This window comes from Protopterus annectens, chromosome 2.part0 (assembly GCF_019279795.1).
Source record: "Protopterus annectens isolate FY-2018-M chromosome 2.part0, PAN1.0, whole genome shotgun sequence".
Classification (NCBI taxonomy): domain Eukaryota; kingdom Metazoa; phylum Chordata; order Ceratodontiformes; family Protopteridae; genus Protopterus; species Protopterus annectens.
Window position 1 is genome coordinate 1,020,694,851 of NC_056728.1, and position 72,089 is coordinate 1,020,766,939.

Below are 72,089 nucleotides of genomic sequence, written 5' to 3' on the forward strand. Positions count from 1 at the left end.
TATTGGCAATATCTGTTGTCTCAGTCTAGGAGGTACCATTGTTCAGTAGCTCAGAGGAAATCTTGCTATTGCCATGGAGATTCTTTATATAACTCTAGGAGGCTTTGTGGTTGTTTTTACTATGTGCTGTAAGTCTGTTTTCACAGCTAGCTTTATAGTATTTGATGAGGGATCTCAACTTTTGATTGAGGCTGATAATGTTTTTTTCCAGTCTTGGGACTTCGCCTTATTCTGTATCAGTTTCCTCCTTCTGTTGTAGAGTGTCTTTTTTGCCAGAGACCACCAGATTGGCTTCCTTCTTTAGGAGGTGATGGTCTTGGTTTTATTGGGTATGGCGGAATCCATGCATTTGTGTACATGTTCATAGTGCATTGGTGTTTGATTCAGCAGTTATGCAACTAGTATCCATTTGCATGGCTGCTATGACGTTAGCCACCTCTGTTTTTAGGAGGCCAAAGTTAGCTTTGGAAAGGCTTTTCATAGTGGTTACCTTTGCAGGGGTGGGGGGTGGGAGGGATGTGGATTTCCAAAGGTGGTTACTTTGTGGTCAGATCTAACAAGGGAGGAGTTGCCTATTGATGTACAACAATAGTCGCCCATGTTAGTAATGACCAGATCAATGATGTTGCTACCTGTACTGGGTGTAGGAATGAGCTGTTCCAGGCCATTGAAATTAATGAATTCCAGGAAATGCTGGGCAAGTGCATTGATACATGAGTAGCTTTCCCAGTTAATGGTGGGGTAGTTGAAGTCAACCAGTATGAGAGTGTTAGGATGAACAATAAAATTCTCCAGGGTGATTAGGAACATGGAGTGTGAGTCTTGGGACATGGATGGGGACCTATAGCAGGCCAATGTTATCTACACCTGTAGAGTCTGTGATGCATTATGTTGGGCTACCACTATGGAGGTGTGCGCATGCGTTATGAATATGGAAATAGCACCACCTTTAGAGCTTCAGTCCAAGTTCTGCAGCCAAAAGGTGTGGAATGAGTTATAGGCTGGTAGTGCAGAGGTGCTTTCTGCTGCCTTTAACCAGGTCTTTGTTACAGCACAAATGTCTATATTCTCCAGTTTAAGGAGTGCTTTCAGTGAGTGCATTTTCAGATTTAGACATTTACTGTTCAGCAGCATGACCCACAGACTGCATGTGTTTGTAGCTCATATATATATATATATATATATATATATATATATATATATATATATATATATATATATATAAAATAATGTATATATATATATATATATATATATATATATATATATATATCTGCATTTATTTACCTTTCTTTATATATATGTGTATGCATATATGTAGATATATTTTAGATGTATATCTCTATATATATCTATTATGTATAGATTTGTCCACATATATACATCTCCATACGTGTATATGTGTATATATAGAAAACCTGACTGATTCTACAGAATCCTTTTCCCTACTGTTGAATGACTCTATTAACTGATATGTTTGAAAAATCATCACCATTTGATAGAGCTCATATGGTGTAATGATACATTACATTGATTGTAGTTTACAGGGCCCTGGGATCAAGACTTGGCAGGTCTTATTATTTTGTTGCAAGGCAGAACAGTTGCTGCTGGAGAGAGAGGGGTAAGGGCTAGCTTTAAAAGAATTCTCTAGTTTGGGTCCATTGACCCCCATTTTGACAGCCTTTGGACAGATTTGTTGCAGTAAGAGGTTTGGAGTATAGACCTGATATATATATATATATATATATATATATATATATATATATATATATATATATATATATATATATACAGTTAGCTTAGTACTAAACTATGAATGTATATATATATATATATATATATATATTGAGGTATATACAGATATATGTGTGTATATATTTATTTACTTTTCTATATGTATATCTATATGCACATATGTATATATTTTATATGTATATAGGTTCATAGGTGTGTACTAGGCTAACGCCCCTGGAGCCTATATAAGCCTAGCCCAAGAAGGTTTCCTGGCATCATGCCACCCAAAGTTAGTTCCGAGCACCTCTGTCAAGCAAGGCCACTGAAGTGATCCCTGAGATGAACTTCCTATTGCCCATCCACTCGTCAAGATTTCTCATAAAGAGGCCCCGTAAAGTGCTCTGCTTGATGTGATTTGGAAGTTTGTTCCTGAGTATGGGAAGTCTCTGGATTAGGAACCTGTCCCTCCGGCATGTTCTGTTTATTGTGGTAATAAGGTTTAGATCTCTGGACCGTGAGGCACAGAGGGATTGGGATTTCTTTAGGCATAGCATATCTAGCAGCTCTGGGTCAGACATGGCTTTGTAGGTCAAGCAGAGATCGCCTCTAAGCAGGTGATAAGAGACAGAGTATAGCTGGAGTTTTTTGAGTCTGCCCATATAAGGCATGTGTCTAAGGCCTAAGATCCTCTTAGTGAGGTATTCTTGTGGCCTTTCCAGTTGTTGTAGGTCTAGTAAGGTACATACCAAATGAGGCATTTTATTCTATAATAGGTCTAATGAGGGATGAGTAGAGAGAGATTATGACCTCTTTTTTCCTGGATGAGAAACCTTTTGCAATGAGATGTGCCACACAGAAGGACTGTCTGACTACAGTGGCAATGTGATTATCAAAGGAGAGGTTGCTGTCAACCTGTGTCCTCTGGTCTCTTATCACACCTTCAATGTTTAGTGGACTACGACCTTTTTACAAAAGGTAATGACAGTGCAATTTTTGGCATTGAGCTTAAGACCATGGTTCTGGCACCAGTCATTGGTGTCAGGGAGGCTTTTTTTGTCTACATCATTTGGAGAATCAATAATGGCTCCCAGTTTGCAATCATCTGCGAACATGATCAGCCACAGTCCCTTTGTGTTGGCTTGAACTTCAGACAAGTAGATGTAAAACAGGAGAGGACCTAGGACCGATCCCTGTGGGACACCACTTGCAACTGGTTGGTAGTCAAATTTGGAGTCCGCTACTTTTACAGTGTGGGTTCTATCAGTGAGCCATTTGGAAACCCATCTTGCAACATAGGGATTTATGTCTAGTTTAGTGAGTCTATCTATGATTCCTGAGTGAGGGATGGTGTTGAAGGCCTTGAAAAGATCTAGGTAGGCTGCATGAACTATCTTGCCCTCATTCACAACTCTGGTGAGAGACTCAAAGAAGTCGATCAGGTTGAGCAGGCATAATCTACCTTTCACAAACCCAAACTGTGTGGGGTCCAGAGTTTGGAGACTCCCTATGTCCTTATCTATAAGGTCCATGATGATGTGCTCCATAGCCTTACATATCAGACTTGTCAAACTAATGGGGCAGTAGTTCTCAGGGTCTGTAGTCTCTCCCCCTTTGTGGAGTGGGATGACTATAGCAATGTATCATTTGGTAGGAATGAAGCCTAACATGAGGCTGTGATTGAACAGGGTAAGCAGGTGTGGTGCCAGTTCACTTTGTAATTCATGTAGAACACAGCCAGGGATATTACCAGGTCCCATGGAAGCTGTATTCTTGGCTTTGGATAGTGCATTTTATACCTGTATATCTATGATAATAGGGACTTGGAATTCCTCAGGTATTGTTATAGATCCTTTAGGGGGTGAAAGGGGGGTAAAGTTTGCACTGAACCTGTCAGCCAATATTTTGGCAATATCAGTTGGTTCTGTATATGTATTGCCATTGTACTGTAACTCAGAGCAGATCTGAATATTGCAATGTAGATTCTTGACATAACTATAGAATGCCTTGTGGTTGTTTTTAGAATATGGAGCAATTTTGTTTTCATAGCTAGCTTTAGAGGATTTGATGACTGATCTCAGTTTTTTGCTGAGACTGACAAGGGAGTTTTTCCAGTCTTGGGAATTCACACTTTTCTGCAACATTTTTTTCCTTCTGTTGTAGAGTTTGTTTATGGTGGGTACCACCAGATTGGCTTCCTTTTTTAGGAGGAGAGTATCTTGGTTATGTTTGATATGGCCCGCTCCATATATTATGTATTTATTTTTCAATATATATATATATATATATATATATATATATATATATATATATATATATATATATATAGATTTATATAAATGCATCTCCATGCATATATACATTATATATATATATATATATATACATATACAAAACTTGACTAATTCTACAGAATCTTTTCCCTACCATTGAATGACTCTACTGAATGATCTGTTTGAAGAAGTATCAGACAATTTTACAGCTCAGGTGGCTTAGTAGTAAATTACTGTGGCTATGGTGTGCAGGGTCCTGGGTTCAAGACTTGCAAGGGCTGATTATGTTGTTGTTGGGCAGAACAAGGGCTGTTGGATACAGAGTGATTAAGGCACTTTTAAGCATGTTTGTGTAGGTTTGCGTGGAGCTAAGCAATGCTAACTTACGGTTAACTATGCTTACACACAGTTAGCCCTAAATGTCCTTAATCTGAGTTAGCTTCACTTAACACCGTGCAAACACACTTACTACTGCTTACATCCACTTAACCCTGTGCTATTTTCTTTAAAAGAAAAGAAAAAATGGGTGACACAAAAGTGGTGAAAAAAGGAGGCATGTAGAGAGAAAAACAATATGAAAAATAGTTAGGGATGTGCAGGACAGGTGTTGGGAATGTCCATAGCAGTCTATTTCTTCTACAGCAACAGTTGTGCATATATACAGAATTTGGAGGTAAATTTGGACACTCAAACCCCTGAGAGAGGGGAGAAGCAACAATAATGTTTTGTGAAGCCAATTAGACCAGATTACATGTGTCCAGTGGTCATGTGTGCGACATGGACAGCTATGTATGGGGCGACATTTTTTTGTGGGAACAGATTGCCTTTTTTATTTTTAAGGTGAGAGTGGGATGGTGGGGAAGGATAGTAGGTATATTTGGGGAGGTAGGTTGGGTATGAAGACAGACAAGACAGACAAGACAGCAGACATGGATGGTAATTGACATATGTGGTGGGTAAACACCTTGGACAAGGAGGGGTGTTTGGGAATTGGATGGCCATGAGCTCCCAAATGGATACAGTGGGACTGAGGTCCCCACCCATGGGCAGTCACCACTGCACCTTCACAGCCCTTATGGTGGCTGTGCAGGGGTTGTGCAGGAGGGGCAGGCTGACCATCTAGATGTACCACGCAGCCCTCAAGCTGGCATAGCAGATCTCTCAACTCCTTTTTAAGCTTGCTATGCACCAATCCCTGGGACCTGGCTTTGGGTGACAGGATCCTGACCATACCCATGCCCGGAGGTGGGATGAGCCACATCCCTTGAGGTGGTTCCACCCAAAGGTGGTGCAGAACCAGTGGACAAGGAGGTCCCAGAGTGGGTTCCAGACATACTGGAGCCTGGTGCCATGGCCAGTTGAGGCAGGACAGGTAGATCTGCAGGGATCAGCCTTCTCAAATGTGCTATGGTGTTGCAGTTTTACAACATATGTTGGTTAGTCATGAAAAAAACACATTCCAGGATTAGTTATAACAGCATGCATATGTATTCCCATTAACCCAAAACAACAGATTTGGAGCAGTTGCATAGCAAACAGAACACAGACATATATGGAACCACAGTGGACATTATAACGGCACGCAGGTTACATTGATAGCAACAGGCCACCAATGAACATTAATAGACAATCAATTCAATATTTGTATAACAATAGGACACATGTCCTAACAGTAGGTTTGGTGAAAAACATACCCATTGATTTATGTGTTTAGATTATTGGTGCAGATAAGGTGGGGGAGAGAGTGAGATGTCAATTAACAAATGTATATGCCTGAAGTGGTCACAACTTTAATGATCATTGCTCTAATCATTAATCTACAGGTATTACCTCACTTTACAACAACCTATGTCCTTGGGTTGGGCAGTGGTATGTTTGTACACAGTGTATAATTGCAGCCTTCTTATAGCTACTTTATACCTTTCTTACCTGGCAGACCTGTGGAGTTAATTTCTGTTAACACTACCTGGCTGTTTCTACCCATATTCACATAGTCAGGGTTACATATATGCATTCATACTGTGTGTGTGTGTGTGTGTGTGTGTGTGTGTGTGTGTGTGTGTGTGTGTGTGTGTGTGTGTGTGTGTGTGTGTGTGTGTGTGTGTGTGTGTGTGTGCTACTGCCATACTCTGCCTTGATTTCTATCGGTCACCCTGGTTGTTGGCAGCAGTGACCACTAGCTGTGACAGCGTGACACTTGAAGAACATTTCTTGGTTGAGACTACTTGGTCTATGTACTTATCTTGCTGTCATTTGCAGCCTTGGGGTTGGACAGTGGGTGTTGGACACAGTATAACTACAGCCTTGTTATAGCTACTTTATAACTTTTTTTTACCTGGCAGACCTGTGGTGGAAATTTCTGTTAACACTACTTGACTGTTTCTACACATATTCACAAAATCCTGGGTGAAATTATGCATACAGCTTATTACCACTCCCGGGATTTAAACCATACCTGTTTGTGCAAACAATACAACAAGTTTGTATTTCATCAGAATGAGCTATTATGAAACTACTGTGGCTTGTTTGACTGTTTTCTGTCTAATACTCACTTGGCTGTACAATCTCAAGTTGTAATTCTGACATTCATGCATAGCACATATGTCTTGTATAGCACAGTGTAGAAAACATTGGTTAACACACCATTACTATTCAGATATCAGATCTTGGTGCATGCAATATTTCTTATAGTTATTCTGTTTTATAACTCCACAATCTTTGTCAGATGAGCCTTAATTGTTTAATGCTTTCAGTGCTATAGTTGCTATGTATAAACTGTACACATTTCAATTCATAGAATACCAAAGTAAACACAACCAGTCTGGGGTTCTGACTTTTATTGACAAGTACTTACACTTTTATTGATATATAACCTGTATGTCACTATTGCTCTCCTACTGGCTTGTTTATTCAGTACAAACCATGCCCATTTTTAAATATTGCAAGGTGACATTCTACTCATTTTTATTTATTTGCCCTGAATACTGCAAGCTAGATTGTTACTCACCAGCCTCGTGATGCAGCCTTACCAGCCTGCTGGCATGGGCGTCCAGGTTCACAGCCCTCTCACCTGCAGCTGTACAGGAGATAACAAAAATATGTATGCATACCTATCCATCACATAAACAGGTTGGACTTTGGAAAACACTTATTGTGACTGATACTTACACACGCCTGGAGCATTCCCCACCTGGGCATCTTGGACCCACTGGTCCAAGAGCTCCCTCTTCCAGCTGCTTCAAGTTGGAAAAATGATGCCGGACCTGCTCACCAGTCTTAGAGATGCCAGTGGCACTGCTGAGATCACAGGCAAGAGTCCCAGGCCTCTGCTTTGTATTAGGAGCCATGGTACTGGTCCTGCAGCAGTCTCATGTCATGGTTTTCTACAAGGAGTCCAACCATGACCGTGGACTCCTGAAGGCCCCAGCGCTGCACCCAAAAGCACACACCTTCACCAGCACCAGCCATAGTGCCTACAGTGGGGAGCTAAAACTGGTTATGAGCTGTATTCCCTCCTGTGAGGTTTAAATAGGGCAGATTTCCCACCCTTTGCCATGATTGGACAGTTTTGAATATCCAAAGACACAATAAGGCAGAGGACTCCACGTAGAGCTGGTCAAGTCTTTTATTCAATAAAATCAGAGATAAAACCTTGTATAAGCGCTTTCAGGCTCCATGCCCTTCATCAGATAACAAAGAACATCACAAAAGACCATTTCTAAAATACAAAGCAACCAATCAGCTTTCAATGTTTTACCCTCCTTTTCTTCAGGATGGGTTTTAAAGGTACAACAGCATTAATACCTGGTGGCTTATCTGCCCCAAACCTTATAAACCATCTAGTTTCTGTTTCTGCACATTCTGTATCATTAAATAGATCACCTCCTCTAACATTGGGAGTATTTGTTTGGTGATTTCAAGACAGTTTTGAATATGCTGAGCTAAGTGAAGCACTAAGTAAACCCGCTTAGCAAAGATAAGCATTGCTTAAAGGGGTAGATGCTAAGCTGCACTAATTCTTGCTTAGAATTTACATTTAAGTAATGTTTATACTGGCTAAGCATAGTTTGCACAAGTTAGCATTGTTCAGCTTTCCTTTTACAGACTATCAGCATTTGATTCCTCATAAATGACATATTATGATGTGTATGTTTACCTTCCATAACATCCCAAAATGTGCGTTCATAGGTTCATAGGTTCATAGGTAGGTACTAGTCTATCTGCCCAAGGGCATTTATAAGCCTAGTCAGAGTGTGTCAGCTTTCGCCGCCCCATTGATTAATTAACTGAGCCTCTGTCAAGCAGAGCCAATGAAGTGATCCCAGGGGTGTATTTTCTGTTACCCATCCACTCGTCAAGGCTTCTCTTAAAGAGTGTTAGTGAACGGCTCTGCCTAATGTAGTTAGGAATTTTGTTCCAAAGCATGGGGAGTCTCTGTGACAGGAATCTATCCCCCCAGCATGTTCTATTTATTGTTGTGGTGAGGTTTAGCTCACTAGAGCGTGTGGCTCGTAGTGACTTGGATTTCTTTAGGTGGAGCATGTCCATCAATTCTGAGTTGGACATGGCTTTGTAAGTCAGGCAGAGATCACCTCTGAGTAAGCGATATGCCACTGAGTACAGCCAGAGTTTTTTCAGTCAGGCTGCATAGGACATATGTTTGAGGCCAGTAATCCTCTTGGTGAGGTGCTTTTGTGGCCTTTCAAGCTGTTGGAAGTGTCTTGTGAGGTACATCCCAAATGAGGCATTGTACTCTATGATAGGTCTGATAAGTGACGAATAGATGGGCACTATAACCTCTTTATTTCTAGATGCGAACCCCTTAGTAATTAGATGGGCCACATAGAAGGATTTCCTAACTACTTTGGCAATATGATTGTCAAAGGAGAGATTACTATCTACCTGGGTCCCCAGATCTCTTATTACCTCTTCTGTATTAAGGGGGCTGCCACCTATGTGGTAATTCGTGGGTGTTTTGTTTTTCCCAAACGGGATGACTATGCATTTTTTGGCATTTAGCTTGATGCCATGACTTTGACACCAGGTGTCTGTCTCAGTAAGGCCTTTTTGGAGGATGTCCGTGTCAGCCGGAGAGTCAATTATGGCTCCCAGTTTGCAGTCATCGGCGAACCTGGTTAGCCATAGTCCTCCTGTGTTTGCCTGTACTTCTGAGAGATATATGCCGAACAGTAGGGGTCCCAGAACCGAGCCTTGCGGGACACCACTTGTGACTGGTTTAGAGTCAGACCTGGAGCCCGCTATTCTTACCGTGTGATTTCTGTCTGTAAGCCAGTTGGCAACCCATCTTGTGAAGTAGGGCTTTATGTTCAGGCTGGTGAGTTTATCTATAATACCTGAGTGAGGAATGGTGTCGAACGCCTTGGTGAGATCAAGGTAGGCTGCGTGTACCACCTTTCCCTCGTCTATGGCCTTGGTAACTGTCTCAAAGAAGTCAACCAGGTTTTGTAGGCATTACATTACATTCTTTTGTGGCTATATTGTATGGGACACTTGTCTTTATATGGGGGTTTAACATCTGTACTACATTAACACCTTACATTTGGACCTGCTAAACTACACTGGTTAACAAATATATATTATTCACTACCTGTTGATAATAAAATATACTTTTAGTGCTGTTTTCACAGATAAAAATGAATAGACTGCATTGGGGCTCAAACTATGAATGCCTGCATGTAAAGCAAAAGCTGAAACCACTATGCAATTTCACTTTAGACTGTTTGGGCTGTATATTTCTATTTAGCTCATTGGGATGTGTAAGCTAGGCCGCACATAGCTGCGCATCATGCAAACCTGCTCAGCAATGCTTAAACTTTATTGGAGATTGAAAATAAAAATAAACATGTAACATTTCTCTTATAAACTGAGAAAGCTGCTAGTATGCATCAATTTGTGTTAGAGGACATTTTATGATTGAAAGGCCAAAAATATGAAAGAATAATCTGAACACTCTGCGAAAATCTGGACAGTTAAATGCAATGTTGTGGGGGGAGGTGCTGTAGAATTGCCATATGGCAGTTCTAAAGTGTAGGGGGCATGTGTACTGTGCAAGCACTGCTCAAACACGCCTCCTGAACTCATTCTTGTTTTGTGTCTGCCTAGTGTAGACAGCAGTGTTCCTTCATGAATATGCAGGGTGCACCATTGTCCTAATCGGCCACAGAATGCTCTGTGCAAGAATTACAGTATTCTTGCACAGAGCTTGATGAATTCTGGGGCAAGTCTGATAAATAAAAAGCTTGTATTGAAGAAACAAACACGGTTAAGCCCTTTCATCCCACCATTCTGGACTTCATCAGAACAGTGTTTGCAACAATAATCAAAGTTTATAAAGACATTTGAAAAAAAAAACAGCCAATAAAATGACTTCCAATGAAGTACTACAGAATTCTTAAAGAAAAACTGTCAGCAAATGCAAACAATTTTGTAACACTTTTGTTTTAATTGGATTGTTTTACTACCCTATCTGTGTTAAAAACACTTTTATTAATTTTGTGTCTTTCGGCTTTTCCCGGTTAGGGGTCGCCACAGCGGAACTCCGGTCCGCTAATGATTGGCAGTAGATTTTTACGTGCTGGCTTGCCGAGCCTAACGCACAACCTTCAATGAAGGAACGCCCATTCACGCATGTCGCCACACAGAAGACGCTCTAACTGAGAATCGAACGGGCAAGTAATTATTCAGCAAAATATTGGCCTAAGAATAATGTATATTTGTACATGAAAAAACTATTAAAGACTGTTGAAAACTGTAAACAAATGATAAAATCACATGAATGCCAACCTGATATTGGTAAGGAAAATACCTAGACAAGACTTCTGAGATTATTATTTTGTGTAATGCAACAATAAAAAAACATACTTGTATGTAAAAGCTTAGCTGCCCATTTCTTATGTATAGGAGTGATAGGCAGATGTTCATTGACACCTGGTAATGTGACTACATTCAGTCTCAGTTGCCAATAACAGCTGCCAGTGTAGCTGGTCTTGCACAGAGTATGGCCACTGAGCAATTCAGTAAACCCCTAAACTGCCGTACACGAGCCTGCCTACACTGTTCTTGCACAGAAACCCATGTAGAATGCTAATTACCTCATTTGCTGGTGAATACCATGCAAATGAGGTATATTATTGATTCAGCAAGCTGTCAGGTATCCATGCAAGAAAATTGTTAGTTGCAAAATTGTATTTCGTTACTGGCCGTGTACATTTATGCATAAATCAAAACCAAGGCATGACAGCTCAAATAAAAGCATGTATTATAATCTGTAGGCATGCCAATGGTCAAATATATGGCCATTGGCATGTAAAAGTGTTTTAATTTTATAAAATGTAAGTTTTTGTTTTGGCTGATCTTGGCCATTTTAGCATAGGGCAGCAGCGCGTAAATGGGAAGGGTGCCGGAAATTTAAAAAAATGTGGAAATTCAATTTCAAGGAAAATCTGCATTTTGCCATTATAGTGTATGGCATGCATAATCAAAACAATATCAGGGAACAGTGGTTGTCAAGGGGAAAGGGCTTGTGTTAGTGCAGTAACTATGGACTAAGGCAGTGGGTATGCAAATGTGGGGAAATTTGCTGAATCACAAAATATTCTAAGTCTACACACTGCACCTAATCGTGTAGGTGCTAGAACTTAATCATGTAGGCAGGAGGAGCAGCTAACATGAAAATGGGGTGTGTCATGCTTACTGTAAGTACATTGGAGCTCTGCAGCCCGTGTTTGTGCATAACTAAGCAATACTAGGTTAGGGTGTGTCTCAGGCTGTAAAGCTTTGTTTACATTGCCTAAATGGATGTGCGAGGCATGCACCGGGTCTTAAACGAAAAAAAAAAAGAAAACAGGAAATGGCAGCACTGTGTACATGTTAGCAAGGGGGTGTGCCTGAGGCTGTATAACTGTGCTTACCTTGCCTAAGGGGTGCACACAGTGCGCACTAGGACTTAAACAAAAAAAAAACAGGAAATGGCAGCACTGTGTACATTTGGGCAATGTGTTTGTGCAGTGTGCCTTGGGGCTTAAAATGGAAGGGAATGGCAAGTGGAACAAGAAAAAATAGGGAAATAGCAGAATGCAGCCAGTTAAATGCAAGTAATATAGCTGGCAGGTGGAATGTATCATACTCAGCCAATCACACAGGCAGCATCTGCAGCACACCACTATAAACTGTGCAAACACATTTCTGCCTGTTTTTTCCCCACAAACTCTGCACCATAGGTGTACACATATGGGGAAATTTTAACTGACAAAACTAACAAAAAATGTTAGGGGCTGCTGTAGCTTTGATCTATCAGTATGTGCTAGAGGCTGAGTGTCGGTGAGGAGGATAATGCTGACAACTGCTTCAGACCAAGAAGGAGGAGGAGAAGAGTGTTCAGATCCAAGATAACCCTCCAGGATCTGGAGATAGTAGAGCACTACAGGGTGGACAGAGACATACTGCAGCAAACCATTGATGTGTGCTGGCCTCAACTCAGACCCAGAGCCAACATAGGGGAACCCTTCCCAGTGGATGCCAAGGTATGCGTAGCTTTAAGAATACTAGCTACAGGTACTTTCCAAAGACCTACTGGGGACATCATAGGGATCTCGCAGGCATCTTCATCCAAGGTACTCAACCAGTTCCTGGATGCCATCCTACCACATGCCAGTGAGCACATTTACTTCCCCAACACCTATGAGGAGAGGACCAGCAATATGCATCTCTTCCACTATGTAGCAGAATACATGGAGGTACTAGGTGGCATAGACTGCATGCACATCCAGATCAAAGCACCACCTTGTTAACAGGGTAGGGTCTACATAAACTGCAAGGGCATCCCCTCCATCAACTGCCAGGTTGTGTGCAATGCCTAAGGCATTATCATGAATGTATGTGCTGGCAGCCCTGGAAGTTATCACGACTCCCACATTTGGCATTTGTCACAGCTGTACCAGGCATTTGTCAGTGGGGACAATCCATATGGCCATCTGGTGTGGAATGCTGGCTATGTACTGGAGCCGTGGATGATGACACCCATCAAAAATGCACACGCACCCACTCAAGAATGCCATAATGACACACACGCCCAAACCAGGATCATTAGAGAGCATGTGTTCATAGTATGTGCCATGCTACATAATATGAAGCAGGAACAGAAATGGGGAAGTGCCACACAGGCCCCAACCATTGCCAAGGTCTTCGTAGGCACAAAGGAACTCAGAGGAGGACCACTCTGAGTCTACCGCTGAAGTCAGACGAAGGTGTGTCCAGTATGCCCTGGCCTTGTCAAAGAGGCAACGCGTAGCACATACACTGACACTAGCAGCCCAGGGGTTGACATCTCTCTCTGACTCACACACACAGTAAAATGGATGCTAATCATCACACCCACCTATACCTTATCATGTATAGGCAGTGTACTGCATGCATCTGACATAGTCAGCCCTCAAGCACCATCATCACAACTGCCTCAGGCACAAGGTAAGTCAGTCTTCTTAACAATAAATGAATGGTGTAGAATGTTCTGATAGCATATCTATTGTATTGATGCAAGCATGCAAAGGAATGGGGAGACTTACTGGGATAGCAGCAGACAACTAACAGCTATGTGAGACAGCAGGAAGTGTATGGCCAGTACTGGCTTAACCACACTATGCAGTACCACCCTAGTTGACAAATACCACTGCAGGATATGTGGTGAGCCAAATAACTGGGGGGGGGTCATAGGTCACATGCATAGATGTCAAAGTGGGGGTCCCATACTCACCCCCCGATTCACCCAGCAGATCAGCTGCAGAAAACCATACAGAAATATCTGGCAAAGGCCCCCAAATGGTGACATCCATGAAATTCTCACCTACAGACTTTACATAGTGATATCACAGCAGGTCAGGCAGTGGTAGTATGGCTCTGAAAGGTAAGAAGTCCAAAACTAAAAATGTTTATGCCAGAACAATCTGACCTGTGGTCAACACTGTTAAGCCTGTAATCTCAAAGATAGGGCACATCACTATGCCACATGGGACCAAAATGGTAAGCAAATAGCAGCACAGTCTGTGCAAATGTGAATTGTGTACAGGTGTGCCCCCCCACCCATAGTTCCATAGAAATGCAGTAACATGTCCATAGCCTTAAGCAGCACCCAGCTGTCACCCAGAGTGATGGCTCAATACAAACAGAAAGCAAACATCGGTAACACCCACTCAACTTACTTGTTCCATCCCAGGGGTGTCCACTGCCTGGCAGCATGGGAACATATGGTCATCAGAATGCACTGCCTTGCTACAGATGGCCTGCATCTGTCGCACCTGGCCTACAGACCTCTAGCAAAGGCCCATGCCTCACCCACAGTGCCCTTTGAGGGAGTGTCATGGGGTCCATAATACCAACAAAACACAGGCAACAAAAAGAAAGGCCATGCTACTAACTGCTAGGAGCAAACCTGCCAACCTCAGAGAGACATAAATCTGGACAAAGCCAAGAATAATGGGGTGATAAAGGTCAAAAGAGGAGGACACATTTGAAATACTGCTCTAATAATGTTAGAAAGTTGATGGAATGATTGTATTAGCATGGAATGTCTGAAGGGTATGAAGTCTAAAACTGCAATATCAACTGTCAGTAATATCTGACTTCAACTCTGAATGAGTTGCAAAATACTTTTGCTTGAAAACCACACTTGTTTGGGTAACTGACCAGCTATATGACTCATGAATGTGGACATTCTGTGAAACTCTGTACAGTCGACAGGTATGGCTTGTACTCTAAACATGAGAATGCACTCATTGCAGGCAGTCCAAACCTTGGAAGATAGTGACGTCTGCACCCAGCGAAACCTGGCCCACAGCCATGGGGAGTAACACATTCTTCCCTGATCACTCAACCTATACTACATCCTGACCCCAAAATGTGGGTGGCCAAGCCAAATGAGGTGAGGCATACATATATGTGAGACACACACACACCTCCAGGCTGGTCAGTCTGACACACACAAGACTCTCCAAGTGCAGTCGACCCATGAAAAGACCTCTATGCAAAGTTTTGGTAGCTACAGGCCAATATATCTGACCCAGGACAACCCCCACATATCTTACCCCCTAAAAATCTATTTGGAGTCTGCCTGTCACCCTGATCCTGCCTGACTGATATTACCCAACCATGGACTGGAAATCAAACCATGCCAGCACATAAATGCACAGAGATTCCTCCATTGTGATATATCACCAAGGTACTGGAGAATTTACACAGCTTCAGCAGTCAATTGGTTGTAGGCACACCTCTCAACAGGCTAGATTGTGCAAAGAATGCTTAGCATTTGGGCTATAATACTGGTTTGTGCATCATACATTCTGTACTCCTCTGTTAAATCACTATGATGCTCTGAGGAGGTATGCCATGAGGTACTGAAACAATACATTACAGTGTCACACATCATACATGTCAGATGTCTGCTAAAACAAACCTTGTAACTCTAGCAACTCATACATTACTAAGAGAAATATTCACAATCACCCTATATATGGCCCATTGTCTCCCCATTTTGATAGGCTATCTCTAGATATCCTGCATCGACAGGTTGAGCGGTATGGCTGTAGCACAAAAAACACCAGACTGGAGTAAAACAATCTCTGGAATGGAGTCCCACATTGACTATAGAAGGTCACACTGGGCATCCTCATACACTTAGAGAATTGTCAGTAGGATCTAGGAATTCACAAGCCTTACCCACCCAGTGCACTTCCCATTGCCCTACTTTAGCAGTCCTGAAGATGTCTGTCACCCTAGAAGTACCTCTTGGGAGCCTTCAGCCCTAAAACCTCTGTTGCACGTGTGATAACTGTGTAACACTATAGTATAAGTACATAGTTAGGTAGGAGTTTGAATCTTAGTCTTTGGAAGTGTAAAAGTGTGTGTGTGTGTGTGTGTGTGTGTGTGTGTGTGTGTGTGTGTGTGTGTGTGTGTGTGTGTGTGTGTGTGTGTGTGTGTGCGCGCATGTGTTTATAAATCAAAGATTTTGGGTCCATTCACACCCAATACACTTCCCATTGCCCTACTTTAGCAGTCCTGCAGATATCAGTCACCTTAGAAGTATCTTTCATCAACCCTCAACTCTATAAGCTCTGTGGTGTGTGCAATAACTGCATAATACTACAGTATAAATAACTAGTGAGGCAGGATTTCAAATCTAAGTTTTGGTAAATGTGAAAGTGTTTGTTTATAAGCCAAAAATGTTGGGTCCAGTCACAACCAGTACACTTCCCATTGCCCTTCTTTAGCAGCCCTGCAGATATCAGTCACCTTAGAAGTATCTCTCGTGAGCCCTATAATTTCTGTGGCATGTTCAATAACTGCGTAACACTATAGTATAAGTAACTAGTTAGGTAGGCATTCTAATCTCTTTCTTGGCAAGTGTAGAAGTGTGTGTGTGTGTTTATAAGTCAAAGGTTTTGGGTCCAGTCACATCCAGTACACATCCCATTACCCGACTTTAGCAGTCCTGCACATATCAGTCACCTTAGAAGTATTTTTCATCAGCCCTCAGCCCTATAAGCTCTGTGGTGCAGGTGATAACTGTATATCACTCTAGTATAAGTAACTAGTTAGGTAAGAGTTTTAATCTCAGTCTTGACAAGTGTAAAAGTGTGTGTGTGTTTATAAGTCAAAGTTTTTGGGTTCAGTCACATCAAGTACACTTCCCATTGCCTGACTTTAGCAGTTCTGCAGATATCAGTCACCTTAGAAGTATCTGTCATCAGCCCTCACCCATATAAGCTCTGTGGCACATGCAATAGTTGTGTAACACTATAGTATAAGTAACTAGTTAGGTAGGAGTTCAAATATCAGAATTGGCAAGCATAAAAGTGTGTGTGTGTGTGTGTGTGTGTGTGTGTGTGTGTGTGTGTGTGTGTGTGTGTATTTATAAGTCAAAGATTTTGGATCCATTCACACCCAGTAAACTTCCTACTGCCCTACTTTAGCAGTCCTGCAGATATCAGTCAGATCAGAAGTATCTGTCATCATCCCTATAAGCTCTGTGCTGCACGTGATAACTACGTAACACTATAGTATAAGTAACTAGTGAGGCAGGAGTTCTAATCTCAATCCTGGCAAATGTAAAAGTGTCTGTGTGTGTGTCTCTGTGTGTGCTTATAAGTCAAAGATTTTGGGTCCAGTCACACCCAGTACACTTCCCATTGTCTGACATTAGCAGTCCTGCAGATATTAGTCACCTTAGAAGTATCTGTCGTCAGCCCTATAATTTCTGTGGCACGTGCAATAACTGTGTAACACTATAGTATAAGTAAGTAGATAGGTAGGCATTCTAATGTCTGTCTTGGCAAGTGTAAAAGTGTGTGTGTGTGTGTGTGTGTTTATAAGTCAAAGATTTTGGGTCCAGTCACATCCAGTACACTTCCCATTGCCCTACTTTAGCAGTCCTGCAGATATCAGTCACCTTAGAAGTATTTTTCGTCAGCCCTCAGCCCTATAAGCTCTGTAGTGCAGGCTATAACTGTATAACACTCTAGTATAAGTAACTAGTTAGGTAAGACTTCTAATCTTAGTCTTGGCAAGTGTAAAAGTGTGTGTGTGTGTTTATTCATAGGTTCATAGGTTAGTACTAGATTAACTGCCTTTGTGGGCCATTTTAAGCCTAGCCATTTACCCCATCTGAGAATCAAACCCTGGACCTTGTGTTTGTAAGGTGAACACCTTAGCCATTATGCCAACCTCCCACCATAAGTCACATTTGTTTGGGTCCAGTTACACCCAGTACACTTCCCATTGCTCAACTTTAGCAGTCCTGCAAATATCAGTCACCTTAGAAGTATCTGTCATCAGCTCTCACCCTTGTAAGCTCTGTGGCGTGTGGAATAACTGCTTAACACTATAGTACAAATAACTAGTTAGATAGGGGTTATAACCTCAGTTCGGGCAAATGTGTGTGTTTATAAGTCAAAGATTTTGGGTCCAGTCACATCCAGTACACTTCCCATTGCCCGACTTTAGCAGTCCTGCAGATATCAGTCACCTTAGAAGTATCTGTCATTAGCCCTCAGCTCTCTAAGCTCTGTGGCACATGTGATAACTGTATAACACTCTAGTATAAATAACTAGTTAGGTAGGGGTTTTAACCTCAGTTCTGGCAAGTGTGTGTGTCTGTATATGTGTAGGTTAAAGTATTTTGTGGCCTCTCTCACAAAGTACATCACCTATTACTATACTTTACAAGGGCAGGTGATGTTCTTCACCTTAGAAGTACCTTTGGACAACCTTTACCCTGTAAGCTCTATGGCACATGCAATAAATGCATAACACTCTAGTAGCAATATACAGATAGGTAGGGTTTCTAATATCAGTCTTCACAAGTCTGTGTCTGTGGGGGGGGGGTTGTTGTGTTTGTTGTGTGAGAACCTTATCAATTGGGGGTGGGTTTTGCTAATTTCAGCTGTTGCCCACCCAGTACATGTCCCAGTGTCCACATTACAAGGCCCACAGTTGTCATCCACTGTAGAAGGAGCTGTAAACACTCTGAAGCCCTATCAGCATTGTGACATGTGCAATAACTATGTGACAGTATGGAATAGATAACAAGATAGGCAGCCCATTTAATCCTTGGATACCACTTCCAACTCAGGAATCATACACAAACACCCTCAGCTAGGCATCAACCCCTATATCAGTAGGCCTGCAAACCGGATCACAGATTGAACCCGCAGTGTTAAATAAGCAGACACCATGTCAGACTACTGAACAGTCATGCAAGGAATCCCACAGGGTGCAGACCTGGGTCCCCTCATGTTCATGATCCACACCTCTGAGGACCAACCCAATACGAAGGCACCCTGGCTGACAATGTTTGCAGATGACTGCAAGGTGGGTGCTATCATTACCCCCCCCCGTGATGTTGAACTCCTTCACAAAGGCCTCTCTGAGCCCTATGACTGTTGTCGGAACCCTGGACATTAGCTCAATGCCAGATGATGTTCTGCCAGTCCCTTTGGTACAACATGGCTCCCATAAAGTAAAATATTAATGGTAGTCCACTGAACACTGACATTGTTATAAGAGAACTGGGAACACAGGTTGACAGTGATCTTTCTGTTGACCAACACAGTGCCGCTGTCTTCAGAAAGTCTGTCTATGTGTCACTTCTCCTGACTAAGGGTGTTGAATCCAGGAAGTAAAAGGACAGTGTCTCCCTGTACTCTCCAATCAGTGGGCCAATCAATATGTGCAATGACCTATTTGAAATGTACCCCACTGGACAGCAGCAACAACAGGAGAAGCTGCAAAAGAACCCCACAAAGAGGATCTTAGGTCTTACACACTTGCCCTATATGGACAGATTCCAATAATCCCAACAAATTTCTGTCTTATATTGGCTACTTCAGTGCAATCTCTGCCTGACTTACACAACCATGTATGACCCAACTCTGTCAGGAATGCTACATCTGAAGAAATCAATCTGTCCACACCACATGCCCCAGAGACCTCAACCTCATTCTCACAATCAACAGGACATGCTGGAGGGACAGGTTCACAACCCAGAGACTGGCCACGCTACGGAATAGACGTCACATACATGTCAAGCAGATCACATCACTGGCCATCTTCAAGATAAATCTGAAAGAGTGCATGGGGAATAGAATATCCACCCTGGGGATCACTCCAGTGACTATACTCAGTAGACATACTGGGGAGTATTGTCAGGTGGCATGATGCTAGGGTATTCCCATGGGCTATCCTTGTAAAGCCTCCATGGCCATTTGCTTAGTACACGCCTATGAAGCTATGAAGGTATGGATCTCAGTCCTGGCAAATTTGTGTGTATGTGCACTAGTGCGTATAAAAGTGTTCATGGGTGTGTAAACATGTGGCTGAAAGTAGTTTGAGGCTCGTCTCACCCAGTCCAACTACCATTTCCATACCTTACAAGTGCTGCTGATGTTATTCACTATATAGGTACCTTGGGACACTCTTCACTCTATAAGCTCTGTGGTGCATGTGGTAACTGCATAACACAATAATACAAATAACTACATATATAGGGGTTCTAATCTGAGTCTTGGCAAGTGTGTGTGTGTGTGTGTGTGTGTGTGTGTGTGTGTGTGTGTGTGTGTGTGTGTGTGTGTGTGTGTGTGTGTGTGTGTGTGTGTGTGTGTGTGTGTGTGTGAGACCTTTGGACAAGTGTCACCCCAAATAAATGTGTAACAATGTAGTATCAATACATAGATAACTAGAGGTTCTACTCGGAGTCCTGGTAAATGTGTGTGTGTGTGTGTGTGTGTGTGTGTGTGTGTGTGTGTGTGTGTGTGTGTGTGTGTGTGTGTGTGTGTGTGTGTGTGTGTGTGTGTGTGTGTGAACTGTTTCCTCTGCTTGAGTGAGAACTATATCCATTGGGTGAGTGGGTTTTACAATTTTAGGCTGTGGTACTTCGAATACACATCCAAAGGTCCACTTTACAAGGCCTGCTGTCTTCATCCACCATACAGGTATCTGTTGACACTCTTCTGCCCAATAAGGCCCATGCCGCATGCAGGAACTATGTGACAATATGGACTGACTAACAAGATAGGCAGACCTGCTAATCTCAGTCCTGCCAAATGTGTGTATGAATGTAATTCTGTGTGTAAGTGTGTATAACTGTAAAGTAAGGTATACTGAGTACATTCTCACTCAGTACATCTCCCATTGCCATACTTTACAAGGACTGGTGATGTTACTCACCTTACATGTACCTAGGGACACTTTCCACCCTGTAAGTTTTGTGGCACGTGTGATAAATGCATAAATCTGTAGTAGCAATATATGGGTAGGTAGGGGTTCTAATCTCAGTCCTGGCAAATCTGTGTGTGTGAAAGAAGAGTATCTTGTATTTGTGTGAGAATTAGACCCATTGGATGGCCATGGTACTCCGAGTACATATTCCTACGTCCACTGTATGAGGTCCACTGTTCACATCAACCTTAGTGGCATCTGTAGACACTCTTCAGCCCTATAAGCCCAATGTAACAGTTTTGAACAGTATGGTATGAATAACAAGATAGGTAGGCTGCTAATGTCAATACTGGCAAGTGTGTGTGTGTGTGTGTGTGTGTGTGTGTGTGTGTGTGTGTGTGTGTGTGTGTGTGTGTGTGTGTGTGCATTGGTGTGTATAGCATTGGCCATGAGTGTGCAGACTTGTATGTGACACTATTATGAGTACTCTCACACCCAGTACACCCACCATTGCCATACCTCAAAAGGCCACATGATGTTATTCACCTTACAGGTACCTTTTAACATGCATCACACTAGTATTCATGTGACACCTGCAATAACCACATAACAGTGTGAGACAACAACTTGATGGGTAGGGGTTCCAAACACAACACTGACAACTGTGATCCTGTGCATGTGTGTGTGTGTGTGTGTGTGTGTGTGTGTGTGTGTGTGTGTGTGTGTGTGTGTGTGTGTGTGTGTGTGTGTGTGTGTGTGTGTGTGAGAAGAGTATTCTATGTGTGTTTGATCGACACAATATCCTCTGGGGTTGTGTTTTTTAGCAATCCGAGGTGTGTTCCACCCACTACACTTACCACTGTCCACTCTACAAGAGCTAATATAAACCACCATAGACTTATATACACCTCCAGCCCTACAAGCTGTGAGGCACATGTAATAACTGTTACAGAGACCTGGGAAATGTATGCAGATATAGCTGTACCTCGGCTATGACATGGTCCATGTGTTACAATAATGCCATAACCCTCATTGGTGATGTCTGCAGGGCCACATCCTGCTGAAACACAGACACCTGGAACACAAACAGAACACAGCAAGTAAGAGCACATTAACTTAGCATTACTAACACCAATAATGCATCATGGCTGAAAAGTTACATACACACTCTAATGTGCACCTATTACAAATGCTAGATGACAGCATGCAAAGACGACACCAAAAGTATTGAAAATAGACTTTACTTAAGTGCTTTCATCAGGTAAATGACTTCTTCAGAATAAAACAATACAATCCATCATAGTTTAAATAGCAGTCCTGGCCAATCATCTACAAGGCATTACATCACATCCTCCTTCATCTCAAAAAATAAATGTATTCACTACAAATGCATCATATTTGTACATACATACATATTCAAATAAAGTTTATATAAAAAAATATTGATGCTATAAGAAAATGCATAACTATAAATATATGTATAAAGCCAAATCTGAATATGACACATAATAATGTTGTTAGGAAATGTTACTGTACTATTTTATAACATAAACATAGATTTCAATCTCATCACAGAGGACATAGAAATTCTATCATTCAACCCTGGAGCTTAATAGGCATTTAATTTAATTTGCCACTTTAATTCCATAAATTCCAGGTAATCCTCCACTGGCCCCCCATGTGGTCCCAGATCAACCTGTTCTGATATAAAAAATCTAAAGGAATGATTAGGTTTACTACTAATATGTTTATAAAGTGGATTTTTCTCATTTTTATGCTTAATGTCATATAGGTGCTGGTAGATTCTTAAACTAATTGCATTTTTGTTTTTTCCCACATAGTAACATTCACAAAGTTCACACACTGCTATGTAAACCACACCTTTACTGTAACAATAATGTTTCTTCATAGTGGTTATAAATCCAAAATTTTTTATCTTAATTTTAGTGGTGTCCATAATATAAGGGCATTGGGAACATCTTCCACATTTGAAACTGCCACCCTGCCCTAAATTGTGATTATTCCTTTCTAAAAGCCCTTTAAATGAAATGTCCTTCTTGTATACAACTATGGGTTTAATACCAACTTTTTTCTGCACTTCCAGATCAAAATTAAAAATCTTCCAATATTTAAAAATAATATTCCTAATGTCATAAAAATTGGAAGTAAATGTGAGGGTCAGTGCACGTCCAAAGCCCGAGGGTCTACATTCTCTGACATCCTGACTACTAGTATTAGCCTGAGCTAATAAAGAGAAAAATGACCACTAATCCTCTTGTTTTTAACTTCATTAGAAATATTCACCCTCATGTGTCACTTGGTTTGTGCACTGTTTTCTATTCAGTCTAGATGACAGCATGTTATACAGCATTAAATAGCTACACTCTATTAAAGTCACCCTGTGCATTAGTCCCATATCATCATGTCTATGCATCGAGGTATGGATGGCAGGGATGTGGCACAGGTATTATCATATGCACAGGGTGTTGTGTGGATTTGCCAGAAGCCTAGGCTGGGCCATATGGTTGACATTATGTGTGTGTATCTGTGGGGTGTTCATTAAATGGGCTGTGCAGGGGTCATGTATGTGTGTGTGTGTGTGTGTGTGTGTGTGTGTGTGTGTGTGTGTGTGTGTGTGTGTGTGTCGGTGACTTATCTGATGGTGATGTGTGTGTGTTTGTATGTACAGTCACACCATGTGTCTGCCCTACACAGGGGTAGTTTGGACAACTGTGGGCCTTACATGGCAGGGTGTACAGTTCACCATCTCTGGCCATGAACATGGGAACTCGCCCTGCCAGGGGTCTCATCAGCACCACCAGGGCCAAGTCCGGATGCAGTACTTCTCCCTGGTTGTGACTGCTGTCTGCTGGATCCGCGTCCTTGTTGGGACTGGCCAAGACCATGTTCCCATGGCATGCTGGATCATGACATGGACAGCACACCCCCTTCAGTAGTGCTGGTGGTACTGCCAGTATGGGAACATGATGGTGCATGGCCACATACACCCTCAGCTGATCGGGGTGCTGCCCTACATCCACATGGGTGCTGGCCATCCCCCACCAAATGATCAAGCACAGATTTTCCACATTCAAAGAGTGAAATGGTATCCCCCCACCATCTATCCCTGAACTCAGTATGCTCACGGGTGGCCGCAATGGGTTCACAAATATTGCCATGGACACCAGGGATGTGCTCATCCACAACCCTGTGCATATGTCTGGTGTTACTTTCATTACATACCTGTGTCTCCATGATGGCCCAAAACATGTGTCTGGTGACTGCTGCTGTGGCACTTGCAACAGGGGCATGATGAGCTGCAATCCTCCTCTGAGCATCCTTGGCCATCTTCCTGTGTGAGACCTCACCAGCACTCTGGCTATGGCTAGTGCCTGCACCCTCACTTGCCATAGTTGCCACACTAGCCTGTTCCATGCCACCACTTGCCAACTATCCAGTATCTATGTCCACTGGTGATGGGGTATGTGTGGGCATTGTGACTGTGTGTGGGGATGGGCTTGACAACAGTGGGATGCCAACTGATGGCACAGATACAGCCCCTGACAACCCCACCTGTGCCTCAATAGGAGCATCATCATGGTCAGTGTCTGCAGAGACACTGACATCAGAATCAGAGCGGGAGGGACTGTGGCCACCATGTCCACCTGTGAGGAAAAAACAACATATGTAAGTTACTACCTGCACTATAAGGTTTACTGGTATATATAAACACACACACACACACACACACACACACACACACACACACACACACACACACACACACACACACACACACACACAGACACGCACACACGCACACACACACACATGTGAGGTGCCTCAAAGGCATTACACAGACCTCACATTAGCCAACTGGGAACATTCATGACACACAGTCATACAATAATATACACACTCTGGACAGACCCTCAGTATCATGCAGTGCAGCCCTTTCCACTTACTGCTACTACTAATGTACACCTCTGGGATATGTGAGTGCTGTTAGTAGGTGATGGGCCTTCATCTAGCATACACTGCGCCCATGTTAAAACTATTGCTGTTCACCTGTATAGCACTGTGGCAACTCCTACAGAACATACCTCCCAACTGTACAGAGTTTTGATGAATGTCTAGATGTATAGCTCATATTTTTGGCATGTTCCACATAACTCCTGTGTTTGTCTGATACATTACTGGGATGACCTGTGAAATGGTGTCACTAATTAATGTCATAATTTGAGGTACAGACTGCATAACCTGCAATACATGTATGTTAAAACAAAGGTGGTTACTCAAACAACTTCCCAAGCTTACAGTGGCTATAGTAAGTATACATACCCTTGTTAACATGCCAGGATTTTGTGATATATCACACGAGACCTCAGAATTCAGGCCATAACATTTCCCTCATTTCATATGACATACAACCTGTGCAATCCAACTGAAGAATGTACAGATCAGTTATGGGTAACATATGGTAAATGAAATAGGTACAATTGTCTGGTTGCATGAGTGTGTACACCCTTAAGGTAATACTCTGTTAAAGCACCTTTTGATTTAATCACAGCAGTCAGTCCTCTTGGGAAGGTGTCTATCAGCATGGCACATCCTGACTTGCCAATGTTTGTACACTCTCCCTTGAAAAACACGTCCAACTATTTCAGATTGCAAAGGCATCTCCTGTGCCCTCCCTCTTTAGGTCACCCTGCATATTTTCTATTGGATGTAGGTGTGGGCACTGGTTGGGCCAGTGCAGAACATTGCATGTGTTCTGGTGAAGCCATTCGTTTGTTGATTTGGATGTATGGTTTGGGCCATTGTTGTGTGAAAAGGTGGCATTCCTCTACATCCATATCTATATGGCAAACACCAGAAGGATTGGAGCCACAAGGGACCGGTGTTTGGAACTGTTCATAATCCCCTCCAACTTGCCTACAGCCCCAGTTCCAGCTTGTGAACAGCAACCCCAAAGCAGGACACTGCCATCACCATGCTTCACCATGGGGGTGGTGTTGTTGTGGTGATGTGCAGTGGTGTTATTGTCCCATGCAAACCTGTCAGAATTGTGGCTAAAGAGTTCAACCTTGGTCCCATATGACCATAATACATGCTCCCCCTTGCTTTTTGGAGACATGTTGTATTGTTTTCAGACTTTCTCCAGGCCTGGATATTGCTTGATGTGAGGAACTGCTGCCATCTTTCAACCCCACCCTGTAGGCAAGACATATGTAGACAAGATGTCCACTCCTTCACAATGTCACTGGAGCCCCATATTTCCACCACCTTTTGATGACTGTCTGCACTGTGTTCCATGGTATTTGCAATGCTGTGGAAATGTTTTGGTACCCTTCTCCAGGCTGATATGTCTCAAAAATCTGGTCCCTTAACAGCTTCATCAGCTCTATGTGAACCATGGCTGTTGCTGTAGCAGACAACTGGGTATATGTTAGGCTAGTCCTGGTAGGACAGCTGACTGTTATTTGCTGTTAATCAAAGAGTCTCATTAATTGATGGCAGGTATGTACCCAATAAAATGCACTGCTGTAGTTATATTGAAAGCTGTATCAACACAGTATTAGCTTCAGCCTGTGCGCACATGTGCATCTAGGTTGTTGTATGATTGTTATGTGTCATAATTGTTCCCATAACAGATTTGGTTGCTTTACAATTGAATTGTACAGGTTATAGGTCACATGACAGGTTGGCAGGATTTTGTAATTGTCTATTGTGCTCTCATTTTTTGTATATCGCAAATACCTGGCATTCTAACAGGTGTGTACATCATTTATATGCACTGTATAACAATTTATATGCTATGACCCTACTTTTTGGCCTTTGTCCCCCCATTTTGTCAGTCTTTGTCCAGATGTTCTGTGATGACAATTTGTGAGGTATGCTACAGATATGTGACATCTGCAAATAGGCAACCTATAATGATCACCATGATGCAATGGAGTAAACACCATCAGAACTTAACATGCAGATATTGCCCAATGGCTGAGTGTAACAGTTGTGTGTATGGTCACATGCATGACCTTAACATGCCTGGGGAACTGGTGAGCCACAACAGGAAAATCCCATACTTACCAACTTCATGCTGCTGTCCCAAGTGCAGACCAGAGGGACCTATGTAGTTGTGCAGTAGAGGTATTGTCAGCAGATTCACATTTGGCATTGGTACACGATGAATGCTTCATTTCTGCACATGTACAGTACACACTATGATATTACACAATTTGTTGTCCTTCACCATAGATGTGCACTTGTGTGCATTACTAAACCCCACACACTAATCCATTTTGCACTGACATATGCATCTAGGGACTCTATAGAAGACAGTTTCACTGCTACCTCATTACATTGATGTGCACTTTGCCCTTACCTGCATGCTCCTCGCCTGTTGCCTGAGTGCCACCTACCTCCTCAACTGGTGTTTCATGTATTTGATGCTGTGTGGGGGCTACCCCAAGGTTGGTAAGGAGCTCCTCTGTCGCCGTAAGTGGGACCTGTGTGGCTGGACCCCCACCAGTAGCAGTACAGTCCCTCACTATAGCAGCAGCCCTTTGCCGGGCATGATGTATCAAAGTCAATTGCTCTATGCCTGACCTGATTGTATGTTCATCCATGGTGGCTCAAGATGTTCACTCTGTTGACAAGATCATCCCCACAGGGCAGTCCGCTCCTGCCAATTTTGCCAGCCACTGGCAAAAAGAACAGCATAGTGTGTTATCACAGCTTCTGTTATCGCTGCTGTCTCCACAGCAGTGCATGTGGGTTGCCTCTGCATGGCACTTGGAAGACATAAAAAGGAAACACATTACAGAACCTCAGACATTTCCCAGAGTTCTTTACAGAGCCAGAACATGAATATTGCCTATTGTTAGCCACCACTTACAAACACATCATACCCCTGTACCTAGCAGCACTGTATGGACATGCATTGTACTCCTTGTCCTGATGTGTCATGTTCCCTCCAATGAGGGCCAGTACATTGCATAAACAACCATTCATTATTGACGTTCGTGTAGAGGGATGGCAGTAGCCATGTTCCTTGCAGATGGGATGTCAATGGTGCTCAGGCTTTGCTTGCATACAGTGTGTAATGGAGCTGTAAGTATATGCCTGGGTTCATGTAGGATGCAGAAAGGAATGTTATCAGGCCACAAGGGGACTTGCTTTTGTTAACTTTGGTTAGGCAACTTCAACCTGATCCATGATGAGGAGGGGATGGGTGATTGTGCTGTGCATATCCACCTATACTGATGGTGAGCCAGGGGGGTGATGTTTGCCCTAAACCTCTCTGCAGCTGGTTGGCTGTAGCTATGGTGTGTGTATGTGGTATGATTGACCACCATTACAGGGTGGGTTGGGTTGTTGCCTCTGAGACTGCAGACATATGTGAAGATGGCCTTGTGATTTCCCTTAGTGGATGTGTCCAATTTGTAGTCATAGTTATCCTTATAGTAATCCACCTGTGACCTAATATGCTCATTCAGACAAAGGTTGACATGCTGGCCAGTTGGTGCATGATCCTACTTTGCCCTGTACAGCCAATATAGCATCCCATTATGTGCTTTGTGCATTGCTGCTGTCCAGCAAAGGGGATTACTATACTTTGGTGAAGACAGGTTTTACAAGTAAGGTCTTGCTGAGACCATACAGCTATGTGGGTGGTCATACATCTGTTTGTAGTAGGCATGGACACAAGGTCATAACACAGTTGGACACCTCTACAATTTCAAAGTCATACTCATGCTTATTCTAGTTCCCATGTCTGTGTCAGGGAATGCAACAACCATTAGCTGTAGAAGTGTAACTCTGTTGGATGCACAGAAACTAAGGTTACACACATGTATAACATGTAAAGCTTATTTACCTGATGTTTTGCACCCCATGTCAGCTGTTATGAGGCAGCCAGGTACACCTACCCATACATACATGTTCACGGGTAATGCCTGCAATACATTTCTGTTCTATGTCAGTATGGCAAACTGCAATGACACTCTTGCTGCTCAGTCGTTCATGTCAACCTGTTAGGGCAGGACATCTGGAGGACACCGCACATACATGGTGGAATATGGGCTAAAATGAGTGACACTTTCTTCATATTGCTGTAACACATACGTCATTTAATAGTACAGTAGCCTTTGCATTCATAGACATATCCTGGAAGATGTCTGATGCTCATATGGCAGGCAGAGAAGAGAAAGGCTAGGAGTGTGGTAGTGAGGGTAGGAACTGTTAATGTTGTGAGTATGACTGGTATGGGGACAGAGCTAGCTGATATGCTGTACAGAGGAAAGGTGCATATATTATGTGTTCCAGAACCAGATGGAAGGGGTGTACAGCTGTGTGTATCGGAATTGTGTACAACTAGTTCTATCATGGTTTGTATGGGAGGGAAACTGGTGTGGGTGTTAACCTAAAGGAGCATTATGCCAAGAGTGTTTGTGGAGGTGATAAGAGTGTTGGGTAGAGTGATGTTTAGGAGGCTGGGAATTGATGGTTTAATTATGACAGTTGTTAGTGCATATGCTCCACTAATTGCATGTGTTATGGATGAAACAGATGTACTTTGGAGTGGTTGGATGAAGTGGTGATGAGTGAGCCCAAGGGTGAGAGAGTGGTAATTGGAGTAGATTTCAATGGGCATGTTGGTGAAGGAGACAGAGGGGATGCAGAAGTGATGGGTAGGTATGGTGTTAAGCAAAGGAATGCAGAAAGTAAGATGGTGGTGGAGTTTGCAAAAGAGGTTGGACATGGCTGTGGTGAATATGTAGTTTTACAAGACTGATGGGCATAGGGTGACATACAAGAGTGGAGGAAGATGCACATAGGTGGATTATCTCCTATGCAGGTGGGCCTGTTTGAAGGGGACTGGAACCTGTAAAGTGGTGACAGGGGAAAGTGTAGTTAGGCAGCATGGAATGTGGGTCTGTGGGATGATGTTGGTGATCAAGAAGAGAGGGAGGAGTGTGAGGGCAGCACCATGGATGAAATGATGGATACAGAGAAAGGGTAATTGTGAGGTTGCATTCAGGGAAGAGTTAAGACAGGCAGTGAGTGGCACTGAAGAGTTAGCAAATATCTGGGCAACTACATCTGAGCTAGTAAGGGAGATGAGTAGAACGGGGCTTGGTGTAACATCTTCACAGCGGAAGAAAGAGAAGGAAACTTGATGGTGGAATGAGGAAGTACAGGGGAGTATACAGAGAAAGTGCTTGGCGAAGGAGAAGTGAGATTGTCAAACAGATGAAGAAAGTAGACAGGAATATAAGGATATGGGGTGCATGGCAAACAGAGTGTTGCCAAAGGCTGAGGATGGGGTATCTGAAGGGTTGTATGTAAGGTTGGACACCAAGGATGGAGAATAGGACATGTACCAATTGGCTAGACAGAGGGACATAGCTAGGAAGGATGCACAGCAAATAAGACTAATAAAGGATAATGGTGGAAATGTACTCACTAGCAAGGAGAGTGTGTAGAGCAGATGGAAACAGTACTTTGATGGGCTTTTGAATGAAGAGAGTGAGAGAGAGAAAGAAGGCTGGATGATGTGGGTATGGTGAATCAGGAAGTGCAACAGATTATTAAGGAGGAAGCAAGGATAGCTATGAAGAGGTTTAAGAATGGAAAGGCTATTGGTTCAGATGACATACCTGTGGAAGCATGGAGGTGTTTAGGAGAAATGGCAGTGGTCTTTTTAACCGGATTGTTTACTGTAATCTTGGAAAGCGAGATTATGCATGAGGAGTGGATAAAATGTGTTTGGGTGCTGATTATGAGAATAAGGGTCATGTGCAGAGCTGTAGCAACTACAGAGGGATAACATTGATCAGTCACAGCATGAGATATTGGTAAAGGGTGGTGGAAGCTAGATTAAGAAGGGAGGTGAGAATTACTGATCAGCAGTATGGTTTCATGTCAGGAAAGAGCAGTACTGATGCGATGTTTGCTCTGAGAGTGTTGATGGAGATGTACAGAGAAGGTCGGCAGTAGCTGTGTTGTGTCTTTGTGGACTTAGAGACAGCATATGACAGGATGCCTAAAGAGGAGTTGTAGTATTGTATGAGGAGGTCAGGAGTAATGGAGGAATCCATAAGAATGCTACAGGTTATGTACAATGTTAGTGTGACAGCAGTGAGTTCTGCATTGTGAGTGATAGATACATTTAAGGTGGAGGTGGGAGTGCATCAGAGATCAGCTATGAGCCCTTTCTTATTTGCAATGGTGATGGACAGGTTGACAGACATGATCAGACAGGAGTCCTTGTAGACTGTCCTGTTTGCAGATGACATTGTGGTCTGTAGTGAGAGTAGGGAACTGGTTGAGAAGACCCTGGAGAGGTGAAGGTATGGTCTAGAGAGGGGAGGAATGATGGTCAGCAGGACTAAGACAGAATATATGTGTGTGAATGGGAGGGAGGATAGAGGAATGGTGAGGATGCATGCAGTACAGTTTGCAAAGGTGGATAGGTGTAAATACTTGGGAACAATAGTTCAGAGTAATGGTATGTGTGGGGGAGAGGTGAATAAGAGAGTATAGGCAGGATGTGGATGGTGGAGAAGAGTGTCAAGAGTGATTTGTGATAGATGAGTACCATTAAGAGTGTTAGGGAAGGTCTACAAGAGAGTAATGAGACCAGCTATGCTATATGGTTTAGAGACATTGGCATTGAAAAAAAAGGCATGAGTCAGAGCTGGTTGTAGCAGATTTAATGATGTTAAGATTTGCACTGAGTGCGACAAGGGTGGACAGGTTTAGGAATATGTATGTTAGGGGGTTAGCCCAGGTTGGACAGCTTGGGACAAAGCCAGAGAGTGGCAGAATTATGTTGGTTTGGACATGTGATGAAGAGGTATATTTGGGAAAGGATGAGGCTGCCAGGTAAGAGGAAAAGAGGAAGGCCTGAGATAAGGTGTATGTATGTGGTGATAGCTGATATGCAGGTGGTTGGTGTGACAGAGCAAGACGCAGGGAACTGGAAGACATGGAGACAGATGATCTGTTGTGGCGACCCCTAATGGGAACAGCCAAAAGAAAGAGAAGGTGATGTTGTAATGTCAGTGTTTACAAGTTTCCAATTACTTGCTAGACATAACACAACTTTTGATGAAATAACTACAAATATGAGGCACACACATGGTCATTGTGAATAACACTGGACAGTTGAGTGGTATGAGCTCAGTAAATCACATGCAGTACAACATGCACAGCTGTGACAGTATTTCAGTATGCAAATACCCTGTATAGATCCATCACATTTCTGAGACAAACATGTCCATCACAGTTGTAATCACAATTAACATATGGATATCTGCAACATCCCAGTAGCTGCACTAGCATTGTCACAGTCAGTATTGTTCAACACACACTCCACTGGTGGTCATATGTGAGCCATCCTTTCCTGGGGTGACTCAGGGCCCTGAGCTATGTTCTATGTTGCAGACAGACACAGATGCTATGGCCATAGGTTCTGATCAGCAATATATCAGTACAGCAAGTGTTGTGACATACTATTTGTTGAACTTCCTATTTTCCACGTTTACATACCCCCTTCTACATTCCATTACATGCTTAATTGTTTGACATACCTGTTTTTTTTCTTGGTTTGGTTGGTATAGTCCTTCACTTTCAGTGTGTGTGTGTGTGTGTGTGTGTGTGTGTGTGTGTGTGTGTGTGTGTGTGTGTGCTTTGTTTGTTTGTTTGTTTGTTTGTTTGTTTTATCTCTCTCTCTCTCTCTCTCTGAGACAGATGTAGGATATACATCTGTGTTGCATAGGCAGCAGCTTGCCTTTTGTAGGTAATGCTCATGAGCAGCTGATGGCCTGTGCACCAGTTGGAGTCCTCCACTTGCTAATTGCATGTAGAACAGCTGTGGTGTCATTCCTACACCTAATAGCATGGAAACACACTCCTATAACTGGGTACTTCATGTGGGCATTGCCTCTTTTCCTTGCCTGTGAGGGGGCCTTCATGGAGGTGTGTGACAAACAGCATCACATAGGGTAGTTGGAAATACCTCTTATAACAAACACTGTGGAGACAGCCAAACAAACTGGGGGAGAATGTTTCAGACATAGGGCTAGAATGTAAGTATTGCTGTTATACAGTTGAATTAATGCTAGTTTGACAGGGTTTGTGTGGATATGGCTGCTCTGTGTGATTTTGAGTCTGACAGTGTTATGTGGTTAACATAACTCTCAACTGTAGGACTATCCTCAGACTGGCCAGAGTTTGGTGTGTTACTCACACATTTTTTTGCCCTTGGAAATTCAGTAGCATACTCTGAGGATTGCAGTCAGTAAATGGTAACACCCATGTGTGTTTCTGACTTCATATCCCTCAGAACAGATATGTTACAACAAACCCTGTTACACCAGCAACTTTCTCAGTTTATAACAGCAATATGTCAATGACGTCCCTGTGTTTGGACCTCTGCCCCCCAAGTATGTCAGGCTTTCTCCAAATGTCATGCAGTAAGAGGTGGATAGGTATGGTATACCATTATAACTTCATTCCTGATATCATTCCAGTGATGTATCAGACTGCCAGACATGTTATGTGTAAGAGGCCTTATATATGAGGAGAAAACCTGGACATTCTGTGGGACTCTGTACAGTTTAGAGGTCCATGTATTTCTAACGATTGTTGACAGACTGTCAGAATTGTGTAGCAGTGTATTGTGAATGTGTTATTTAGCCTGTGTAGGGAGGGGAGTAGATGTAAGTGTTATGGGTCCTTTTCTGCCTCACTTTGCATGCTGCCCCAGTTTCTGGTGCTCTATCAGTTGTACATGTTTGTAGGGGCAGACTGAGACATGTCCCATATCACAGTCAGGTGTCAGACTACACTGTGAATTGGTCCAGTATATGTAGGGGTAGTGTGTGAGTGGTAAACATGATGATGATTTTGTTCACAAAGTCCATATACTCTACTGTTCATTTGGCTTTCCAGTATGTCACTGTGACTGTGGTTTGATTGGTTATGGGTATGCACTTTCACACTGGTGTCTGTTTATCAGGGCTGTTCATCCCTGTAATGCCTGATATATTTGCAATTACATGTGTATTCTCCCATAGAAAAATTGGGTTAGTGTTGTGTCAGTCTGCCTGTAGTTTAGACAGTGCTTGGTGACTTGCCTAGTAGCTCAGTGTAGTTTTCCTACTGTGATGTTATTGTCATTATATTTGTCAGATGTACTGTTGCCTGGCCCCCATAAGTGTTGCGTATTTCTGACACATCAGTGGGATGATGTGAAGATTTATGTCACTAACTATTGGAAAGTATTTGGGTTTTGGACTTGGGCTATTCTAGTCAATATATGTTATAACGGACAGCAGGATGTTACTCCATCAACTGTGTCACCTTATCTACTTCAGTATTTGGGATATGTCCCCAGTTTCATGGCTTTACCCCCCCTTGTCATGCTTTGTTCAGATTTAATGCACTAAGGGGTTATGAGCATACCTCTTGACTGGCCAGATTGTTTCAGACTGTCCATATTTATTGCTCATATTTTTGGTCTGTTCCACAAAATCATTATTTTCTTTTCTCTGGTAAATCACTGTGATGATGTGAGGATTTCTGTCATGATTTCTGTAAACGATGACATAAATTTCAGTTTCAGAACTCACATACTTCAGAACATGTATGCTGACACAAACCCTGTTTAAAAGTAAAGAAAAAGAGGTTCATAGGTTCATAGGTAGGTACTAGGCTATTGGCCCTAGGGCCTATACAAGCCTAGCCTAAAAGGTACCCTGGCTTTAGCCACCCATGAAATTATTTTCCTGTGCCTCTGTCAAGCAGAACCACAGAAGTGATCCCCAGGGTGAATTTCCTATTACCCATCCAATCATCAAGATTTTTCTTGAAGAGTGCTAATGAGGAGCTCTGTTTGACATAGATAGGTAGTCTGTTCCAGAGTATGGGAAGTCTCTGAGACAGGAATCTATCCCTCCAGCATGTTCTGTTTATTGTGGTGACAAGGTTTAGGTCCCTAGAGCATGTAGCTTGGAGGGATTGGGATTTCTTTAAGTGGAGCATGTCCAGCAGCTCTGGGTTTGACATAGCTTTGTATGTTAGGCAGAGATCGCCTCTGAGTAGGCGATATGCGACGGAGTAAAGCTGGAGTTTTTTGAGACGGTCTGCATAAGGCATCTGTTTGAGGCCAGTAATCCTCTTTGTGAGGTATTTTTGCGGCCTTTCCAGTTGTTGTAGATGTCTTGTGAGGTACATACCAAAAGGGGCATTGTACTCTATAATGGGTCTAATGAGTGATGAGTAGAGGGGAACAATGACCTCTTTTTTTCTGGATGAGAAACCTTTTGTGATGAGGTGTGCCTCGTAGAAGGATTTCCTAACCACTATGGTGATATGATTATCAAAGGAGAGACTACTGTCCACCTGTGTCCCAAGGTCTCTTATCACACTTTTGGTGTTAAGTAGACTACCGCCTATGTGGTAGTTCATGGGTACAGAGTTTTTATCAAAGGGGATGACAATGCATTTTTTGGCATTGAGCTTGAGACCATGTCTTTGACACCAGGCATCTGTCTCAGTGAGGCCCTTTTGTAGTATGTCCACATCATTAGGAGTTTTGATTATGGCTCCTAGTTTGCATTCATCTGCAAATTTAGTTAGCCAAAGATCTTCTGTGTTAGCCTGTACTTCAGAGAAGTAGATACCAAACAGGAGAGGACACAGGACTGAACCCTGTGGTACTCCACTTGTCACTGGTCTGAAGTCTGATTTGGAGTCTGCTACTTTCACAGTGTGGGTTCTGTCAATAAGCCAGTTGACCACCCATCTTGTGACATAGGGATTTATACCTAGTTTAGTGAGTTTATCTATAATTCCAGAGTGGGGAATGGTGTTGAATGCCTTGGCGAGATCTAGATAGGCTGTGTGAACAACCTTACCCTCATCTATGGCTTTGATGACTACTTCAAAGAAGTCTATCAGGTTTAGGAGACATGATCTGCCTTTTACAAACCAAAACTGTGTGGGGTCCAGAGTTTGGAGATCTCCAATGTCTTTGTTTATGAGCTCCATTATGGTACGTTCCATGGCCTTGCAGACGAGGCTTATCAGGCTAATGGGGCGGTAGTTCCCAGGGTCTGTTGTGGCCCCCCTTTGTGGAGCGGGATAACTGTCGTGGTGCACCATTCAATGGGCACAAAGCCTGAGGTGAGGCTGTGATTGAACATGGTACTTAAGTGGGGTGCCAGTTCATTCTGTAGTTCATGTAGAAGGCAGCCTAAGATGTTGTCAGGTCCCATGGATGCTGTGCTCTTGGCTTTGGAGAGTGAGGATTTTACCTGTGCAGCTGTGATTACAGGAACTTTGCATTCTTCCGGTATAAAGATGGGCCCTTTAGGGGGTGAGAGGGGGGTAATGTTAGCACTGAACCTATCTGCCAGGATGTTGGCAATATCAGTTGGTTCTGTATATTTAGTGTCATTGTGCTGTAACTCAGAGCAGATCTGAGTGTTGCCATTCAGATTTTTGACATAGCTATAGAATGCTTTGTGGTTGTCTTTAGAATCAGTGGCAATCTTGTTTTCATAACTAGCTTTGGAGGATTCTATAAGTGATCTCAGCTTCTTACTGAGGCTGACCAGGGAGTTCCTCCAATCGTGGGATTTTACTCTTTTTTGCAACAGTTTCTTTCTTCTGTTGTAGAGTTTGTTTATGGCAGAAGACCACCAGATTGGCTTCCTTTTTTAGGAGGATAGCATCTTGGTTTTGTTAGGAATAGCACGATCCATGCACTCGTGTAAGTGCTTATAAAGTGCATTTGATTAGGCTTCAGCAGTCGTACCTCTATTGTCCATCTGCATGGGTGTCGTGAAGTTTGCCATTTCTGTCTTAAGAAGTGTGAAGTTGGCTTTGGAGAAATTTTTTACAGTTGTTTTCCTAATGGGGGTGGGAGCGGGATGTGGTTGTCTAGGGTGATTAGCTTGTGGTCGGATCTTACCAACAAGGAGCTGACCTCTGGTGTGGAACACTGGTCACCCATGTTGGTGATGACCAGGTCTAGGATATTGCTGGCCCTGGTGGGGGTGTGGATAAGTTGATCCAAGGCATTGGAATTGATGATTTCCAGAAAACGTTGAGCAAAGGAGTTGGTACATCAGTAGTTTTCCCAGTTAATGGTAGGGTAGTTGAAATCACCCATTATTAGAGTGTTGGATTGTATCTTAATATTTTCCAGTGTATCAAGAAAAAAGGAGTGGGGATCCTGGGGCATGGCAAGGGGTCTGTAGCAAGCTACAATCTGGATTGCAGTTTTGCCCAGAGTTAGTTGAACTTGGATAATCTCGGATGCATTATGCTGAGCAGCTAGCTTGGAGGTGTGGATAGCCTTAATGAATATGGACACGCCTCCACCTTTAGTGTTTTGGTCTGGGTTTGGTGGCCGAAAGGTGTGGTATGAATTATAGCCTGGTAATGCAGGGGTGCTCTCTGCAGCTTTGAACCAGGTGTCTGTCACTGCACAGATGTCAATGTTCTCCATTTTAAGGAGTGCCTCGAGTGAGTGCATTTTGAGGTTTAGACTTCTAGCATTGAATAGCATTACCCTCAGATTTTGCTTGCTTGTACCTGTTATGGTGGTGAATTTGTCATTTGAACCTTGCCTATAAAAGGCACTATAGAGGTGGTAAGAGCCTTTGCCAGTATCCGGAATCCCAAGGGCAACAGGTGCAGGCCATCTCTGGCAAAACAGCGTGGTCTGTCGATCATGTCATCCCAGGCAGACAGATACTGGATTCCCTTAGAATGACACCAGAAGCTTAGCAAATTGTTAAAGTCAATCATTTTGTCCTTGTACTGTGGTGTCATTCTGGGTGATGGCAGGATGCTACTCAGGGCTAGGGTCATACCGGCTGGGCTACAAGATCGGAGAGCTCCTCCATGTCTCTTTTCATGTATTCCAGGGAGGTACATCTCAGGTCATTCACACCAACATGGACAATGACAGAGTCATATTTGTACTTGTTGTGGAGTGACCTGAGCACATGCGATATGTGGCGGATCCTGGCACCTGACAGGCAGCTGACAGTAACATTTTCCTTGTTTAGCCTGGTGAGTGAAACATCAGTGTGCCTGACTATAGAGTCACCTATGACTAGAGTGTTGGGTACGTTATGCCTTATGGGCTGTAGTTGAGTGGCACACTGAGTATGTGGGCTATGTGTCATTTGGGTTGTGTTGGGGGTGGAGATTGCTTGCATTTCTGCTTTGGAGGTCTCTGTTGTTTGGGCAGATTTGTACTGAGAGCCTCCATGAATGTAGGTGTGTGTTTTGTGCTTCTGTGTGTGTGTTTTGGTGGTGTAGGTTTTGAGGGACTATGTGATGAGTGTGGTGCGGTGCAAGTGTTTACCTTCTCCTCTTGACAGTCTAGGCCAGTCTTTGGTGAAGAGAGATTTGCTTCCACTTTGGCTATATAAGTGCATCTCTCACAGGTCATAGTATTGGGTGGTAGGAGGAGAGGGTTGTCTGTGAACATGAGGCAATTGCTGCATTGTCCCAAGATGCCCAGATTCATCAGGTAGACAGGAGAAAACACCGGGAGCTGACCTTTAGACATGCCTGAATAGGTGCTTATTTATTAAGTACTAAAAACTGTTTTCCTCTAGACAAGTGAGGAAAGTTGAGTGCTGTAGTAATTTTTAACTTATTTAGTGCTTACAATGAGTTCTGAACAAGAGCTGAGATCAAAGAAACAGATGAGTGCTAAAACTAAAAAGCTGGCTAGTTGCAAGGGAAATTTTGAAGAACAGACTTTATGGTGCCAGGAATAGTTTAACCCCAGTTAAGTTGGGGGGGGCTTAGGAGCTCACAAACAGTCCTGGACACAGCAAATCCATATCTGACCTGCCACAGGAAAGGGGGGAAGCAGGCTTATAATTTTTTTTCCAGTAAAGTGGAAATGGAGAAAGCTGGAACAGAAGTTAATTCAACGTTAAGTATCTGAGTGGGTTGGCCTTCACAAATGTTCTCTATTAGATTGAGTGAACTAATGACACTAGACTGGGAGGAGTGTCACAGATCAAATATACAGTATGGGTAGGCAACTGCAAAGCCACCAAGTATAAGAACACACAACACTAGGGAAGGTGGGTGGGAAAAATTACAGTTCCTAGCTGTAGCCACTAAATGAAAGTTTTAAACAGATCAAGGAGCAGACTTGAGAATGCTTTTAACTGTAAACAGCACGAACAAAAAAGCTGTAAGAGTTGCTGAAGCCTCTAGCAGGTATTAAAAACGCACTGGTACTTAACGTATAAGCAGTTTATTTAAAACAAGCAATGTTTTCGTCACTCCACACGAGCAACTTCATCAGAAATAAAACCATTATACAAATGCAGTTGTATTTAAAACATCTGCCTCTAAGCGGCATAATTATGTAACCAATCAACTTCTTAAGACAAACCTGGTTAAAGTTTTGCCAAGAAATTTATAGCACCACACAATAAATTATCGGCATGACTCGAGCACTAAATGGTTATACAAAAATAGGTAAACAGATAAATCTCACTCCAAGTTGTCTCTATAACCAATTACAGGATTTCATAAAAGGTGTAAGAACCATAAATATTTGTATCTAAATGATTAAAATGTAACAAAAAGATGTATTTTACAAACCTGAATGAACATGACTAGATGGATGTATTATAAAACTAACAAAGCCTCACACATATATATTTGAAGCTAATGCTACTGTCTCAAATAGCTCTTGAGCTTAAATAAGCAGGTTATATTACAATTGTCATTTAGCCCTGGATAAGAGAATGCATTAAATGACAGTTGCCATACTAATTCATGACATTCTAAAACTAGGGAAGTCGGTCCTCCTCTGATGTCACAAATAGTTTACAATTTAAATTAAATAAAAAATGCAATTATAGTAATGCACACTATTACAGTTCCTAGCTGTAGCCACTAAATGAAAGTTTTAAACAGATCAAGGAGCAGACTCATGAATGCTTTTAACTGTAAACAGACAAAAATACACAGAAAAGCTCAGATAGAACACTCACAAACAGAAAATACAACTCTCAGTATGAAAAAGCAGTTTACAGTTAAGTAATGTTAAAACAGTATAAAACAGTACATAAATGCAGTGAAACAATAAAAAAGCTTTACAACAGTGCAAAATGCAGATCAACTGTATAGCACAATTATAAGCATTTCAGAAGTGCAGTTCAGTGAAATAAGTGTAAGAAATAACTTATCCTGCTCTTGGAATCTTAAGGAATTTCCACTTATGCAATGCAATCCAGAGCCTGACAATGCAAGCAGAACCTTTATAAGACACAAGATTTATATAGCAGTAAGAATGGAAGAGATGGAAGATCAGATTACTACTCAGCCCCTGCTATTGCCCAATCACTCATACTACTGAAGGTCAGGAGGCCTTGTTACTCTCAATAATAATGAAGACAATCAGCAGAAAATGGCTGCCAGAAACACAGGAAACTCAAACAAAACTACCAGCCTAGACAACAGGCCTCTATCAAGATTATGCCACCTGAGCAGAACACAGAAACCTCACTTTAAAAGCATAGAAAGAACACCCACACAGAGAAAATACAAGCCTCAGTATGAAAAAGCAGTTTACAATTTAGTAATTTAAATAAAATATGCAATTATAGTAATGCACACTATTACAGTTCCTAGCTGTAGCCACTAAATGAACGTTTTAAACAGATCAGGGAGCAGACTCGAGAATGCTTTTAATGTAAATAGCCAAAAATGCACTTAAAAAGCTCGGATAGAGCACTCACAAACAGAAAACACAACTCTCAGTATAAAAAAGCAGTTTACAGTTAAGTAATGTTAAAACAGTATAAAACAGTACATAAATGCAGTGAAACAATAAAAAAAGCTTTATAACAGTGCAAAATGAAGATCAACTGTATAGCACAATAATAAGCATTTCAGAAGTATGGCAGGTGGTAGGAAAGTGGTGAAAAATGGGGCATGTAGAGGGAAAAACAATATAAAAGATAGTTAGGGATGTGCAGGACGGGTGTAGGGAAGATCCATAGCTGTCCATTTCTTCAACAGCAACAGCTGTGAATGTCTACAGAATTTGGAGGTGAATTTGGACACTCAAACACCTGAGTGAGGGATGAGGACAACAGTAATGTGTTGTGAAGCCAATTGGACCAGATTACATTTGTCCAGTGGACATGTATGCAAAATGGACAGCTATGCATGGGGCATAATTTTTTTGGGGGTGAACAGATGCCCATTTTTTTAAGGTGAGAGTGGAATGTTGGGAAAAGATAGTAGGTATATTTGGGGAGGGAAGTTGGGTAGGAAGACGGACAAGACAGATAAGACAGCAGACAGAGGTGGTATATGACACATGTGGGGATAAACACCTTGTATAGGGAGGGTGGTTGAGAATCGGATGCCCATGAGCCCCCAAATGGATACAGTGGGACTGAGGTCCCCACCCATGGGCAGTCACCACAGCACCTTCTCGTCCCCAAAGGTAGCTGTGCTGGGGGCTGAAGAGGAGGGGCAGGCTGACCCTCAAGATGATGTGCCACGTGACCCTCAAGCTGGTGTAGCTGATCTCCAAACTCCTTTCAGCACTCGCTATGCATCAAATCCCAGACCTGACTATGGGTGACGGTTTTATGTCCACGCTTGTTCCTGGGGAGGCGACAGGCCCCATCCCCTGAGGTGGTTCCATACAAAGGTGTTGCAGGACCAGCAGATGAGGTGGTCCCATGTTGGGTTCCAGATGAGGTGGGACAGGCGAATCCACTGGGATTGCCCTTCCCAGACATGCTATGGTATTGAGGTTTTCCAACATATGTTGGTTAGTCAGGAACAACACATTCCAAGATTAGTTATAACAGCATGCATGGGTGTTCCAATTGACCCCATAAAACAGATTTGAAACAGTTGCATAGCAAGCATAACTCATGCATATATGGAACCATTATAATGGCATGCAAGTTACATTGATAGCAAAAGGCCACCAATGCTAGTATTTGAACAGGGTACATTAATAATCAAACAATTAAATATTTGTTGAACAATAGGACACATGTCCCAACAGCAGGTTTGGAGAAAAACATACCCGCTGATTTATGTGTATAAATTATTGGTGCAGATATGGTGGGGGAGACAGAGAGAGATGCCAATTAACAACTGTATATGCTTCAGTTGTTCACAACTGCACTGATCATTACTCTACTCATTACTCTCCAGGTATGATCTTACTTTACATTTACTTATGGCCTAGGGTTGGGCAGTGGTATGTTTGTGCACATTGCATTACTAATGCCTATCTAAGACTAATATAAACATTTCCTTTCCTAGCAGACCTGTGGAGGAAATATCTGTTAACACTACCTGACTGTTTCTACCCATGTTCACATATTCAAGGTTACATATGTGACACTGACAGGGGTGCCCCGCACTCATGCTGTGGGTGTGTGTACTACTGCCTTTCTCCACCTTGATTTCTATCTGTCACCCTGGGTGTTGGCAGCAGTGACCAGTAGCTGCAACAGCGTGACACTTGAGGGACATTTATCGGAGGAGATTACTTGGTGTATCTACTTCTTTTGCTGTCATTTGCAGCCTTGGGGTTGGACAGTGGGTGTTGTACACAGTGCATAAGTAAAGCTTCTTACAGCTAGTTATATAACATTTTCTTACCTGGCAGACCTGTGGAGGAAATATCTGTTAACACTACCTGACTGTTTCTACACATATTCACATATTCTTTGGTGAAATTATGCATACTAACAATCCTGGGATTCAAACCGTACCTGTTTGTGCAAAAAGATACAACACGGTTGTGTTTCATCACATTGAGCTATTAGGGAACTACTATTCTTTGCTTGACTGTTTTCTGCCTGATAATCTCTTGTTTGGGCAATCTGACCTTGTAATTCTGACATTCATTCATGGCAGATAGTTGGGCAGCCACGGTGGTGCAGCGGTTAGCATTGCCACCTCACAGCAAGAGATTCTCCAGTTTGATCCTCAGCTGGGGTGCCTTCTGTGTGGAGTCTGCATGTCCTCCCTGTGGTCATGTGGGTTTCCTCTGGGTGCTCCAGTTTCCTCACACATCCCAAAGACATGCTGTAGGTGGATAGGACACTCTAAATTGGCCCTAGGTGTGTGTGTGTGTGTGTGTGTGTGTGTGTGTGTGTGTGTGTGTGTGTGTGTGTGTGTGTGTGTGTGTGTGTGTGTGTGCGCACCTTATGTGGAAGGTTGGGCACCGAGCTGGCAACTCAACAGCATAAAACTCCACTGCCAATTATGAGCAGACAGGTGATCCGCTGTGGTGACCCCTAACCAGGAAAAGCCGAAAGAAGAAGAAGATGCATGGCAGATAGTTCTTGTACTGTGTTTCACTACTTTGACATATTACAATCTGGAAACAATGGTTAACACAACATTTCTATTCAGAGATCAGATCTTGGCACATGGAACATTTCATATAGTTAATCTCCTGTTGTACAACTCCACAATCTTTGTCAGATGAGCCTCAATTTATTAATGCTATCAAAGCCATAGTTGCTGTGCAGAACCCGTGATTCATATCATCACATAGCAAAGTAAACACAGCAGTCTGTGTTTTTAGTTTTATTGAAGGGTACTGACACTTTTATTGGTATATACCCTGTACATCAGTATTACTATGCTAACATTTCATTTATTTATTACAGACAATACACATTTTAACCTACTGACAGTTGACATTTAACTCCTTTCTATTTATTTGCCCTGAATACTGCAAGCTAGATTTGTACTCTCCAGCCTCACAAAGCAGTCTTAACAACCTGCTGCCATGGGTGTCCACATTCACAGCCCTGTCATCTGCAGCTGTACAGGAGATAGAGAAACATTTATGCATACTTATCCATAACATACACAGGCTGGACTTTGGCAAACACTAATTGATACTAATACTTACACATGTCTGGGACATTCCCTGCCAATGCATCTTGGACCCACTGGACCAAGACCTCCATCTTCCTATGCTTGAGGTGAGCAAAATGGTACTGGACCTGATCACCAGTCTTAGGGATGCCAGTGGCACTATTGATATCATGTGTGAGATGGTCCCAGGCCTCTGCTTTGTATTGGGAGCCCTGGTACTGGCCCTGAAGCAGTCTCCCCTCATGGTGTTTCACTAGGAGTCCAACCATGACCCTGGACTCTTGAATGCCCCAGCTCTGAGCCCAAAAGCACAATCCTTCACCAACTCCAGCCATAGAGCCCACATTGATGAGCTATAACTGGTTATGGGCTGTATTCCTGCCTGCAAGGTTTAAATAGGGGTGATTTCCCACCCTTTGCCATCACTGGACCATTTTTGAATATGCTGAGCTAAGCTAAGCAATAAGCAAATATGCTTAGCTAAGGTTGGCAGTGTTTAAAGCGTCAGATGTTGAGCACTGATTACCAATGCACAAATCCGCTTAGCTGGGCTACTCATTGCATAACATTTATATTTAAGCAATGCATAGTTAGTATTGCTCAAATTTCATTTTATAGACTATAAGGTGTATGGGATTATTCATCATTACTGACATATTATAATGTTATGTTTACCTTCCATGACACCCCCTATGTGCTTTCATTTACATTTACTGTTGTATGACTATACTGTATAGGGCACTTGTATTTATATGGGGGTTTCACACCTTTTCTGGAATGACACCTCAGTTTTGGACCTTATACACTATCCTGGTTGATAAATATTATTTACTACTTCATTTAATAAAACATGAGACTTTTAATACTGCTTTTACATGTAAAAGTGAGCGGCTTTCATTGGGGCTCAAACCGTGAATGCCTGCATGCAAGGCAGAAGTTTTAATCACTATGCTATCACATGTTGAGAATTTTACCTGTATATTTCTATTTAGCTCCTTGGGATATTTAAGGTATGTTAGGAACAGCTGTGTGATGGACACACCCGCTCAGCTAAACTTAAACTTTACTTGGGATGATTAAAAAAAAAAAAAAAATGAACATGATTTTTAACTTTTTCTCACTTTAGGGGTATGCACATACCACCAACCTCTTTGAACAAGAATTCTGGACAAAGCCATATGTAATGGGGAGACAAAGGAACAAAAATAAGGACGATTTTGAAATTTTCTCTTACACACCTTTAAAGTTGATAGAATAACAGGTTTTGTATTAGCATGAATTTTCTGAAGTGTCTGAAGTCTATAACTCAAATGTCCATCATTATATAATATTTTAGCCTTCTTTGGCCAGATATGTGATGCAAAACTCTGGACATTCTGCGAATATCTGTACAGTTGCGCGGTATGTCCGTGAACACTGTTGTTTACATTTCAAAGTGCCGTAATGGCACTTTCTGAGTGCAGGTACATGTTACATGTGCGGGCACTGTTGTAACATGCCCCCTGCAATCTCTCACACATCGTGTCCATATAGGTTATACAGCAGTGAGCTTTCATGAATATGCAAGGTGCACTGCTGTGCTGCACGGACATGATCCACTCCGTGCATGAATAGTCTTTTATTCTTGCACGGAGGTTTATTGAATCCCTTTTTCACTTCATCCATTGTCACTCAAGGTACTATGTGAGCCTTTTGCTTTTTCTTAATTCTGGTTTGGCTGCATGGAAATATACTGGTTTGTATTCCAGTTGTTAAAGTTAATCATTTTTATTTGTATTGTGGCATCATCCTTGGAGAAAGCAGAATGCTGTTTAAGGCTAGGCTTATACCTGCCTGTGACACATAGTCTGAGAGCTCGGTCATGTCTCTCTTCATATAGTTCAGTCAGGCACATCTGAAATCATTCACCCCCACATGGACTATGATGGATTCATACCAGTATTTGAGGTTGAGTGACTTGAGTGCTTGAGTGACTTCACAGATCCTGGCACCTGACAGGCAGTCAACTGTAACCCATTCCTTATCCACCCTGGTGAGGGGAGCGTCCGTGTGTCTCACAATGGAGTCCTATGACCAATACATTAGTTTTTGTTGTGTTACACCTCATGAGTTTATTTGTTGAGACACTGGTGTGTGTATTATTATGCATTATGGTTGTTTTTTTGCATTGTTATATGCATGTAAGTGGTTTCTGTTTGGGAGGCCTCTGATCTTTTCATAAGTTACTAGTGAATAGCTCCACATATATAGGTTTATGTGTCATGCACTTATCTAGTGTGGAAAATATGTATGTGCTGACAACCTGTTTAGCATTCAATTTGTTCTGTGGCATCATCCTTGGACAGCAATCTTTTTTTTCACCTATTGTATTTTCTTGGTTATACTTATGAAACAGTTTATGTACTACTTTTCCATTTGTAAAATATTTATTTTTTGTATAACAAGTGTTGTTCTATATTACTGTCTTTTTGTGGAGCTTTTCTCCCCGGGCCTCTACTGAAAATGGACATGTATCCAGCTAGACTAGCCCGGTCAACAAATGTAAAATAAAAAATAAAAAAAATAAAAAATAAATTGTCCTAATATAAGAGCCTTGCCTCCAATTTCATAGTGTAACTACATCTCTCACATAAAGTATTTGTTTCAGTAGTAAGTGGTTCTCAGTACACATTAGACAATTGCCACATTGCCTCAAGATGCCCATGTCTATCACGGTGGCCAGAGAGATGACATGAAACTGCCCATCCATGATAGCAAGCTCTCTACTGTATGTTTTATTAGTGAAGAGAATGGATACATTTTACAAAACTTTGCTCGTAGAGCCAAGACTACAAGAGGGACCTATACTTTGTCTAGGATAAGGTTGAGCAATAAGACAGTGCTGCTCATTGTGCATCCGAGCTGCTCCTAGAGCAGCAGAAAAGATGGCAAGGTTTTACTGACAGCTGTTTAGGGAAAAACTGAGCTTCTAGACTGTTGTGTCTATACAAGGCTCTGCTAACTGCTGTTATGCAAAGAGCAGCATCACTCAAATGAAAAGCTTAAATATGAGCAAAGAGAAACAGGTTTTAAGCTAACTACCAATCAGGAAAGCACCAAATAAGCCTTCCACCAGCAATACCCAACTCAGATGGGTTAGATCAGAACACTTCTGCTACAAGAGTGCAAGAAATATACCTTCTTAATGTAGAATAGTTGGGTTGGAGTCCAGGTGTAACAAGACCACACAAACTATGTACAATACCCCTACAAGTAACAGATACTATGTAATACAACAAAATTAATTAAAAAAAGCAACATCAGACAGTACATTTTTAAACTGCTAAAGTACAGTCACAGTATATAAGAGAAGTGCAAAAAATACTTAGAGCCCTTTTGGGTGCTTCCCAGCTCAGCTAGACCAGGTAAACACCTTCTGCCACTAGATGAATATTCTTTTTACTCCTAAAAAGTACAGTAAAGGAGTGTCCAGAGTAAAATGCTACCACAAACAAACTTAGAAGATATGAAATGCTACCACAAACTTAAAGATACAGATACAGCAGTATACTTTAAACAGTCAATAAATGAGTGATTTTTCAATAAAAGTCCTTCTCTTTATATAAATGAGCCAAGAGACACTTAATTGTTGAGAAATTATAGAGGCACTACAAACAAGATAAGCTGATTAATAAGCCCTTCAGCCAATAAAACTACATGCAGAAATCTCATGTGTTTCTCCAACCTAAACAGACCAGGCTACCTCTTATTGACTAGATGGAAAATCCACTGACCTCTTGATGTAAAAACTAAGGTAAAAAATACACTACTTTATCCAACAGCTAGAGAGATAATGAATTCAAATGAAGTAAATTGGAATGAGAGGCAAAATGCACATTTTCAATATAAGCAAAAGGAAAGGTAAATAAATAATTCAAGATAGCAACAGCAGTGTAGAAAGGGAGAAGTTTATTAAACTCAATTTAAAATAGGGGTGGGCAGCTTAATATCACAAGGTTTAAAAGCAAAACAAAGGAGAGGGTGGGTGGGAAAAACTAACAAAGAATCACCAGTAGTGTTTTTAATTTATGCAGTTTTGAAATCTTTTAAGAAAAAAACAAAGGCACAGAAATTTACATTGTATTTAAGTATCACTCAAGAAACAATTTAACCAATGAAAAAACATGCGAAATGCACAACCAAGATAATTTAAGTGTCTATCTCTCACAGAGAACAAAAATACCAGGCCAAGTAGATTTCTTAAAACAGAAAATAAAATGGAGCAAGTAAAAGAGAAAGCAGCTTTATGACTCAAAGATAAAAGCTATAGGTTTACTTTCTTCACCAAGCAGGGATTCACAAGCAGTTCTTTAGTTTATGCAGGCTTGAAATATTTTCAGAGAAAGACAAAGACCCAGAAATTCACTGTGTATTTAAGTATCTCTCAGGAAACAACTTAGTGTGTCCTGCATATGTGCAGGCACAGAGGCAGTATTCATATTCTGTGAAAAAGTTATGTGTGTGGGGGGGGGTCACACTCTCTGTTTCAAGCACACACTCTGCATCCCCAGACTGTGCCAACTCATCCCTGCCATCATTGTCATCACCATCATCCTCAACATCATCGTCATAGGCTAATGATCTGCCAATATCAGATGGGGGAAGTTTCACAGTGTTGTTGCCACTAGATGTTTCACCTGTGAGCACACCAAAAAAAAAAGCATATCCAGTGTAACTGTGACCAGAGAACAAAAACAATACATGCAACTTATATCAGTACAACTACAAACATATATGGTATTGGGATACAAATATGCCCATGTCTTGTGTAGGTGGATGTTGCACCTGGATTCCAGATGTACCTATATGACACAAGTGAGATAGGTATTTTAGACACTAATATATCTAACAGGTACAAATAAGGCTCCAGAGGAAAAGAAGGACTACATATCTGGGGTATCATCAGTGGAAATTCTCTAGGGCCTATCCAAATCTCTCCTAACAGGCAACAGTACATCATGGAACTCTGTGGTTGTGGTACTACTCTTAAGTGAGGACAAGAAGGCTTCCTTCTCTGTAACAGTTGAATTCATAGATAGTCCATTGCCTGTCACCTTCCATTCTACTGATGTGGTGATAGTACAGCAGCAGATAAGGTCTTAATTACAGTCCTGACAACCCAAATCATTTACGTTGGTGAAAACTTCGTTCCAGGCACAGTCATGGAAGGGCAAGTAAAGTGAAGTGGAAATAAAGAGCTAACTACCATTGAGGCAGGTGGCCTCTAATACCACCTCATTTTTAGTGTCTGTAAGCTTGGACTTGTCGGTGGATGTGGAGTTCTGTGCCAATTTCTTTTATATATCTCTGTTGGGATGGAAATCACATAGAAATCAACAGCTTTTGCCTCACATGGGAGTAGCAAATCCAAACAGACATACTATAATAAATTAGTAGTTCATGACACTACAATCCATGTATTACTAAAACAGCCTAGTACCTGAATGTTGCTGGCAGCTGTGTCCTAAACACAATACTCCTCCTCCCCCCTATCACCCCGGCAGATTTATGGGAGGTGGCATACCACACTGTATAGAGACCAATGATCATGCTATCTTTAACCATCTGATAAAGAAATCATTGCTGAGGATTTATTCCCAGCAACAGACACAGGGGATGGAGGCCTCCCATGTCTCACACCTTAAAGTGCCATTGGATTCACAGTAAACTTGGTACACTGTATAGGAACATGCAGTATCTAACTAAAAACGCAAAAACTGCTATTGCTAAATTCCATCTAATCTCAACTCTACTCTACGCTTCACCCATATTAACTAACCTAAGAAAAAAATGAGTTTGCAAAACTAGACTGCTATTATAACAAAATCACCAGATATGCAACAAACTCGCCCTTTAGATCCTACCACTATTCTGTACTCAAACAACTCAACTGGTTAGAACTTCCCCAACTCTTAATCTTTAACCAACTAACCATGGCCCAGAAAATCCTTCTATCAACCCAAGAAAATACCAGCCCTGCAAAACCTAATACAGTCATACTCCAGTGCCAGAGCTCTATGCTCTAGCAACAAACTCCTTATAAAAATAACAACAGCCAACAATCTTGCTGGAGAAGCCCTCTACTCAGCCTACATAGCCAAAATCTGGAATGCACTACCTCCTAACATAATGTCTACCATAGCCTTAATTCAATAAAATAAGGCTAAAAACCTCACTTATCCAACAAGTCGCTATGCCCATGTACTGCTCCTGATTAAACTGTCTCTCACAGCTAATGCGATTACTTCTTTTAGACTAACTTTAATGCTCCATATAAACATTGGTTCTTTAAGCTCTGATGAGTAGGTGGTACATAGTGCTCAGAAACCCCCCTGTATGTGTATTTCTAATTTTCTACAGAAGCTATATAATGTTTGTATGGAATCTGTTTCACTATGCCATGGTCATACATACGTTATTCAATGTGATATATAATATTCTCAAAATGTGTCAACCTGTATGCATTATGTATTCAGAGTTTGTTCAACTTGTATGTATTATGTGGAGCTTTTCCCCTCGGGCCTCTGTTGAAAAAGGGCATGTGTCCCGTTGGACTTTCCCAGTAAACAAATGTAAAATAAAATAAATAAATAATAATAAATAAATAAATATATAATATGGTACCTATATTTTATTTTTTTGACATTCACTGTGCTAATGAAGTTCCTATCAGTGCTTGACATTATGCGAATGCTGAAATACGCAAAAAGTTATTTGTGCACCAATTTAATGCCATTTTTCCAGAGATCATCGATGGTGACACTTTTGAAAGTGAGAGTAGTGCTCCTTCTAGAGCACAGAGGTGGTATGAAGAGGAGACCAAGATTTTTCTGGACATCCTCCATAAGCAGTACAGATGGAGGTTTCTGCAGGTGGATTATACTAGGTCACAGTATAAGGCTGGTGAAAGGAATAGTTTGGCCAAGACTGTCACCCATTTACTGGTATCACACATATGAGAGAACCATGTCATCATCCCCATAGTGGTTTAAGTCGCCAGAACTTTGACCATCTCAGTACTGTAAGTATATCCTCTTATAGCTATACACATAACCTGCCAATGCATGCCACCATCAAATGATCATTATGGCCTTTGCATATCTTCTGCCCATGAAGAGATTGAAAGGAATATGGAGATGCATAGGGTCAGATAATTTTTGAGCCCTGAAGTAAGCATAACTTCTGTTGTGAAAGATATGCCTGTTTTGATGACGACAGGTAGCAATTGAAAAAATGATAAATTACATTTATAGAGTAGAATTACATGAGTCAGTACTGGCATTCATTATTGGAATTAGTATGACTTTTAAAAGGTAGAATTTTGATTCTGCATGCTGCCCTTGTATAGCTGGAAAAGCCACTCCATGTTAAGTCTATATGCACTGAACTAATAACATTTTAAATATAATGCTTAACTTGTTAAAATAAGTATGAAATAATAAAAGCTTATTTTCCTTCACTATATTTTATGATTATGAAGAAATAATTAAGAATACACTTTCATTATTTTTGTCTGTCTCTTCCCCCACCCCCTTTGCCTCTGTTTTTGATTTCTCTCCTCTGTTACAACTAACTGCAGCAGCACAGAGCCCATGAATGAACGCTCTAACATGACATGTCATCCAAACATAGACCACAGCAGCAGTATCACCACCATCACAATAGGCAACCAGTGCATCTGAGGCCCAGTCTGCCAGAACTACCTCCACATTTCCTGCCTCTCCTGATCCACCTGTGTCAAGTAGCCATGCAGCAGAGGCTGGAACACTGGTACCTGCCAGCAGCAGTGAAAGTAGTAGTCAGAATTATTGCATGTGTCAGGAACTGGCAAAACTGGTGTTTTAGGTATAAGACAGGGCTCTCCATGTTTCTATTGGCCATATAGAGATCATGCTCCAGCCGCTATTCAAGTTGCATCCCAGCCCAGTTCTGTTGCCAGGTCCTGAAGCAGAACCCACTGGTGATAGCTCCAAGAGTGTGAAGTAATCCGCCACTGTGTCAAAGGTGGCCAGAGTGCATCTGAGAAGACCCAGTCCTATCTCCAAAGTCAGTGTTTCCCTCCTTTTTGTGACTGTGCCCAGCCTATAGGGTATACATTCCTCCTCCTCCTACTGTCTTCCCTCTACTTGTCTCATGTCTTACTCACCATTGTGTTCTCCATCTTTCCTTGTGTTACCCCATGTCATATCAGTCACATATGTCTGCCTTTGCAACCTACCCTCTCCCTGATACCTACTTCTGACTTCTATGACATTGTTCCTGCACTTTCCCTTCTTGTAAAAAAATAAAACAAAAAAATAAAATAAAAAGGGCACCTGTCCCAGAAAAAATACTCCCACCCATACATCTGAACTTCACTGTACAAAGTGATTAGCTACTATACATTATCGACTGATGTGTATTTGTCTAAGAAATTGTTGATAATTTCAATACATTTTAGTGTATAATTAACAAAATAATTATTCAGCAGGATGCCTGATATAATAAGTTGGCAGGTATACCTCTATCCCACATTCATCCTACTCACTTTTTATTTGTTCATCTTGTGTTGTCCCTTCTGTTTGCTTCTTCTTTTCACCTCTTTCGTATATTTCCATTCCCATCTTTTAATCCTGTCAAACAATAGATAAACACACCACACTACACCACACACATATGCCCCAAAAGGGTTAATATATCAGAATTATGTTTCTGTGGTCATAAGTTGCATGACAGTTAGCAGACAGCTGAAGTGGGAAAAAAAGAGTTTATCATTGCTCATGTATAAGCACAAGGAAGTAATAGTTTCTGTCTTATGCAAAAACAGAGAAAATTCCTTTGAATGCACTAGGATCTTAGGGCTGTTGGTGCAAATGAGCTTAGCGTAGCTGCATGTCTGCAAACAATAGTGAAATGTAAAGTTACTAGTCTCCTTATGAAGGCCTCTATGGCTCAATGTATTCAAAATGTGATCCATCTGTTGTCAGTCCACTGGGTGCAGGGTTCTTATCCCCTGTGAGATAGATGTTTTTATGCAATATTGTTTTCAGCATAGAGCTGTATGCTATTCCTCTTCAATGTTTTATTTTATTTTTAACACCTTGCCTATAAATGATTTCATTGCATGTCTGGCTAATGCACTGGTTCATGAGCTGTGAGTGACAGGAATGGATTCAAATACAGTCAGGTGCATTTCTATCTTCTGTTGCCCTAATACGTGGCTTAACAACACCTTCCCTAGGTCTGATTCTGCAGCATAGAATACCAATGCTCTGTTTTGGAGAATGCAAATGACACAAGAAGAGTTTCTAAACCATGCAGGTATAATCATCTTGTCTTACTAATCATATATTCCTTTCTCCTGAAAGGAAACATGCATATCTTCAATGTGTATATTTTGTCATGGAGGTCGGCACTGTTGAACCAAAACACAAGTATGGAGCTGTCCAGTATTGTTGAGTTAAAAAAATGATAGATATGCTCCTAACCCAACTCCATGTAACTCAGTCCTTCTTAGTTCACCTGATACGCCACCCTCATTATCTTTCTATTATTAATCTCATGTCTATATTTCCATTTCCAATCTCCCCCGGTTCAAAAACTAAAATATAGTTAAGCAAATGACTGTTGTACACTCTTTGGTATTGGTTCTTGAAATGTGCTACATATCACACATATGGGTCTTCTTCGTGACCCTTTACAGTCATACAGCATCAGTGGATGCTCTTAGTAATGCATTACTATGTGGCATATCAATGTGAAAATCATGGGTTAATAGCCATTGATGCCTCTCTGCTTTACCCACCTCCATGCTGTTCAGTCTTTATCTCCTCACCTCTTGTACCCTGTGTACTTGCTGTACTTTTCATCTCTGTCCTATATCTTTTACAACCTTTTATGTTATCAGAAATACATTATCACACCATATACATGACCAAAATGGACTTACAAAACATGAAAAGTCATCCATGAGTGCTATATCATGCATTACAGCTGACAGAGAGCAACTTTGCTGCCCATATTTGAGCACAGACAAATGACACTTCCTATTCTATGGCAGAAAATGAAAAAAAACCCTTTGAAAGTGCTGAGACCTTACTATTTGTCATACACCTGATGTTACTGCTAATGAACAACACTAAGTAAAAAGTATATAAGGTGGCATTCACAGTAACACTTTCCTTGTGGTTGTAATGTGATGTTTATATTTTCAGTACATTAGGGGGTGATTGTTACATATTGCATACCAATGTTCATTTTTCAGTCTTCTACAATGTTCTAACATTCCTTTGAAATGTATATTTGCTTACAACCTTATCATAAGTTCATCTGTGGAATTTTTTACTAGTATCTAATAAAATCAACAAAAAAAACCTAAATACCGCAAAACAAACCAAACTTGAAAAAAGAAGCCGGCAAGACGATAAACCTCAGCAGATGCACCAATTCCAGACACAGTGATGTTGATAAACTGCAAGTTAAAATTTATTTTAAGCTCAACAATGATAGGCTTTTCATCAGTGTCCCACACCAACTTCATCAGAAAAACAAACAACACATTCCAACTTACACCTTAATAAAAGGCTCATAAATCACATGACTACTTAGCAATTAAGCCAATACATTCACAACACTAGCTCAGACCCTTCCCTGAGAACTCAACCTTACTGAACAAGCAGTAAAAGGAATATCCATACTTTTGTAAGCCATGCTAAAATAGATAAAAAATAGATGAAGAAATTGAAATGGATGCAATCTACAAAAATAAATGCAATAAAATTACCTAACCAAACTTCTTAATTTTAAAATACAAGAAATGGATAACATTCCATTTAAGCCTGGATAATGATAAGCTTCTATTTTTAGCTTCTAAATTAATTCCTTTTGTTCTAAAGTAACATATCTGCCCCTGGAAGGAACTACCTGATCAATGACTGAAAAAGTAAATTCATGACTCGGGTATTCCTTTACATGCCTGGCAAGCGCATTCTCCATCTTCTCTTTTTTGATGGCATAAAGGTGTTCATAAAGGCGTTCTTGAAGTTTCCTATCAGTTTTTCCTATATAAAAAACTGGACATGAAGAGCACCTAGCCAAATATACCACATGTGAACTGGTACAGTTAAATCTACCCCTGATGGGGTATTTGGTCTCCCCAATACTAAAATAGGTCCCAGCTTTAATAAACCTACAGTATTTACACATATTGTATTTGTACATCCCCCTAACTGGGGCATGGTTCGATTTCATCTGTAGAATACTCTTCAGATTCAACCCCCTCCTAAACACCACCTTGGGTGTGATCTCAAACTGTAAGTTACCTTGCATATCTAATCGTAAAATACTCCAATTTTTCTTTATGATGGAGGAAACATCCCCTGCATCAACATTGAAAGTTGTAATAAAACTGGAAAGGTAGTTCACATGGGCTTGCATATGGGATGGCTCAGGGTTCTGGGGTGGTACATTATTACGCAAAATTGGTACGTAGAACCCATTCTTCCTCTTACCGCAAACTTCCTTGACCAATTCAGATATGAGATGGTCCGGGTATCCCCTGTTCAAAAAAAGGCCACGAATAAACTCACATTCTTCAAGGAAGTCGCTGAACTTAGACACCATCCTTGCCACCCTCACCAACTGCCCCTTTACTATCGACCTCTTCTGATGGAAGGGGTGACTGCTCTCAAAATGTAAATAACTGTTAGAAAAAGTTACTTTACGGTGAATTTTGGCAGTAAAACAACCTAGAGGGATATCCTTAAATAACTCCACATCTAAGTAAGAGATCCTCTCCTTAGAGAAATTGAATGTAAATTTCAAAAAACTGGTGGAGGTATTAAAACTATCTAACAGTATCTCAGCCACTTCCCTCTCCCCCTGTAGGATGATGAAAATATCATCCAAGAACCAAGTATAAAGCAAGGTTTTCTCCTGAATGATAGGATTAGGGAAAACAAACTCTCTCTCCCAGTATGTCATAACCAAATTGGTGATGCTGGCCCCACAAGGAGACCCCATAGGGACCCCTATTAATTGGTGGAACCAACGATTGTTAAAGGAGAAAAAATTGCAGGTCAGTATGATGTCCAATAACTCCCTCACCACCAGAATGTCCCCAGCAGGTGCCTGTTTAATGGTCATGATAGCTTCAATCCATTCTAACGCTATGGAATGAGGGATGGAAGAGTACAAATCAATAACATCGATTGTCAAGAAATTACTCTCCCCTGTACAAGGAGTACGATTAACCCTCTCAAGAAATGACCAGGAGTCTTTAGAAATGTGGGACTCACTGGACACATACTTTTTCAAAATCGTGTCCAACACCTTCGCCCCAGCATAAGTCACACTGCCCCTTGCACTCACCAATTGGCGCATGGGTGGATCATGCACATTCTTATGAATCTTCGGATCTGCAAATTTTTTGTAGATTGCATCCATTTCAATTTCTTTTAGCATGGCTTACAAAAGTATGGATATTCCATTTACTGCTTGTTCAGTAAGCTTGAGTTCTCAGGGAAGGGTTTGAGCCGGTGTTGTGAATGTATTGGCTTAATTGCTAAGTAGTGATGTGATTTATGAGCCTTTTATTAAGGTGTAAGTTGGAATGTGTTGTTTGTTTTTCTGATGAAGTTGGTGTGGGACACTGACGAAAAGCCTATCATTGTTGGGCTTAAAATAAATTTTAACTTGCAGTTTATCAACATCCCTGTGTCTGGAATTGGTGCATCTGCTGAGGTTTATCGTCTTGCCGGCTTCTTTTTTCAAGTTTAGTATCTAATAAAATGTTAGGAAGTCAGTGGTTTAAATGCTTAGAAGACTACATTCTAACAGTCCTACAAACAATCTATACCTTGAAGTAAGCACATATATGGAACAGTGTGAGCTTAGTGCACATATATAATAGGTTATCATTGATGTGTATGGGAGAGTGTGAGTTTGATCCCTGAATGTTATGTTACATGATAGTCACCCCTTTATATTTTTCAGTTATCCTCAGTTTGTAAGTTTTCCTTGAAATGCATGCTTTCTAACCATACTCCACTGAAACACGCACACATACACACAAACACACACACACACACACACACACACACACACACACACACACACACACACACACACACACACACACACACTATTAGCTCTTCTTGGCTTCACTTGATAGTGTAATATTCTGGGGAGTGTAAGGGAGGCAGGCAGGGATTCAAATCCATGAAGATCTACATTGTAGCTGGCTGGCAAACAGTCATAATCATGTACTAATAGCATACCATCCAAATATAAAATAAGGTAAACATAATAAATGATTCACATATATGACAGTTTCCAGGCTACTCATACAGTCTGGTACACATTGGAAGATGTTTTTTAATGCCCTTTTGGTTGAAATGTTGTTCTCCACTACTCACCTTTCAGTCTTTAACTTTGTTCTAACATTTCCATGAAATGTGTGCATTTAAACACCTTCAGTAGATGTTTTTTTTTTTGATTCATGCACTAATGGTCTGGTGTAGAAAACATCGTTGTAAATTGTGGGGGAGTTCAAAACATATATAAATATATTTTTGCTGTCTTGCTATTATTTGTTCTGTTTTCCTGAAATGTGTTTTCTAGCTTATTTTCTGTCAGTACTTCAGTGGAATGCCTTGTTAATATACTGGTCTGGAAGATATATCCCTGAAAAAGGCAAGGATTTAAATCTATGTAAGTATGCTTTTTGTTGCCCTATCCTCAGTTCCTTTTCCGTAAAATGTATTTCCTGTCACCTTTTCTATGAGTGGTTCTGCAGAATAACTTGCTAATACACTGCTCTGGATAATATATCATTGAAAAAAGGTAGAGAGTTGATTGCATGTAGGTATGTTTTTATTGTTCTGCTATTATTTGTTCCATTCCTCTGACCAGCATATCTCTGAACTGTACAGATTTTCAGAGAATGTCTAGAGTTTTATCTCATATTTTTGGTCCATGTTTCATAAAATTGTGGTTTTCTGGCAAATTAGTGGCAAATCATTAAAGACTGAAGTTACAAAATAATGACAGACACTTGAGTTTCAGACTTCATGCCCTTCAGAAAATTCATGCTAATGCAAAACCTGTTATTCTATCAACTTTCTAAGTTTGTAATAGCAATATTTAAAAATTGTCCCTATTTTTGGACTTCTGTCCCACTTTTATTAATAGCTTTGTCCAGATTTCCTGCTCTAAGAAGTTGAGAGGTATGCTGACCAGTGTTTTTCGGTTACTTTTTTTCTGCCAGTTTTTCTGTGGCATGCCTTACTAATACACAACTCTAGAGCATGAGACATAAGTATGTGTTAAAAAAAAAAGGGTGGCTTATCCCAAACCACCCAGATCCCAAGGCAATTTCTTATCTTTAGCTGCCTTTTCCTTTGGTCTTACGCCAGCTATAGATACTTCTAGGACAATTAGGTCATCATTAGGGAATGAGGTGGATGCTCCTGATGGTTCAATCCAACAGAACCAGACTCGGCACAGTGACTGGTTGTCTTCTCGGAACCAACCATCTGATTTAGTACCAGAGGCCGAGGATCAAAATTTTCAGGACAATGCCTCAACCCATCAACCCTCTCCGGGGAGGAGGCAGAGATACAGAACCAGGAGGAGGAATTAGGTTCGCCTGTCTTTTCTACAGTATTCCCAGTAATGAGCCCATGTCAGATTGTTACCAACACTGGAAAGGACTTTAAGATTTACAACTATTCAGGGTTTGTTTTTACCCCACCATTGGTGGATCTCCTGGCTAAGGGTTTGACATTTGTACCCAGTAGGAGGGTAGATGTGGCCAATACCTTGAATGAATGAACTCAAGCTTTTTATCAGAAAGCTGAATTTCCATCTTATTTTTGGTGATCAGGTCATGATGCTGAAGGAGTTTTGCATTCCAAGTTCATTTAATCCCCCTTTACATCATTCTCTTTGTCTTTTTGAACAACTGTGTGATTTAGACATTCGTCATTTATTGAAATGTAAACGAATTGTCCCTTATAATATCAACAAAGATGAGAAGTGTCTTTTAGAATTGTTAACCAACTCTTCTGTGAGGGTTATGCAGCCAGATAAGGGGGAGGACTGGTAGTGATGGAAGAGGTAAATTACATTCAGAGAATGAAAATTATTCTGGCATCTGAAACTATAGGGAGGTTTTGAAAAATGAGTTGAATCAGAGTGTGACCAGGGTCTGTACTTATTTCAATGACATGTTCATTAATGGAGTCATTAATGTGGAACTTTTTAACTATATCTGTACCCCTAACCCCAGGATACCTGTCCTGTTTGGCAATCCGAAGATTCATAAGAATGTGCATGATCCACCCATGCACCAGTTGGTGAGTGCAAGGGCCAATGTGACTTATGCTGTGGTGAAGGTGGTCGACACGATTTAGAAAAAGTATGTGTCCAGTGAGTCTCACATTTCTAAAGACTCCTGGTCATTTCTTGAGAGGGTTAATCGTACTCCTTGTACAGGGGAGAGTAATTTCTTGACAATCGATGTTATTGATTTGTACTCTTCCATCCCTCATTCCATAGCGTTAGAATGGATTGAAGCTATCATGACCATTAAACAGGCACCTGCTGGGGACATTCTGATGGTGAGGGAGTTATTGGACATCATACTGACCTGCAATTTTTTCTCCTTTAACAATCGTTGGTTCCACCAATTAATAGTGGTCCCTATGGGGTCTCCTTGTGGGGCCAACATCGCCAATTTGGTGATGACTTACTGGGAGAGAGAGTTTGTTTTCCCTAATCCTATCATTCAGGAGAAAACCCTGCTTTATACTAGATTCTTGGATGATATTTTCATCATCCTTCAGGGGGAGATGGAAGTGACTGAGATACTGTTAAATAGTTTTAATACCTCCACCAGTTTTTTGAAATTTACATTCAATTTCTCTAAGGAGATGATCTCTTACTTAGATGTGGAGTTATTTAAGGATATCCCTCTAGACTGTTTTACTGCTAAAATTTATCGTAAAGTAACTTTTTCTAACAGTTATTTACATTTTGAAAGCAGTCACCCCTTCCATCAGAAGAGGTTGATAGTAAAGGGGCAGTTGTGAGGGTGGCAAGGATGGTGTCTAAGTTCAGCGACTTCCTTGAAGAATGTGAGTTTATCCGTGGCCTTTTTTTGAACAGGGGATACCCGGACCATCTCATATCTGAATTGGTCAAGGAAGTTTGCGGTAAGAGGAAGTATGGGTTCTACATACCAATTTTGGGTAATAATGTAACACCCCAGAACCCCGAGCCAACCCATATGCAAGCCCATGTGAATTACCTTTCCAGTTTTATTACAACTTTCAGTGTTGATGCAGGAGATATTTCCTCCATCATAAAGAAAAATTGGAGTATTTTACGATTAGGCATGCAAGGTAACTCACAGTTTGAGATCACACCCAAGGTGGTGTTTAGGAGGGGGATGAATCTGAAGAGTATTCTACAGATGAAATCGAACCATGCCCCGGTTAGGGGGATGTACAAATGCAATATGTGTAAATACTGTAGGTTTATTAAAGCAGGGACTTATTTTAGTATTGGGGTGACCAAATACCCCATCATGGGGTAGATTTAACTGTACCAGTTCACATGTGGTATATTTGGCTAGGTGCTCTTCATGTCTGGTGTTTTATATAGGAAAAACTGATAGGAAACTTCAAGAACGCCTTTATGAACACCTTTATGCCATCCAAAAAGAGAAGATGGAGAATGCGCTTGCCAGGCATGTTAAGGAATACCTGGGTCATGAATTCACTTTGTCGGTCATTGATCAGGTAGTTCCTTCCAATAGGGGGGGGGTCCAGATATGTTACTTTTAGAACAAAAGGAATTAATCTGGCAGCTAAAACTAGAAGCTTATCATTATCCAGGCTTAAATGGAATGTTATCCATTTCTTGTATTTTAAAATTAAGAAGTTTGGTTAGGTAATTTTATTGTATTTATTTTTGTAGATTGCATCCATTTCAATTTCTTTTAGCATGGCTTACAAAAGTATGGATATTCCTTTTACTGCTTGTTCAGTAAGCTTGAGTTCTCAGGGAAGGGTTTGAGCCGGTGTTGTGAATGTATTGGCTTAATTGCCAAGTAGTCATGTGATTTATGAGCCTTTTATTAAGGTGTAAGTTGGAATGTGTTGTTTGTTTTTCTGATGAAGTTGGTGTGGGACACTGACGAAAAGCCTATCATTGTTGAGCTTAAAATAAATTTTAACTTGCAGTTTATCAACATCACTGTGTCTGGAATTGGTGCATCTGCTGAGGTTTATCGACTTGCCGGCTTCTTTTTTCAAGTTTAGTATCTAATAAAATGTTAGGAAGTCAGTGGTTTAAATGCTTAGAAGACTACATTCTAACAGTCCTACAAACAATCTATACCTTGAAGTAAGCACATATATGGAACAGTGTGAGCTTAGTGCGCATATATAATAGGTTATCATTGATGTGTATGGGAGAGTGTGAGTTTGATCCCTGAATGTTCTGTTACATGATAGTCACCCCTTTATATTTTTCAGTTATCCACAGTTTGTAAGTTTTCCTTGAAATGCATGCTTTCTAACCATACTCCACTGAAACACGCACACATAAACACACACACACACACACACACACACACACACACACACACACACACACACACACACACACACACACACACACACACACTATTAGCTCTTCTTGGCTTCACTTGATAGTGTAATATTCTGGGGAGTGTAAGGGAGGCAGGCAGGGATTCAAATCCATGAAGATCTACATTGTAGCTGGCTGGCAAACAATCATAATCATGTACTAATAGCATACCATCCAAATATAAAATAAGGTAAACATAATAAATGATTCACATATATGACAGTTTCCAGGCTACTCATACAGTCTGATACACATTGGAAGGTGTTTTTTAATGCCCTTTTGGTTGAAACGTTGTTCTCCACTACTCACCTTTCAGTCTTTAACTTTGTTCTAACATTTCCATGAAATGTGTGCATTTAAACACCTTCAGTAGATGTTTTTTTTTTTTTTTTGCTTCATGCACTAATGGTCTGGTGTAGAAAACATCGTTGTAAATTGTGGGGGAGTTAAAAACATATATAAATATATTTTTGCTGTCTTGCTATCATTTGTTCTGTTTTCCTGAAATGTGTTTTCTAGCTTATTTTCTGTCAGTACTTCAGTGGAATGCCTTGCTAATATACTGGTCTGGAAAATATATCCCTGAAAAAGGCAGGGATTTAAACCTATGTAAGTATGCTTTTTGTTGCCCTATCCTCAGTTCCTTTTCCATAAAATGTATTTCCTGTCACCTTTTCTATGAGTGGTTCTGCAGAATAACTTGCTAATACACTGCTCTGGATAATATATCATTGAAAAAAGGTAGAGAGTTGATTGCATGTAGGTATGTTTTTATTGTTCTGCTATTATCTGTTCCATTCCTCTGACCAGCATACCTCTCAACTGTACAGATTTTCAGAGAATGTCTAGAGTTTTATCTCATATTTTTGGTCCATGTTTCATAAAATTGTGGTTTTCTGGCAAATTAGTGGCAAATCATTAACGACTGAAGTTACAAAATAATGACAGACACTTGAGTTTCAGACTTCATGCCCTTCAGAAAATTCATGCTAATGCAAAACCTGTTATTCTATCAACTTTCTAAGTTTGTAATAGCAATATTTAAAAATTGTCCCTATTTTTGGACTTCTGTCCCACTTTTATTAATAGCTTTGTCCAGATTTCCTGCTCTAAGAAGTTGAGAGGTATGCTGACCAGTGTTTTTCGGTTACTTTTTTTCTGCCAGTTTTTCTGTGGCATGCCTTACTAATACACAACTCTAGAGCATGAGACATAAGTATGTGTTCATCTCAGTCTGTGCTATAATACAATTCCTGAATTATGCTATGGTGAAATAAATAGACACACAGATACAGATGCACAAACACACACACACACACACACACACACACACACACACACACACACACACACACACACACACACACCAAGAATTAACATAAAATCCAAAATCATCTTTTTGTGATCATGTGTCATGTGATAATTTGCAGAGAGTCATGCAAAGGCCAGTAGTAATCACGAGGAAATGGCACTCAGTGTCCCATTGAAAAATTAAAGGAAATCCACAGCATGTCCTAATCCTTATCCAGCTTCCCCTGTGTAAAGCAAAGTATACACTTATTATAGGCTCATTTAAAATAAATTGCAGCTATCTACAGTTCTATGAAGGCTCATCGTACTTATATAATGATTCTTACTGTGCCAATCACTGGTTGCGGGCTTCAGATCCCATGCAGATTGTTTGTTGTTATATAATACTTCTGTTTGCAGAGTGTACATATACTACATTTCCCAAATATATGTTTTTTATGGCCCATTCCATTTTGCTTGCTGCAGTGGCTCCCATTGATAATGCACATCTATAAAATGGTTTACTATTGAAGTGCGAACATCCACTTTCAATTCGACTGTCATTCATTATATTAGAGGTCACAAATGAAAGGTACAGATGTCGAAGACGAGAACGGTTTTAACATGGGTCAAACCCTATAAAATAATGAAATATTCATGATTGGAAATTATAGTGTCGATTGTCTTAAGGATAATTTATTTATTTATTTATTTAATTAATTATGTATTTATTTTTGCCATCCATCTGCATATGTACTACATTTCTGGGATATATATGTTTTACTGTTTGTTGTGCTATAATTGCTGCAGTGCAACGCAGGTCCTTTGCTGACACTCCAATGTTTTCAGGATTGGTGCAGGTTGGTACACCACATTACTTTATTATAACCCATCTCTCTTGTTTATACTAAACATTCTTCAAAACTGGTGTGTTGTCAAAGCATCTTCTTTTCTCTGCCTTTCTGTCAATTGCATAATTTAGCAACTCTTTTATCAATTTTATGTTATCCATCTCTGTAGATTAATTTATGATAGTATAACCTCTACTCCATCCCTTTCTATTGCACATTTCTTAGTATGTGCATTAGCTGCTGTTGGTTAAATCAGCATTATACAACTATATATGTGCACTTGCATCCACCACTGGGAATGCTTATGCACAATCATTGTTTACCTCAGTTGCTCATATTTCAACCTGTCCATGGAGTGGTTTACCATGATCTAGCCATGGATCTGTGCTGTGACCATGATAAGGACTTATGATCATGCACATTGGCCTGGCTGCATGCATGTCTAATTAACATTGTTGCATGTAATGCACACATTGTAATCAGTGTTGTGTTGGCCGTCTTGGCCATGGCCATGGACACCACATTTATGAACCTTAAGGATTATCCTTCTGAATCATTTCATGACATGTTTAATGTTTGTGTTGCTTCTGAGAAATGCTCTTATGTGTAATATTGTTACACTGCTCTTTGCTTAATTATTTTAACACAATATAAGTGCTTAACTTGTTTCTGGGGCATTTGAAGATAGTTGGTGCTTTCTGAGCTATTTTTTTTTAATAAAATAGTTCTTTGATGATGGCTGTACATCAGTACAACAAAATAAAACAGTAATTGTGAACGTAACAACTTTGCCTCCTCTCCAATTTAAGCTGCTTTGTCAAAAATAATGCATTAAGATAAAACATTTTGATTGGGCATTCAGTTGTAACCAATTTATAATGTGTTAAAGAAAATGGATGCAAAGAAATTCATCTAGAGACTGCAGTGAAGTTAAGCTCAAGAAGTGACTCCTGACATCCATTTCTTGAACACACAATGACTACAGAAATCCAATCATAATTATTTGAAGTGCATGGAAATTTGCTGCCCAAGGCACTGTGAGTCACAATGGAAAACAAAAGTATAGGAGAAAAAAGTGAAAGCTGTAAAACATTTAGTCCTACCACACAGGCAGCAGTCAGAAACATTTTGCCCCAATTTACTGACTGCTTTAAAATCTGTTAGGCATTTCACTGTTCCAGATGTTCCTCTTTTTAGCAGCACAAAAAGCTGTCAAATGTTTCAAGGACTGTACTATATTCTGTACTACAGTATAACACTATCATAACAGTCTTGAAAGGTACAAAAATATGTTATCTTTCTTTGTCAGGTTCTGATTGTGGCCATCGTGCTCACGCATTACCAGAATATTAATTGTGTACCTGTGTTTAACATTAGTCGCACTGAACATGTACAGTTGTCAAAACTGATAACACTAGTTATAGCTTTCAGTGATTCTTGTTATTCCATGATCTGTGTCATGCTTTTCTATACTCTTCTTATTTCTTTCACTTGGTCTGTGTCATGACTGAAAACATGAAGAGACCAGGTTGTTTATCTGTTTATTAAACAATAATAAATACATTGACCAATGGGAATGAGAGTTATGCTTGTGTGTGTTTTTTCGGAAGATATATTTTTAATAAATAAAAATGTTTAATGATCATTAGGCAAAATGACTTTCACCTTGCTCTTTAATCAGACCCCAGCTAAACTGTAGATGGCAACTTTGACAGAATTTACACTGGCAGTGGTTTTTCTGCAGGCAGAGAATGCCATTAGGCTGATGGGCTAACTATTCAGTGGTAATGTATCTTAATAAACTACCTTTTGTGGACTAATAACTATGTTGAATGGTAAGCATTTCAACTACTTAGGTTGCTTGCTGTTGTAGACTTTAATACTGTTACATGACTGGGTTTGGGCAATGTTGGGGCTACCTATGGTTAACATGGTTTGATATGAGGGTAAACAAAGCCACTCGGGGTATTTAGGGCATTGCAGGTTGACTACTATAATGCAATTATACTATTTAAAAAAATGTTGCTTATAATTTGTAAATAACGTGATTAAATAAATAACTTCAATGCCATTCCACAGCTTTGGCAGCCATGGTGGTGCAGCAGTTAGTGGTGCCACCTCACAGCAAGAGGTTCTCTGGTTCGATTCTTGGCTGGGGTGCCTTCTGTGTGGAGTCTGCATGTCCTCCTCGTGGTCGCATGGGCTTCCTCCAGGTGCTCTGGTTTCCTCCCAAAGACATGCTATAGGTGTACTGGACACTCTAAATTGGCCCTAGGTGTGAGTGCATGCATGTGTGTGCCTTCTGTGGAAGGTCAGGCGCTGGGCTGGCAACTTGACACTGTAAAACTCCACTGCCAATCATGAGTGGACAGGTGATCCTCTGTGGTGACCTCTAACCAGGAAAAGCTGAAAGAAGAATACCATTCCACAGCTTCTTTTCTGAAGTCGATCTTAAAGCATTTACTGTGCATGGGTTATACATATGTATAACAATACCTGGACAGCACTCTCAGCAGATTACAGTTACTGCTAATTTTTTGAGTTTTTTTTTAAATGTATAAATTAGGAGTGTAATACTGTTTGCACGTAGATGCTTATGAACTACCGTTTCCTTTTTCTTTTTTAAGTTATAATATTTTTACAGTCTTCTGTAGAGAGAGTCAATGTTTTTCTTCCATTCTTTTCTTACTATCTCTGCTTTGCAGAATGGAGAATACAGTGCTTGTAGCATTTTAATAGCCACAGATGCCTGGATGCATAATTTACAATGGACATGCAAACTGCTGTGTAAAATCAGTGTGCACATTGAAAAGGAGAGGAAGAATTAGCATTTCCAGATGGAAACAAGAAAACATAGAGATTTAGGACCTTTAGGGGGTATAGACACCTTTAGACATCATCTTGACCTTCTAATTCTAAGAATCAGAAGCAAAATGAATATAGTCTATCAATATTTTTTCACTATGACAGCTGTTCCAATACTCCATGTGTTTTGCTGGATCTACCAACACTTTAATTGACCCTGGTCCAATGTCTAAATTTGTTCCGGAACCAGCAAGGATCTTAAAGGTGCCCTCAGAGTCATTGCTGTCCATTTTTAAGCTGTTTTTTTACACTTTTTTGACCTAACCCTGTTTCTCCCTTTCCCTCTCTCTTGTGGATCTTGTAATTATGTTCAGCGGGCAGGCATGTTACTAACAATTCAAATCCATCCCGAAAAACTACTACCCCACCTAAATGGCAGCTCAACGATGTCTCAACCATATTTCTTTAGACCATGCCATCCAGCAGCGACATCCTCAGCCTCCACCTGGAATTTTTGAAATTGACACCCACAGGGCCACCCATCCTCTCAGTGATAATGGTGCTCATTCCAATCTGACACTCCATTTGTCACCTGATCCACTAATCCAACCCAGGTTGTCTTGACTGTATTTGGGACCTTATCTCAATACATCACTGGAGCAGCTTAACTAGATAGAAAACTTGCAGACACAGTACAATGCCATTATAAAACAACCAGGAATTGTAATCTAATCTCTATTTTGTTTTATGGAGCAGAGACATGGGAAAGAAAAGTAATGATTTCCAAATGTGAAAAGTATATAAACTTATTAGACATCAGTCTAGCATGCATAATTCTTTCTCAGAGACATGCACTATAGAAAAATATGATTACTGGAGAGAATGTTTTTAAGAAATGTTGATATTATCAGAACAGATTAAGATTATGAAATTTCCAATAGGGAGTAATAAGGCAAGTATAGCTGGAAAAGGAGAAATGTCAGTTAGAGAACACATTTAATTCAAAAATTATATGGAGAACCAAAAATATTGTGTAAGTATGAGATTAAATATTTCGGAAAACAGTTAAAAGCAGCATTAGTGAATCATATATACCATATTAAAAAGTGTACTAAAATCAATGAGAGATTACGATATTTAGAGAAAACATATATTCTGCATTTTATGTGAAAAGATTAGTTTTTGCTATTAATTCAAAGTATGTTTTTGCAATTCAATATAGACATGTTCTAATAGTATATTTAAAATACAAATTTGAATTGTCTGAAAGTACCATCTTAATGAAAAGATAAAATAAAACTCAGGAATTACAGGCATACAAATGTTGAAAGTATGTGAAAGATAATTTATTTCATTTTTTTATTTAAATGTAGGAAGCCATAAACCAGGTTTGAATGATTCATAAGAGAAGACCAAACAGCAATATGATAGATTATGAAGTCTAGGAATCTAAAGGATTAATCGTATTGATGCTTGAGTTTAAGTGTAAATGTTATTAAAAGTACTGTTTGTGAATCCTAAATTGTATGTAAATATATGTCAGATTAGAGATGATGTTTGTATGTAACAAATGGAGCAACCTTTGGCAGTGACAATAAAATCATTCAATCAATCACTCATAATAATGAACATTTATTGAAAAATCATTAGTATTCATATGGGATGACTGTCTATGGAGGAATAGCACCAACTGTCTATAACTACACCTTCTTAAATTATACACCTGTTTTTCTGACGGCTGCAGTCTGAATCATTGAAAGTAAAGACTCACAAGACATTTAGTGAATTGTCTACAATTACTCTACTCAATAAAAGTGCCTAGTACTTGGATTTAGAGTGACAAAGGTTAGAAACAGAATCTTATTCAAATTAATCAATGAACAAGAGAATTATTTTACTTTTTTCTTTAAGCATTGGAAACCAAATTAGACACTGGGACTGGCTGTTGGGTATAAACCTCAGAAATGCCTTAATAAAGTGAGATTCTTCAAATCTCAATGCATTGAAGGGGATATGTTGGAAGAGGCCTCTCTCTAGAAAACTGATTTCACTAGGAGTAGAAAAAACATATTGAGTGAACTAAAAACTATGCAGTACTGCGGGAGGTAGGTATGTAAATTTGCTTCATTGTGTGAAATTCTGAACTACACAGACCATAGAAGGAAGTGGGAGGAAGTCAAGGCAAAGTATGCAGTATAGAAGCTGATAGATAAGCGGAGTAATGATGCAAAGTAAAGTAGGCCAGGTATCTCTGGGAATATGTTCTGTATTAGATATCTACTATGGACAATAATTTATACAAATGTTGAACAAAATGACAACATACCATTTACCTGTTGTAGGAGGGCAAAACCATCAGGGGCTATTCAAGTTATATGTAGCCACTGGTCATTAACAGACAATGCACAGAAGAGTCATTGATATTTGTAAAAGGCAGAAGAAGGGGAAAATGCAGAATAAAAATATTTTTTTTCCTAAACATCAAAGACCTCTTAAACCTATAAATGGTAATACCTGTCCTTAGTAATCTCTAAAGCATTCACCAAATGCAACAAGCACCACACACAGTGGAGCCCCAAGAGCAAAGCCCATAAGACAAGGCAATACATTACCCAGGACTTTTATCATAGGGAAATTCATTGTACGACACACAGATGCCCCACTCACCAGACTGAACAAGGAGAAGATAATGATTAGTTACTTATCCAGTACCAGGATCCACCAAGTTACACAAGCACTAAAGTCACTACACCACAGGTACCAGTATGATTCTTTCATAGTTCGTGTGGACATTAATGACTCAAGCCTTACTTCCCTGAACTGTTTGAAGAGAGACATTGTTGATCTCTTTGAATATCTGTCTCAGGCAGGTATGTGCCTTGCATTGAGAAGCATTCTACCTTCACCAAGGATGATGCCACAGTACAAACAAAAGATGACTGACTTCCATAATTAGCTTAGTTTCTGGTTTCTTTCCAGGGAGGATTCAGTGTTTGTCAGTTTAGGAGGACATTATTGGCAAAGCACGTTGCTTTGGATGGGATGGTCTGAATCTGTCTCCACGAAGTTTCCGAATATTGGCTAAAATTTTATTCACTCCCTTAAAGCCTTTTTTAGGCAATGACAAATTGACAAACTACCCAGATAGCAAATAAAAGCCAAAGAAACTTAAAGGTGTTACTGCTCAATGCTTGGAGCCTAAACAAAACAACTCCACACCCTACAAGCTCTCCTCATTCTGTAGAATATAAACATTTGTGCTGTTACTGAGATATAGTTTAAATCCACAGAAAGTACTCTGGCAGTGCAAGGCTTCAGTGCCTTCCACACATTTACACAATCAGCTGTGCAGACAGGGACAAAAGGTGGAGGAGTCTCTCAATCTATATTAACAACTAGCACAACTCTACATTTATTATACTGGACAATGCCTTGGAATTTATCCATGTGAAAATCATCATAGTCAAAGTCCCGCACATTATTCTAGCAAGCTATAGGTCACCATCTATATTCCTAGAATCCGGTAGTTCATACATACTGAAAACATTCAACATTAAACTAAATACCTATTCATTGGAGACAGACTCTAAAAAAACACACTGGTGGAATCCTAATTGTAATAGGGTCTATAACAAAAGAAAAGAAGTCATGGATAAATCAGGAAGAACAACTCCTACAATGACAGGAGTTCTCTAATTAAAGTAAACAGGAAACTAAATGGGCTAATTAAGTCCAGCTAAGCTAATTACAAGATCAGGATAACTTCACAGGCTAAAGACAACCACAAAGCCTACTTCACCTATGTCCAAAACCTCAAATGCAGCCCAGACCAATGTGCCAAACTAGTGATCAGTGGCGCCACCTTCACTTAGCAAAGCAATATAATGAATTTGCTGGCTGGCAAAGTCAGTTCAGACTTCACACCCACTCCCGTCACCTCCCTCCATGAAATACTTACTAGCATACCCCTGCAGGTCTTGGGGGCACTCACTAAGGCCAAAAACCAAGCCTCAATGGGCCCAAGAAATATTCAGAGATGCTTCCTAAATAGCTTGAAACTTGACCTATTAGGACCACATGAGCCACTTTTCAACTATAGCCTCAAAACAGGCTTTGTACCATGAGAATGGAGGGCTGCAATGGTTATCCTACTTCATAACTGTGAGCCATCAACTGAACCCAGAATCTACAGACTTATTAGTCTGATTAGTCTAACATGCAAGGCCTTGGAATTAATTATCATGGAAATAATCAACAAAGACATATACAACCTTTAGACACTGGACCCAACCCAGTTTGTCTTTGTAAAGGACAGGTCATGCCTACGACAACTGAAGGACATCTTTGAGAAGGTTACAAAGGCAACGGATGAGGGGAAGATGGTACAAAACCATCTATCTGGATCTGGTTAAGGCAATTGATACAATATCCCACTCAAGTATAGTTAACAGACTCATTGAACTGGGCATACATACATAACTCACTGGACTGCCATTTGGCTCACTAACAGGACCCAGGAAGTCAGGATTAGTGATGCCACCTGCACTAAGAGACTGGTCACAAGTGGGGTACCTCAGGCATCCATGCTGGGACTGCTACTTTTTGTCATCTACTTATTAAAGGTAAAGGTTAATTTCAAGTTCCTTTGGCTGATCACATTAATAGATGACTGCAGATTGGGAGCAATCATAGATTCTCCCATGAAACAATGATCTTACAAGGAGATTTAACACAGATAAATGACTGGTGCCAAAGTCATAAACTATAACTCAATTGCAAGAACTGTATTATAGTGCCTTTTGGAAAAACAGCCACCCAACTAATTACTTAATTGATGAGCCATCCCTAAGAGATGACTCAGTAGTCATGGATCTGGGAACATGTGTAGACATTAATCAGGCCTTTGACAAACATGTGGCCAAAGTAGTAAGAAATTCACTATGTGTTGCCCAGCTTATAAGTAAGGGCATGGCATCCAGATCCAAAGAAGTCATAGAGCCATTTTATTTGGCCCTTATCGGACCGATCATTGAGTATAATGCCCCCTTCAACATGTACCTGACCAGACATGTGGCACAGTTGGAATGCCCACAGTGGTTCCTTAGATGGACAATCCAGGGTATAAACGCATTGTCCTATATGGACCACCTTAAAACCCTATCTGTATACTCTGTCTCCTGCAGACTACTAAGAGGAGATTTATGCCCAGCATACAAGATTTGTTTTTGATCCAGTGGGACCTTTTGGACATCTCCCAAATGAAAAGTATTAGATCCACTAGATCAAAGAACTTAAATTTTGCTTGTGGCATTAATGAGAGATGTTAGTGAGACAGATATGTATCTCAGTGGATCCCTGTGCTCTGGAACAGTGGAATAGGCTCTTTATACATGTAAAGTAGAGTCCATCCCTGATCCTATTTAAGTGTAACCTTGACCAGTGAATGGGATATCAGAAACTTGTCCCATGCCTTGCCCCATGTCTCTGATAGAGATAGACAGTAATTCCCAAACTAAGATAACCTATAGAAATGTCCTAACTAATAAACCCCTTCCTAATAAATGCCCATGATACATAGGGACACAATTGGGTTGGTTTGCATGGCTCAGTTTATAATGGCCCACAAACCTATAAACATGTGAGAAAACTTATTGACTGATAATGCTCTATACTGCTCACTGCCAGATATGTTAAACCAAGCCCCCATCTGCCTGAGCTGGTGGTAGCTCAGGTGGATCTGAAAGATCCTATGGAACCTCTCAAAAAAGAGTAGGGGGAGGATTCCGATGTCATGGCCAAATTTGCACTAGTA